The following is a 72,089-nucleotide window of genomic DNA, read 5'->3' on the forward strand; positions in this document are numbered from 1 at the left end:
ATTAAATCAATCTCTCAATCAATAATCTTTCATTACAAATAGTGTGAGCCTTGGGAAGTTTTGAGGCCATGAGAGTAGGGAGCGAATCACACCATTAAAGTAACGGTTGAGGGACGCTGCTATCTAGTGTTGAAAGAGAAGATGCAGCAAGAATCTGCCATGTACAAAGGCAGAGTAGCCTTCACGATGCATGGAATCCTCTAGATCATCACTTCCTGAACTCAAGAAACCATGGACAGTGAAGTTATGGTGTTACAAATGACACAGACTAAAGTATTGTTTGAAGCATCATGAATAGGTTCAAACAATTGGTCTTAGGGCTTTGTTAGGAGAAAAAGACAATATACACAACAGTATGTAATATAAAATAGGGGGAAGAAGTAATAGCAGCCTGTCTCACATGAGGAAGATGGGCAAAATTAATTGCAAGTAATTTCTGTATCATCTCTTCAAAAAGAGAAAAGGATAAGTTGCCTAATCAACTCTGTCAGTTATTCTAGAAGGTCCTTGTGAATCAGAAATAACTGAACGTGGGATGATGTTAGTGTAGGTCCTTCACCCGATATGGACAAGTTAGTGAAGTGTCCAAATCACCAGTATGCCAACACAGAGTGAGACCAGTGCTTCCACAAAAAAGTGACCTTTCTGTCATTTTAAGATCCCCTGGGGATGACCCTCGTCTGCACAGCTCTGTGCTTCTCTGCTCTCACCACTGCGGTTCTTGGGGTCTTTGTGAAGCACCGAGACACTCCCATAGTCAAGGCCAACAATCATTGTCTCACCTACATCCTGCTCATTGCTCTCATCTTCTGCTTACTCTGTTTGCTGTTCACTGGTTGTCCCAACACAACCACCAGTGTCCTCCAGCAGACCACGTTAGGATTGGTGTTCACCATGGCTGTTTCCACTGTCCTGGCCAAAATTATCACTGTGCTTCTGGCCTTCAAGGTCACTGCCCCAGGGAGAAGGATGAGACACTGGCTGATATCAGGGGTACCTAACTCCATTATTCCCATCTGCTTCCTGATCCAACTGGCTCTCTGTGCCATCTGGCTTGGGACTTCTCCTCCCTTTATCAACACAGATGCTCACTCTGAGCATGGCCACATCATCCTGGTTTGCAAGAAGGGCTCAGTCACTGCCTTCTATTGTGTCCTGGGTTTCCTGTTCTCCTTAGCCCTGGCCAGCTTCACTGTGGCTTTCCTAGCCAGGAATCTGCCTGACCAGTTCAATGAAGCCAAGTTCCTGACGTTCAGCATGCTGGTGTTCTGCAGTGTCTTGGTGACCTTCCTGCCTTTCTACCAGAGCACCAAGGGGAAGGTAATGGTGGCTGTGGAGGTCTTCTCCATCTTGGCCTCCAGTGCGGGGCTCCTGGGCTGCATCTTTGTCCCCAAGTGCTACATTATTCTCTTTAGACCTGAGAAGAATGCTTTGAAAGTATTAAGAGATAGAATAGTGTCCAAGGAAACATATTTTCTCAGGAGTAGCTCTTAAGACTCTCTCAGTTTTCAATGGTTAGAAACCAAAATTTATAAAAACGATTTTGCATTCTGATGTTAGAAGATAACTTGCAGAATGTAGCCTCCTTATGAACAATTTATACTTCACTCAATGCATTTTTGTTCTGAAGCACTGATTCACAGAATCAGTGTTAGAGTGGGGGAAACTTTCTATCTGGTGATAGACTCTGATGATATCTGCAGTGGCCCAGTGCTGGTTCATACCAAAGGAAAGAGATTAATTCAGCTGTCCTTGTGAGACTCAGGGACTTAGGCCATCTTCCACTGCATTTTCTGGATCATTAACCATGAACTGGATTGTAAGTGGAAGAACAAGGATATGAACTGGCACCCACATGGGATGGTAGGGTTACAGGTGGTGATTATATCTACTACACCCCCACACTGGCCCCAATCCTCCTCTCTTCTTAAAAATAATACTGTGTAAAAATCTTAGTCTGGGTTTTATGTTCACACACAAAAACCCATCTCAGATAGAGGCCCTCCTTTAAAGTTTCATTTATGTATTTTCATTTTTAACTGTTCAACATTGTAATATTCATATTTGAATAAAATAAGTTTATTCCAAGGTATTTGATTATTTTTGTGGCTATTGTGAATGGGATTGATCTTAGCAGTTCTTTCTCAGCTGTGGCATTGCCTCTGTATACAAAGGCTGTTGGTTTTTGTGCACTGATTTTATATCTTGCTACTTTGCCAAACTCTTCAATGAGTTCCAATTCTCTTAGTAGAGTTCTTCTCAAGTTTTTTCCCTTTAATTTCTTTGTCTTGCCTAATGGCTCTGGCTAAAACTTCCAGTAGTATGTTGAATAGCATTGGTGAGAGTGGATATCTCTGTCTGGTACCAGATCTCAGTGGAAATGCTTCTAACATTTCCCTATTCAATAGGATGCTGGCCTTGGGTTTTTCATAAATCGCTTTGATTATATTGAGGAATGTTCCTTCTATACCCAGTTTACTTAGAGTTCTCATCATGAAAGGGTATTGTATTTTATTGAATGATTTCTCTGCATCTATTGAGATAATCATATGGTTTTTCTTCTGCAGCCTGTTAATGTGGTGAATCACATTGATTGATTTGTGAACCCTGAACCATCCCTGCCTACCAGGGTTAAATCCCACTTGGTCTGGGCAGATGATTTTTCTGATGTGTTGTTGTATTCTATTGGCCAGAATTTTATTGAGGATTTTTGCATCTATGTTCATCAGAGATATTGGTCTGTAATTTTCTTTCAATGCTGCATCTTTTTTCTGAGTTAGGGATTAAGGTGATGCTGGCTTCATAGAAAGAATTTTGGAGCATTCCCTCTTTTTAGATTGTTCTGAATAGTTTGAGAAGAATTGGAGTTAGTTCTTCTTTAAATGTTTGGTAAAAAAAAATAAGTTATACATCCATTTGCTGTTTTTATTCATTCATTAGAGTCTAAATTCAGCTTTATAACATAGAGTATTTTCAGTGCAACCATTAGACATGTTACATCATTTTAGTGTGTATAATGCATTGTCCAGAAACTGATTAACTGTGTATCATTTCACATAGTTTTGAATTGATGTAATAATTATACACCAAGTTTTCACTATATGTAGGTAGAAGGATTCTGCAAACTTATTTTCCATCTTTTCATTTCTGTTTTTTTTATTGACTTTGGCTTTATATTTGCCTTCACCAATATCAGGTAAAAAAAAGTAATTTTTACATCTTGACCTGAAAATAATTCAGCAGAAAGTGACAATTTTAAAGTGAACTAATGACATTTAGACCTTTCACACTCTTTTGCAACCATCATCTATGTCATATTTTAAAGCATTTTCATCACTACAAATCAAGCTCCTTATCCATTAATGGTCACTCTCCATTCCTTCTCTTGCCAGTCTCACAACCACCAATCTGTTTCTGTTTCCATGGATTAAATGGTCCTAAGTGTTTTGTATAATTTAAATATTGGACTCTGTGGATTTAGATGACCTTTACTTTTACATGCTGTTTTCAAGGAGCATCCACATTATGCAGGAATCTACATTTTTCATGACAAACTGATAATTCATTGTATTAATCCCATTAGTTTTGTGTCTCTAGTTAACCATTTACTGACTTGTGTGTTGTTTTCAACTTTGGTTATTTGCAGAAAAACACTGATGTACAAGAGATGTTTGCATATTTTCTAATTTTTAGTGTACCCTAGATGTGGAATGTTTTGTTCCTAGAGGAATTTTATATTCAATTTGTTAAGGAGGTGACATACCATTGGTGTTGGAACTTTTCCACTATCGTGATTTTGAAGGTTCCAAATTCCCCATGGCATCTCCATCACATGAACAATTTTGAAATTTATTGTAGCCCTGGAGTGGATGTGATGTGGAGTCTCCTTCTGGTGTGGAATGGTTTCTCCATATTTATTGCTGGTTAGTATCCTTTGTAATGCCCTCTGGTCATATATTTATCTGTGCAGAAATGTCCATCATATCCTATTCCCATTGTTCATGGATTACTTATATTTTGTTCTTACTTCTGCTTTTTTAAAAATATATTTTGTTGTGTGTAAGTTACTCAATGTGTTTATATTTCAAATTTTAGTTGAGGTATACAAGTCTCATGAACTTCATATATATATGAACTTCATATATATCTCTGTGAGGAACACAGAGATACTTCTCACCTAACCCTCCCTCCTGTCCAGAATCTCATGGTTTTCTTTTTCTCTCTCTTATTCCTACTCTGATTTTTGCAAAGAACTATTTTCTAGTTTACTTTATTCTCATGAGATTTACCCTACTGTGTGTGGAGTGTTCTACAAATGGTATGAAGAAAACAACACAATTTCTCCAAAAAATAGACAAAGACTATAAATAAACACGGAATCTCAAATTGTTAATTTCACTCAAATACATTACATTTTAAGTACTTGTTATAACAGAGAAGAGAACACACATAGTACATATCTTTTTTGATACCGGCTTATTTCTCTTAGTATCATGATTTCCAGTTGCATCAATGTTGCAAAATCAAGATTTGTTTGCTGCTGATTAATATTCCTGGAGTATATATATCATGGTTTATTTATCCAGTCATCAGTTGATGGATATCTGGGTTGATTCTATATCTTAGCTATTTTAAATCAAGTTGCAATGAACATGGGAGTACAGATGACCATTTTGCATGATGATTTCATTTTATTTGGGTAAATTCCTAAGAGTCAGTTGGCTGGGTCATGTATCAGATCTGTTTTCAGTCTTGGAGATTTCCTTTCTGTCTTCCACAAAGACTGCAACAGTTCATATTCCCACCAACTGTGGATTAGTGTAGTTTTTCTCCCAAATCCTCTCCCACATAGGTTGGTTGTTGATTTTTCTATGAGAGCCATTCTGATGCTCCCATCAGGTGAAACATGACTGTGGTTTTGATTTCATTTCCCTGATGGCTAGTGGTCCTGAGCATGTTTTCAAGTACCTTTCGCCATTTCAGTTTCTTTCTTTCTTTTTTTTTTTAAATATGCATCGAAGCCATTTCCAATTACTTACTATATGTTTAGTTTGTTTATTTTGAGTTCCCTTGAGTCTTACAGGGAACTGGATCAGATGTGGAGCAACCAGGACTCGAGCTGTTAATATAAGGGATGCCAGTACTGCAGGTGGAAACTTAACATACTACACCACAGCCCAGCTCCAGTTTTCATTATTCTTAAAGAGAAATGAAGAAGCACCAGATTCTCCACTGATTTGTATCACATTTTGAAAGCCTTTTCCCCAATTGAGGCATTTAAATTGCAAATGTCCCCTGCTTGAGTCTAGCTCCAGCAAGTCCAAGGGTTCCTGAAGGGGTGGGAGGTGTCAGTGTAGGAATAAATGAGAGACACACTCACAGCAAGGCTGATGGCATGGCCCTGGCTCTCGAGCACTAGACTGTATTTTTATATCATAAGTCACATAGTGATTCTTTCTTCTTACAATAACAAGTCTGTTTTCCACTTTCTTAGAACCATTGACCTTGTATTTTATGTTGCCTCTAGATTCTTTGTCTACTTCTAGTTACAATTTTTAAATATATACCCTCTTTTGCAGTTCTTACTGTAGCTATTCAATTTCTTTATTGTACCTATCTAAAGTTTCACTTAGGTCTATTCCACAGTTTTGGCATCCTAACCATTATTGTATTTGTAGCACATATTGAATTAAAACTTTAATAACATTTATCTTTATTCAGAGGAATGTGTATACCTGGGAGCCTGTAGCATTTTAATTATTTTCCACAAACAGCTCAACTTTGCATAAAGCATTAACACCTTCTCCTACACTAACATTCTGCTTGATGAAAATTCTGCAAAGTAAAGTCATTTTGGGGATTATGAGTCTAAGCATTCTTCTCTAAAAATAGGAATATTGCAATGATTAGTGGTACCACTAGGAAGCTCCAGCTCTCTTATGCAGAGTGTAGTTCTCAACAAACCTAAAACCACCAAGAGGACCACAGCTGTCATTCCCAGCCTTGCTGACATAGTACTTCTGCTGTGACCTTGTCAGCCAGCTGAAGTTGCTGTGGCTTCACCAGTCCCCATCGACTCCAACACAGTAGTCAGTTCCTCATAGAATTACTTCTTTCTCCCCAAAACCTCCAACAGTGTCTTCAGCTCCTATAGCCTGAGAAGTACTTGGGTGGGAAATGTCATAGCTTTATGGGGTTGTCTCCGAACATAGGAACACTTGCTGAGTCACACTCATTTGTGTATGAGTAGCCATTAGCAGGTGCATCTTCTAATATCAGATCGGTTGATATCTAAAAGTGCTTGTATTTTAAAACTGTGTGCATATGTGTGTGTATGTTTATATTGTTATTTTGATTATGTTTAGGAAATACAGAAGATCATTTCCTCCATGTGTTCAGTAGATGATGATCAAATCACATGTGTCTATGTTCTTAAGTTATTTTACAGTTTTGATTAACACTTAATAGTATTGTGATATTTTAGTCTATGTATGTAACATGTTAGAGTACCTCAAAAAATTTCACGGAAAATGGAAGGATCTTAGACAATTGAACTGTATTAATTCAGGTGCTTAATAAAGGCAAGGTACTGGGGGTGCCTGGATGAAAAATCTGTTTGTCATAACACTATTAGGCTTTCTGTTTTACCACAGTTGGAATTTATAAAATATCTGAGCAGAACACTAGAATTGGCTTATATGTTTCCAACCCCTTTAGCTATCCTCCATGTACAACATCTTGTGAAAGTCCATAGTAGGGTATATATGACAATTGCTGAGCCACTGTTGATGCATCCCTTTGCCTAAAGTTTGCAGTTTACCTGGGGTTTGCTTTTTTGTTGCACAATGCACAGGTTTTGAAGTGGAATAATGATATGTATTCTCCATGACTGTATCCTACAGAGTATTGCTGGAACCACTTGCAATCCAGAGATGTAGATATTTGTAGGGTGTGAACCTGCCCTTAGTGATTGTAGGTGTGGGAATAGAGATAATTTCCAGCTGATTTCTCTGCTTTAGGGTGAAAAAAAGAGACTTTCTTACTTAAGTCCCATGTTCTCATAAGGACATAAATGAGAAGTACCTATGGCTGTATGTGTAAATCTTTGTGGAATTAGTGTGGATGTTAGAACATTGGGGAAAGGTGTCACACATGGATATATGGCCGCCAAGATACATTGAAGTTGATGTACTGTTTAGGAGTGTCTGAATTGAGAGTGATGAGTGGTGCCACAGTACTTGGGCAAACCTGTACTTGTGGGTGTCTGTGTGCACAGGATTACTATGAAATCTGTGCAAAACAAGGAGATGTTCTGTGGCTGCCCTGTATGCAAGATGTCTGTCTGACACTACCCCTTCTTCTTTTGTCCTTCGGGGAGTCTGATGCTGGAATGCTCCTGGCTACCTCCTGACTGAGACTGGCTCTTCTAAATTCTCACCTGACAAGTCCCATTGCACCCTATGATGCTGTCTATTTGCATTATCCAAAGGGGCAAGATCTGTGTATCAAATCTAACAGCAGTTCCTCTCTGAGAGCTTGCTAACCATAGAATTTTATGACATCAAAGCACCTGGGGGTGTAAAGGATCAGCCAAAAATATGTTTTCCATTTTGTATTTTTCACATGGATATGAGGCCTCAACTGCTGAGCCCCATGGAATAAAGGGTTCCCGACTATAGGGAAGGGGAGGAGGCTTGGCAGAGAGGTGTCAGATGGAAGAGCATGAGAATGGTTTTTCCATTCTAGTAGAAACACACACAGATGTGCACACACACACACACAGAGAAACTCAATATGTGTGTGGACTCTTGAGGAGCACACAGACAAAAAAGACCGAGAGACTTTTGAGGTCAAATTAGGAGTCTTTATTAGCCAGCTAGTGACTGCCCTTTCACAGAGTAAGTCTGGAGAAGAATGCCCCGAGTTGTAGTTGGTGGGGGGGGGGTATAAGACAGAAACTACATTTCTTGGCCTTGACCACTATCAAGCAGGCAAGCAAGCAGAAATGCAGAAGCAAGAAATGTGCTAGTTACAGCCAGGAACAGACTGATATCTATAACTTGTTTCTCACAAAGGAATAGTCCCTGCTCTGAAGCAACCAAGGAAGTTAACCTAGAACCCCTCAGGCAGGCTATATCCTGTGGGAAAACCTTAAACTTAAAACCAGCCTGTCACAAGGACCTGCCTGACTCTGAAGGTTCCACCACAATTGAGTTCTAGGGTTTTGCACAGATTTCTGAAATGCTTCCTTTGATTTTTCACATTCCCCTGCTGTAGGTTCCCTTCCTTGTGTGTTGGCTGGACAATAGTTTGTGCTTTTTTGACATGCAAAACAGTCTTCATAAGGATGGAGAAATGGTGGTTGCTGCTCCCCCCCCCATTTATAGATACATCACTACAGAAGTGTCAATAATCCCATATTCATATACCAAGGGTAATGGCCTTTGCTTTATTCATATTTCCTTAGTTGTCCTGTTAGTTACTTCCTGATGATTTTGCAAATGTTTAGATAAATGACGCCTGTGTCCCTGGACTGTCCATGACTTACCCCTCATAGTAATTGATGATAAATTATTTGTGGCTCATGATGACATTTGTTTTTGGCCTATTTCTGAATTGTGGGATGAGAGACTGTGTCTCCTCATAGAAGAAAATAGAAGGTATTTGCTCCTCTTCTTGTCCTCCATTCTCCAGTTTATCAGGTCAAAAATCCATCATGGCTCAGCAAAGCTGTGTCTCCCAACCCATGCACTGAAATACACATCCTTATGGTTACTTGAGCTCTTCTACATGTGCTGATCAACTTTTCTGCTAGGCACTATATTTGGGGGTCTGTAAGAATGCATTTTTTCAAAAAATCCCTATGGAAATTAAAATATAGGCCATGAAAGAAAATGTTTCACTCCATAAGATTAACATTTTTGTGTTTAGACTGCTAACTAAATACGAAGGTATTTCAAAAGTAAGGCTATTCTGCCTCTTCGTCTCTTGTATTTTCCCTCCATAGTAAAATATGATAAATATCTTTCTTCCATGTAACTACCTTTATGATTAGTTCAGGCCTAAAGATCTCTTTTTGGTCTAGCATAATTTTATTCTCAAACCAATTTTTGAAAGTCCCTGACTTTCTAACTGGATTCTCTTTAATAATCCAGTTAGTAGGAATACAGTACATAGATCTTTGATAGAAGATAGATATTAGGGCATCGATCTTCACATTATGATGAAAGCCAATGGATTCTGAGAATCCATTATCATGGACCATATAATTGGTGCAAACAAGCAATACATGTATTTTGGGAATATGTCCACAGAACCCTCCAGAACTATGATGATGGATACCAGCCAGTTATAACAATATTATTCCCTTCACATTGATGATCTTAATGGGTGGCCTGAGTTGGTATCTGCAAATAGTGTCTCATTGATATTTTGATTTATTAGTAATTATTGAGTCGCATTATTCATTATGTGAAGAATCTATTCTATTCTGACTTGCCATGTTTCCTTTTTCTGTTTTAAAGTAAGACTGTTTATATTTTAAGTAGATACATATAGGCATTTATTTTTTATGTGGAAGCATCATTTACCCCTTTATTATACAAGATTTAGACATGGGAAATTAAATCCAAAATTAGATATAAAGGAAAATAGATAAACCCTGCACAATCATATTCCTCAGAGGCAATAATTATAAAATGTGATTTCAGAGTATGCTGTACACAAATATGCTTTTCTTGGGTCTTCTGGGGTCCGATGGAATCCCTTACATTTAAACCAGAAAAATATTGGTGCTGCAGAACCACATTCACGTTGTCTTTGCAGTGTAACAATGGTGGGTGTTAGGGAGTCTTTTCTTGCTCTTCTGCACAGGTCTTGGTTCATTCAAGGGATCAGGGCTACCCTACAACACTAAGAGTGCATCCAAGGATGATGATGGCTTTAAATTTTTTTATAAATATTTATTTATTTATTTGAAAATCAGAGTTATGCAGAGAGAAGAGAAACAGAGACAGAGAGAGAGGTCTTCCATCCATTGGTTCACTCCCAAATTTGCTGCAATGGCTGGAGTTGCACCAGTCCAAAGCCAGGAACTTCTTCTGGGTATCCCAAATTGGTGTGGGGGTTAAAGAACTTGGGCCATCTTTCGCTGCTTCACAGGCCATAGCAGAGAGATGGATAGGAAGTGGAGCAGACAGGCCTTGAACAGGTGCCCTTATGGAATGCCAGCACGTCAGACCAGGGCGTTAACCTGCTGTGCCACAGTGCTGGCCCCAATGCATTTGAATTTTTCCATAGAACTTTGCTAAATACCACCTAGGGAGAACCTTGGGGCTCTTCATTAATGTTTTATTAGATTATATTTATTTATATATTTGAGAGACAAAGAGAGAGACACACAGAGAAAGAGAGAGAGAGAGAGAGAGAGAATTTTGCATCCATTGATTCACTTCATAAATGGCCAATAAGACTAGAGCTGGGCTGATCCAAAGCCAGGAGCCAGGAGCCAGGAGCTTCTTTTGTGTCTCCCACTTGAGTATAGGGACCCAAGCACTTGGCCACTCTGCACTGCTTTCCCTGGTTATATAGCAGGGAGCTATATAAGAAGAGGAGCAGCTGCACATGAATCAGCACTCATGTAGGATGCTGGCACCTCAGGTAAAGGCTTACCCTAGTGCACCACAGTGCAGCCTCCAGGGATCTTTATGGTACAGCTCTGGGATTGCTACCTTCTCAGCATCTCTGGGTGTTTGCAGAGGGCCTTCATGTGTACTGCAACTAGCCCCTAGATTGAGGCTTGAGCCAAGTCAAGAGCTGGTGTGCCACAGTCTCAAGTGAGGATTCTCAGGCAACAGCAGAGGCAGGAGCTTCATCCTGCACAGGAGCCCTCAGTGGTTTCAAGTGCCCTTGACCTTGCCTCTTCCAGTCCAGAGTGAGGGATGCTTGTTACATGGGGCTTTCTGATGTAGCAGCATAGCCCCTGACCCTTGGGAGAGAGCTGCTTTCTTCTCCCCACCTCCTCTCAACTCCTCACAGCTCTGCCACCCAGGGACAGCCCCAGAGAGAGCCCCTAGGCCTATGGAAAGCTGTGGAAACATCCCTGATGAATCCTCATGGGAATTCTATGGGCCAGTGATAGTGTGGCTTCATGGTTTGGCCAGATCCAATTTCCTTATAAAGTAAATTCATATTTCTTAACTTTTCACAACTAAGTTGAGAAAGTTCCACTTATGTGTACTTGATGTTAGAGAATTTGTAATTGTACAAGTATCCTAAATTCAGAATAGCAAGTCCTGTTCATTTACTCCCCAATGTTAGATGAGAAGCTTAACTCACTTTTCCCTCTGTCTTTATTCTGCCTGTCCAGTTTATATGATTATAATCTGATCATTTTAATCTTGCTGGCACTAAATTTTCATTTGCAGCCTATGGTGGTTTGTATTTTGCATTTTGTGAGTGGCACATAAACAAAATATTTACACAATGACTGTACTCTGTTTTTACACTGATAGTCTTAATATAGTCTTTCATAATAAAGTCTTTCATAGTCTCATATTTTGTTACACAGTGCTTTCAGATCTTACCTGGCATCAGAATTAGCCAGGCAGGTGTATTGAAACAGTAGGAGTGCTTGTTGATAGATGCTTTGCCTTCACCTTCAGTAGTGTTTGTGGAGGTCAGAGGATGAGCACCAGCACCTGGCAGTGATATGATATGGCAGTGGTGGGTATGGGTTCCCTGGGGAATCATGAGGAGGGAGAGTCCTCCTGGCTTCTTCCCCACCATTTTGGTGAAACCTAGTAATCATGAAATGTAAAATAATTTTAATGTACATTGTCTCTCTTGGGCTGGAAATTTACATCTTACTTGAACAGTATATTGTAGATTTTTTTATTTTGGAATAGAAATATGACCTCACTGAGTCTCCAGCATGTGATGAGGAAGTTAATGTGTTTGCTCTCCTTGTTCTGACAATCCAGTTGGTCTAATATGATGTGATCTTCCTAATCCCAATAATTTGAGACTTTGAGTTTCCCTTTTAGGTAGTTTGTATGCTATACTTTTTGAAGGACTCATGAAGAGAAATTATTGAGACAATGCCTGAAGTCTTTGTGTATGTTAATATCCTGGGTTTTTCCTAAATTTGAATGTCTTCAAATAAATCTTGCCTCAGAATCATGTTGAGAACTTACTGTAACAGGGAGATTACTGGGATGTACTCTGATGTCTTACCTGGTAGATCTGGGGATGGCCAGTGGTGTTCAGCTCAACACAGGGTAAATAGGAGCTTCTGCCCAATTCTGCTTCCCTGTGTTTTTGGATTTCCCTTCTTCATCTAATACAAATGCAAGTTCATTGATTTGAAATTCCCTTCTGTTCTCAAAGAAAGCATGAGAATTACTGCCAGAAAACACCAAGGACTTTCAAATAGTATAATTTAGATTACTTTGCTGAATTAGCTTGAGGAGAAAATCCCAGGAACAAAGGAAGTGGATTGAAAACAGTTGAATATTTTTGCATGTCCCCATCAAACTGGAGCATATTAATGTAGGAATCCCAGATAAACTAGGAGTCAAGGATAAGAACATGAAATCACTCAGCATGAGATCATCCCATGACCAGGTGAAATTGACATATATAATCTATCTGGGTGTTAAATTTCTTGAAATTTTTGCATAATTGTTTCATTACACACATTTCCCATGAACTTTCTGAAGATGTCTCATTGTGTGATGTTCATCCTCTCCATTCCCAACCTTTGTTCAGTGAACTGTGTGCATTCAGATTGACACTTCTTTTAGTTTCCACACATTAGAGAGAATAGAAGATACTTGCTCTCTGACTTAGATTTACTTTTCTTGTGTAACTGAATATACACCAAGTTTCTTCATTGTATTTGTAATGAATCTAGCTCATCAAGGCATTCTATTTTCATTGTACGCAAGTTACTGAACTTTGATTGTATTTTGTGCCTATTCTGCATCTCACTTTGCATGTGCCACTATTCAAAATCTCCCTAATGGCATCAGAGCAGTGGTAGGCAATGGAAAAATTGTTTTGCTTAAAATATTAGGCACCGCATTTAAAGCAATTTGAGTTTAGGAAACTTTAGAATGAGTTCTCTTAATTGCCCTCTCATCTCCCTCCTTATTAGATTTACTCCATTAGCAGTATCTCACACTGATATGCAAGCACAAATGATTAGTCAGTGCTGCTCATCATCATTCCCTACATGACATGGTATTCATTGTGTTTACTTTCATGTTGTTCATTCTGTGGGTTTGGCAAAGGTTTAACAGTACGTAGCTTCCCTGATGGTGTCCTACATAATAGTCCTGAAAGTCACTTGAATTCAAGAAGTACAGGTGTCTGCAGACATCATCCTGTCCTTAGTGTTTGTGGAGGTGAGAATAAATACATAACTTCTGGCTGGTATTGTCTGCTTTTTAGTAAAAAGTGAGACGTACTCAAATATTCCCTAGTTCTCATGAGAGCATCGACCAGGGTTGTAGGTGCCTAAACAGTCATCATATGATTATCATGGTTGACAGCAATGTGGAAAGCTTTCCTTTTTTACAAATGAATATGTGGTGATCTGACATACAGAATGGGAACTTCCAAATTCAGGGTGATTACTGGTTCCACAGTGATTGAAAACCACATGTCCTAGTGGGTATCTCTGTAAACAGGATTAGTTTGGGGTCTCTGTGGCATCAAGGCAATGTGTGCTACCCAGGACACTGTTTGTGGGAAGCTGCCCCTTTGCTCTCTGGGTCTCTGGAATGTGTGATCCTGGCGTGTTCTTGTTTGAAACCTGAATGAGTTGGGCCATCTCAGAAACTTGCCTAATGCCTCCCTTTGAGGCCCCTGATGCAATCAAAGTATATAATTGCAAAAAGTTCATGGAGAGGTTTTTTTGACAAAGCCCTTGCAACAAATTTTACTAACAGGAGTTTCTCCCTGGAGTCTTTGTATCCATGGACAAGGAGAAAATCCTGGCACCTGGGGTGGAGAAGATCATCCACAAACATGTTTTGCTTTTTGTGTTATTCATCAGAACAGAAAACCTCAGCTGCAGAGCCTCAGGGCAGATAACTTTCAGGTTCCCCCATGGATTGCTGGACAGCAGGTGGAAAGAAGTCAAACGGAGCAGTAATAAAATGGCTTGAATCAGGCAAATATATAATAATAATTGTATTTTAATAGTGAATTACACTTGTGAACTTTAATGCTTCTAATCTTCAAAATGTAGGATGTGTCCCGGAGTCTATCTTTTTCTGAACAAAAGTACAGACATCCCAGAAGGGGGATCATTCTGCTTCTGCCCCTCTTTAGTATATTTTCTTTTAGAGATAAGTGTAAATGTTACACATATAAATATATAATAATTTCATGCTACAGAATATTGTAACTTGTAGGACAGAATAATTGTTTCCTTCACACCTGTTTATGAAGGTGCTAACTTTCTGGTTTCTACTGTAATGCTACAAGAAGTAGGATTTCATTGCATAGATCTTCAATAGAAGTAGATATTATGTCATAGATCATTGCATTATCATTAAAGCCAAATGATTTGAAAAGTATAGTTTGTGCCACCAAGGTGATGCTACTGATTATGTATTTTAGGCATTTGTCCAAAGATCTCTCCAAGAAATAATCTAATGGATACTAGCTTGGTATTGTAATATTATTCTCTTCACATATAATGTGTCCTAATTTGATATGTGCACATGACATCCCATTTATGAAATATTTACTTATTACTAGTAGTACAATTCCCCATGGTTATGCATGCAGCACATCATTTAAGTGTACCCTGAAATGATGGAGACCAGGAGATAGCAAATTTGCAGTTTCAAGAGTAGATTCTATGAATAGTACCCAGGTTCCCCCATGATGAATGCCATGCAAACTGGAGATCATAATCAAATATCAGCAAATCCAGGAGAAAATACCTATGTTGATGACACTTGGAAAAATAATTCATATTGAACTAAAAATAGATTTAGACACTATATCCTCCAATGTTATGCTGACCAAATCTAGAATATATAATAATTGCTGAAAAATTGTTCTTAGCAATAAGGAACACAGCATAAAACAGATCAAAAGGGCAACTCTCAGAATTGCCTAGAGTGACAATTAGCTTTCTAGATCTTTTGATTCCAGTGGGGGAGCAGGAGGAAGAAATTAGAAGAGAAATAGATGGAGGTGTAGAAGAATGAGGAGAAGAACAGCAACATATGTAGTAGAAAACTGAGTATTATTTGATACTTTTCACAAGGATTTTCAAATTTCCTCATTCTACAAAGCATGAATGAGGAATTTGGATAACAAATATTAATACAAGCTATATATTTATATATAAAAACAGTATAGAGAGGTAGAACAACTGTATATATGGTATAGAACACTTATATATAAATATAGAAAGAGGCAATATTTATATCATATACACACATACATATTATACAATAACAAGAATGAAGAAATGAAAAACTGTCACTTCCTCTGGAGCACACAGTGACCATTAACAAGCAGTGAACATGACATGGTATACTCATCAATACTCAACACCCAGTGCATCTAATATAAATACAAAGGGCTCCTCATTTTCATTCTTTGTGAAATGTCAGATCCCAGAAAATAGAAATCCATTGTGTTCTTTGCATGGAAGGCTATTTATGCTGAATTCTGTAACAAAAATTGAATGAATAAGGCCTGTTTGGAGTAAATACTGATACCAATGCTGATGATTTACTTTAACATATGCTTAGTTTTCCAAATAAAGGATTATCTGTCTTAATTTTAGGCACCGAGGATCTCATAGCCCAGTGTTTCAAGTCCACCCTGTGAGTGTTTCAGGCTTCTCTAAAGTGTTCTTCCCTTTTCACTGTTCTCCTTCTTTTGAGTTCTGAATCTGATTTCATTTTCCTGGTTTGTGATGGTGGTTGATGGGCAAATTTTATGGGGAAGAGGTTTTTCTGGATGAAGTCCAGACTTCCATCTACCATTCTCAATAGTCTAACATCTTCTCTCTTTCTGATCACATAGCCTTCAGTTGAGTTACTCTCTCTTCCCATTACAAACTGCACCCTTAGAAGTATATGATTACTGTTTCAAGAAGCATTTGATGATGTAATAATGTAAAGAATCATTGTGGTTTGTAAATATAAGAAACATCTATAGAGGCAGTGATAAAGAGATGTGCCATTCCTTTGTTCTTGTGTTCATTAACAAGTTGAATCCATTTCCTATATTTGCAAGAAATGTAGAGAGGGCATTCCAGAGCATATTGTAATATTTACTTTAGATATCAAATATCATAACTTAGAAGATGTTGCCAGAAATGAATTAAATTGATGAGGTAGGCATACAAAAAGATCATGTTCTTTGGCTGCATGGACAGCCATGTGATAACATGCCCAAGACTTTATGATGTAATAGCAGAGCATATTTTCAGGATCATTTAGACTAGAAGACCAGGATTAAGGTAGTAGCAGCTTTGATTCTTGTGAGGGTGTGTCCTGCAGCAAATATGACAGTCTTCACACTCTATCCTCAGGAGGTGTAAAAAGAATGATTGGAACTCAGGAATTTTGGCCAGAACAGTGCAATTGTAACAGTTATGGGAGTAGAATTGATGATAATCTGGATTGGAGGCTTTTCATTTTAAGATCCATGTGCCTTTCCTGCAGGTTTCAGTCCAAAAACTACCAGTATGTTCTGGCCTTGGTTTTTGCTATTGAGGGAATCAAGAACTCCCACCTTTTACCCAAAGTGACCTTGGGATTTGATCTCTATAATGTCATGCACAGTGGTGTGATGGTGATGGATAATCCCTTCATCTGGCTTGTGGGCCAGAAAGGAGCATTCCTAATTACATGTGTAGGAAACAGCAAGTCTGTAGCAGTAATTTCAGGAATGAATATTGGTGTCCAAATAGTGGCACTGCTGGAACACTAAAAATTTCACAGATGAGTGTGTATGGGAAATAGAGGGAAAAAGCACATTACCTTAAGTACCTTCCTCAGTGCCCAAAACTGAAATGACTGACACCTTAAGCTTTAGTCATAGTGTGTAATCTAAAGAGCAGGCATGCAGAGATTTGGAGGAGTCACCACATTTGCTCTGATGCTGAGGTATCACAGGTGAAGTGAAAATGGAAACATTTTCCTCAACCTCTGAGCTAAACTCATGGTTGAGGAAGTTCTTATGTAGTGGGAGGTGATAAAAATGAAATATTCAATTTTCTGTGACACTTTCACCATTTGCTTAATTCCCTTCAGGAATAATACTGTACACTATGGCAATAACCGTACACAGATTTCTTGCATTTTCCCTTAGCTGACTCTTGGGTCTTTTAAACCTCTTCTGAGTGACAGTGGTCAGTTTCCATCCCTCTATCAGATTGCCCCCATGGGATGCCAGTTATTGCCCACATGGGATGCCAGCACTGGCCCCAGTATCTTTTACTTGGGGAGTTTAGGCCATTTGCATTCAAGGTTACTATTGATAAGTTAGGACTTGCCTCTTCACTGGAAACACTCCTGTTGTAAACATTCCTGTTGTTTGCCTTAGATTTCCTTTGTAGTTTTATTGGGGGATTTTCTGCCTTCATATTCCTGCATAATGATGGCTATCTTTCTGTGTTTCTGTGTATCCCATCCATAAGCATTTTTGTAAGGCTCGGCGAGTGGTGACAAATTCTTTCAATTTCTCTTGTTGTGGAAGGTCTTTATTTCACCTTCCTTCATAAATTAGAGGTTTGCACAGTACAGTATTCAGGGTTGACAGTTTTGTTTTAAGATATGGACTATGTCTCACCATTCTCTCTGAGCCTGTATTGTTTCTGATGAGAAATCAGCTGTGAATGTAACTGGATATCCCCTGAAAGTAATCTGATGTTTCTCTCTTGAAGGATTTAGAATTTTTTTAATGTTTTACATTGAAAATTTGACTACAGTGTGTTGTGGTGAATATCTTTTCTGGTCATGTCTATAAGGAGTTCTATGTTCCTAGTGTACATGAATGTCCCTTTCTCCTAATTGGGGAAAGTTTCTGTAATTATTTCAGTGAATCAACTTTCTAATCCATTTTCTCTTTGCATACCTTCAGGAATCTCTAAGACCCAACATGGGGTCATTTGATAGTATCCCATACATCTCCAACACTTTTTTTTTTATTTTAAAGCTTTTATTCAATGGATGCAATTTTCATAGGTACAACTTTAAGATTATAGTGGTTCCTCTCCCATACCCACTCTCCCTTTCCAACTCCCATCCTACCTCCTACTCCCTCTCCCATCCCATTCCTTAAGATTCATTTTTAATAAGAGCAAGACTATACTAAGGAAGGATTTCAACAATTTGCACACATACACACACACAGTGTAAAAGTACTGTTTGAAAACAACAATTTTGCAGTTCATTCTTACAGTACAACTCATTGAGGACAGAGGTCCTACATGGGGAATAAGTACACAGTGACTCTTGTTGTTGATTTAACAATTGACACTCTTATTTATGATATCAGTGATCACCCAAGGCTCTTGTCGTGAGCTGCCAAGGCTATGGAAGACTTTTGTGACCACAAACTCTGTCAGTAATTAGACAAGGCCATAATCAAAGTGGAAGTTCTCTGGTTACAGTGTGTGTGTACAAAGAAAGTTGAAGGGTTTCTGCATAGATGTAAGAAATACTAATAGCAGAATATAATCACTAAATGGTGCTACATTGAAGAATACAGAAGGCTGGCGCTGTGGCTCAATAGGCTAATCCTCCACCTAGTTGCACCGGCACACCGGGTTTTAGTCTCAGTCGGGGCACTGGATTCTTTCCAGGTTGCCCCTCTTCCAGGCCAGCTCTCTGCTGTGGCCCGGGAAGGCAGTGGAGGATGGCCCAAGTGCTTGGGCCCTGCACCCCATGGGAGACCAGGAGAAGCACCTGTCTCCTGCCTTCAGATCAGAGCAGTGCGCTGGCCGCAGCGCGCCAGCCATGGTGGCCATTGGAGGGTGAACCAATGGCAAAAGGAAGACCTTTCTTTCTGTCTCTCTCTCTCACTATCCACTCTGCCTGTCCAAAAAAAAATAATACAAAAGAAATTCAAAGATTTAGAGGGAAATATTATGAAGCATATTAAGAAATATATTAAAAATCCAAATATACTCATGGTTATTAAAATAATTCCCAACAGTTTTATTGTGCTAAACAATTTTCAGATTTGCATATTATCCAAAAATAAGGACATTGAACTTATTGGAAATGAAGATATAAAAGTGGAATTGTTTAAAATGATAATGGGATTGTGTAATTAAGTCAGTGTATCAGTAATTGATTAAGTAGTGCTTGAATACAAGATTAAACACAGAGAAAAGTTATTTTCACTTCACAGTTCTGGAAAATGAAGCTTTCCTTTAGAACGACTTAATCCACATCCTACCATAGAGAGTTATGCTTCACAGAGATAGCTGGATGCTTTCTCTGCACCTAAAATTCGCAAACTTCCAATCCACGATATTAAGAGTGGCATAGCAGGTTAAGCCTCTGCCTGATGCAGGCATCCCAAATGGTACCAGTTTCAGTCCCAGCTGCTTTACTTCAAGTCCTGTTATCTGCAGATGCTTGGGGTTTTGGTCTGACACCCACTTGGGAAATCAAGAAGAAACTCCTGGTTACTGGTTTCAGATCAGCCCAGCTCCAGCCATTGCAGTCTTTTGGAGTATGAACCACCAGGTGAAAGATTTTCTGTCCCTTTCTCTCTCTTCCTCTCTCTCTTTTTCCTTTCCTCTCCTCCTCCCCCTGTCACTCTCCCTCTTCTTTCCTCCTTCTACTTCTCCTATATCTGTAACTCTGCCTTTCAAGTAATTGAAAATAAATAAGCCAGCGCCACAGCTCACTAGGCTAACCCTCTGCCTTGTGGTGCTGGCACACCGGGTTCTAGTCCCGGTTGGGGTGCTGGATTCTGTCCCGGTTGCCCCTTTTCCAGGCCAGCTCTCTGCTGTGGCCAGGGAGTGCAGTGGAGGATGGCCCAGGTGCTTGGGCCCTGCACCCCATGGGAGACCAGGAGAAGCACCTGTCTCCTGCCTTCAGATCAGAGCAGTGCACTGGCTGCAGTGCACCAGCTGTGGTGGCCATTGGAGGGTGAACCAATGGCAAAGGAAGACTTTTCTATCTGTCTCTCTCACTGTCCACTCTGCCTGTCAAAAAATTTAAAATAAATAAATAAATAAACTTTCATTAAAAACCAACACAAGGAACCTTGACCTGTTGAATAGGTCATGATATTATTGAGTGAATAGCACTCTTAAAACAAGGGCTGCTGCTTGCTCTTGTTCAAAGTGAGGACACAGCAAGTATGTGTCATGTATAAGGGCAGAGTAGTCCTCACCACACATGGAATCCTCTGGTACCTTGACCATCACTTCCCAATCCTAAGAAATCTTGAAGAATGAGTTTGTGGTGTTAAAATGACACAGGTTAAGATATACTTTTAAAGCAACATGAAGAGGTTCAGAGAGTAGGTCTTAGGGCTCTGTTATTAGAAAAAGAGAATGTACCCATCAGTATGTAAGGTACTTAGGGAGAGTAAGTAATAATTGACTAATATGAGGTAGATGGACATGAATTTTTTATTTATTTTTTATTTTTATTTTTAATGAATTTAAGTTATTTGAGAACAGAGTAACAGACAGTAGAGGGGAGACAGATAGAAAGGTTTCCCTCTGTTTGTTTACTCCCCAAATGGCCGCAATTACCAGAGCAGTGCTTATTCAAAGCCAGAGGCTAGGCATTTCTTCCCATCTCCACAGGGGTTCAGGGGCTTAAGGACTGGGGCCATACTCTCCTGCTTTCCCAGGCCATAGCAGAGAGCCAGATTGGAAGAGCCGTCAGGGCTAGAATTGGCACCCACAAGGGATTAAAATACTGAGCCACTAGCCTGCCCCTGAAAAGCATAAATAATGCCTAAAAAATTCATAGATGTCATTTTTATATGTTGTCATCAACAACAAATAATGAGTATTTGTCTAAACTAGCTCAGTTGGGTATTTTAGAAGGTCCTTGTAAAGCAGAAATAACTGAATGGGGGATGATGTTACTGTAAGTTTCTCACCAGATATGGATCAGTGTGTGAAGTGTCTGGATCATCAGTATGCCAGTGCAGAGCACGACCGCTGCCTGCACAAAACTGTGGCCTTCTTGGCTTATGAAGACCCATTAGGAATCACCCTGGTCTGCACAGCTCTGTGTTTTTCTGTCCTCACCACTGGGGTTCTTGGTGTCTTTGTGAAGCACGGAGACACTCCCATAGTCAAGGCAAACAATCGTTGTCTCAGCTACATCCTGCTCATTGCCCTCATCTTCTGCTTCCTCTGTTCCTTACTCTTCATTGGTCATCCCAATACAGACACCTGTGTCCTCCAGCAAACCACATTTGGAGTGGTGTTCACCATGGCTGTTTCCACTGTCCTGGCCAAAACTACCACTGTGGTTCTGGCCTTCAAGGTCACTTCCCCAGGAGAAGGATGAGACAGTGGCTGCTATCAGGGTTACCTAACTCCATTATTCCCATCTGCTCCCTGATCCAACTGGCTCTGTGCCATCTGGCTTGGAACTTCTCCTCCCTTTATTGACACAGGTGCACACTCAGAGCATGGCCACATCATCCTGATGTGTAACAAGGGCTCAGTCACTGCCTTCTACTGTGTCCTGGGCTACCTGGGCTCCTTGGCCATGGCCAGCTTCACTGTGGCTTTCCTAGCCAGGAATCTGCCTGACACCTTCAATGAAGCCAAGTTCCTGACATTCAGCATGCTGGTGTTCTGCAGTGTCTGGGTGACCTTCCTGCCTGTCTACCACAGCACCAAGGGGAAGGTCATGGTGGCTGTGGAGGTCTTCTCCATCTTGGCTTCTGGTGCAGGGCTCCTGGGCTGCATCTTTGTCCCCAAGTGCTACATTATTCTCCTAAGACCTGAGAAGAATGCTTTGAAAGGATTAATGGGTAGGATAATTTCCAAGGAAATGGATCTTCTGAAGAGTAGCTCTTAAGGCTCTCGCAGTTTTCCATGGTTAGAAACTAAAATTCAAAAAACTGGTTTTGCATTCTGATGTTATAAAATAACTTGCAGAATGTAACTGACTTATGAACAATTTATACTTCTCTTAAAATGTTTTTGTTCTGAAGCACCAATTCACAGAAAAGAAAGGGAGAGTGGGACAAACCTTCCATCTGCTGATAGATGCTGAAGATGTCTAAGTGGCCCAGCGTTGGTTCTGAAGAGAAGCCTTTGAGGCTCTCTCAGTTTCAAGGATTTGAAACTAGTATTTACAAAACTGATTTTGCATTCTGATGCTATAAAATAACTTGAACATTTTAATCACCTTATGAACGTCTTACATTTCTCTTAGAAACTTTTTAATTCTCATACACTGAATAACAAAACAGAGCTATAGTGGGAAAAACCATCTGGTGATATACTCTGAAGATATCCACAGTGGTACAGTGCTGGTTCAGGCCAAAGAAAGGAGCTCAGTTAGGTTTCCATGTGGGTGTCAGGGACTGCAAGAGGCCATCTTCCACTGCTTTTTCTGAATCATCAGCAGGGAGCTGGATTGCAAGTGGACAACCGGGACATGGCCTGGCACCCACATAGGATGTTGGGGTTACAGGTGAAGGTTATATCCACTACACCCCAACACAGGCCGCAATCATCCTCTCTTCTTTAAAATAATACTGTGTACAAATTTCTTAGCCTGGGTTTTAAGTTCACAAATAAAACCCATCTCAGATAAAGGCTCTCCTTGAATCTTTTCATTTCTGCATTTTCATTGTCAACTAGTGAATGCCGTAACATACTTATTTTAATAAAATGAGTTACATGTTTATTTGCTGTTTTCGTTCATTCAGGGTCTGTATTAACTTCAGATTTGTAATATACTTGGAATATTTTCATGTAATCATTGGACATGTTAAATCATTTTAATATGTATATGCATTATCCAGGAAATTCTTAATTATGATATCATTTCATATAGATTTGAAATGATGTGATAATCACACACCAAGTTTTCACTATATGTAGAACTGATTCTGCAAACTTCTTTTCCATCTGCTCATTTCTGCTTATTGTCAATTTGACTTTAGATTTACTTTTGCCAATACCAGACATAAGAAAGTGATTTTTATATCTTCTTCAGCAGAAAATAATTAAACAAAAAGTAACAATTTTAAAGTGAAGTAATGGCATTTGGACCATTCACTCTCTTGTGCAACTGTTATCTCTGTCATATTTTAAAAATATTTTCTTTGCTACAAATCAGGTTCCTTATCCATTAATGGTCACTTTCAGTTCCTTCTCTTGTAAGTCACACAACCACCAGTCTGTTTCTCTTTCCATGGATTTAATGTCCTGAGTGTTTAGTATAAATTAAATATTAGACTCTGTGGATTTAGGTGGCCTTTGATTTTGCATGGTGTTTTCAAGGAGCATTCACATCATTGCGGGTATGTACATTTTTCATGACAAACTGATAATTCCTTGTAGTAATTCATTGAGTTTTGTGTGTCCAGTTAACCATACACTGACTTGTGTGTTATTTTTCACTTTGGCTGTTTGGAGACACACACTGATGTACAAGAGATTTTTGCCTATTTTCTAATTTTGGAGTGTACCATTAGGTGTGGGATGTTTTGGTCATCAATGAATTTTATGTTGAATTTGCTAAGGAGGTGACAACTGTCTTCCATACCATATGTGTTGTAACTTTCTAGCATGGTTTCAAGATGCCAAATTCCCTATGGCATCTCTGACACCTGAAAACTTTGAAAGTTTTTATAGCCAGTTAGTGTTTGTGAAGTAGAGGCTCCTTCTGGTGTGGAACGGCTTGTCCATACTTAGTACTGATTAGCATCATTTGTAATGTCCTTTGGTCATTTATTTATCTGTGCAGAAATATCCATCATATTATATTCCCATTGTTCATGAATTATATTTTGTTGTTACTTCTGCTTTCTAAAAATATATTTTTTGTTTGTAAGTTACTCAATTTGTTTATATTTCAAATTTTACTTGATGTATACAAGTTTCATGAATATCATATATACAGTTTTAGATCACAGAGATACTTCCCACCTATTCATTCGTCCTGTCCACAAAAAATCTGAAGCTTCTTTTTTAAAAAAGATTTATTTATTTTATTTGAAAGAGTTAAACAGAGAGAGGAGAGGCAGAGAGAGAGAGAGGTCTTCCATCTGATGATTCACTCCCAAATTGGCCGCAATGGCCAGAGCTGTGCCGATCCAAAGCCAGGAGCTCCTTCCAGGTCTCCCATGATTTGGGCCATCCTCCACTGCCTTCCCAGGCCACACAGAGAGCCAGACAGGAATTGGAACAAACGAGTCTCAAACTGGTGCCCATATAGGATGCTGGCACTTCAGACCAGGGTGTTATCCCACTGCTCCACAGCGCCAGCCCCAATCTTATTCTTCTTCCTCCTCCCTCTCCTATCGCCACTCTTAATTTTTGCAAAGAACTGTTTTCTGGTTTACTTTATACTCAAGAGATTAACCTTACCATATGTAATGTGTTCTACAAATGGTATGAAGAAACCAACACTATTCCTCAAAATAAAGACAAAGGCTATAAAAAAAAACATGGAATCTCAAATTGTCAATTTTACTCCAACATTACATTTAGGCACTTATTATGATGGATAAGAGAATACATATGGTTTATGTCTGTTGTTGATACTGGCTGATTTCTCTTAAGTATCATGGTTTTCAGCTGCATCAATTTTGTTGTGATAGACAGGATTTCTTTTCTTTTTTTTTCCTGCTGATTAATATTCTTAGAGTATATATACCATGGTTTCTTTATCCAGTCAGCTATTGATGGATATCTGGGTTGATTCCATTTCTTAGCTATTTTGAATTGAGCTGCAATGAATGGGGGTATAGATGACCCTTTTTCGTGCTGATTTCATTTTGTTTGAGTAGATTCCTAGGAATCAGTTGGATGGGTCATATGGCAGATCTATTTTCAGCTCTCATAGGTTTCTATACTGTGTTTCACAATGACCGAATCAGTTTACATTCCCACAACCTGTGGATGAGGGTACATTTTCCTTCAAATCCTCTCCAGCACAGGTTGTTTGTTGATTTCTGTAGGAGAGACATTTGGACAGGTGAGGTGAAATCAACCTAAATGCCCATCAATGGAAGAATGGATAAAGAAACTATGGATATGAACTCTATAGAATACTACAAAGTGGTAAAAGCAAAAAATGAAATCTGGTTATTTGCAACAAAATGGAGGAATCTGGAAAACATCATGCTGAGTGAAATAAGCCAGTCCCAAAGGTACAAATATCCTATGTTCTCCCTGATCTGTGACAACTAACTGAGCACCTAAAAGGAAACCTGTAGAAGTGAAACTGACACTAGGAGAAGCAATGACTTGATTAGTGCTTTGAGCAACAGTTTACTATTTTATTCTTTTTAGTATTTTCTTTTTCTACTTAATACCATTGGTTGAACTCTTGAATGAACATTGAATTATCCTTAGGTGTTTAAAGTTAACTGAAAATTGATCCCTGTTAAAATAAGAGTGGGAGGAGCCAAACCTGTGGTGCAGCAGGTTAATGCCATGGCCTGAAGTGTCAGTATCCCACATGGGTGCCGGTTCAAGTCCCAGCTGCTCTTCTTTGGATCCATCTCTATTCTATGGCCTGGGATAGCAGTAGAAGATGGCCCAAGTTGTTGGGCCCCTGCACCCAAGCGGGAGACCTGGAAGAAGCTCCTGTCTCTTGGCTTCCAATTGGTGCAGCCCCGGCTGTTGCGGCCATCTGGGAAGTGATCCAGTGGGTGGAAAAGCTTTCTATCTGTCTCTACCTCTCTCTGTAACTCTGTCTTTCAAATAAATAAAATAAGCCTTTCAAAAAGAATAAGAGTGAGAATAAGAGATGGAGGAGATATACAGTTTGGCACATCCTCCCTCGGACTTATCCCTAAGGGTAAAGCTAAAAATGTGTCATGGGACTCAAAATCACATTAAGTTGGCAGATATAAACACTGTCTTACTAGTTAAAGTGATCAGTTTAAGTTCATAATTGATCATAAATATAGGATTAAGTGTCAAAGGATCACATAAATAAGACCAGTGTCTGCTAATAATAATTGATAGAATTAAAAAGGAGAGAACAATCCAACATAGGATGCTGGATACACAGGAGAATCATAGAATTATCAATGCCCTAAACAGCACTTTGGCCTCAGAATCAGCCCTTAAGGCATTTGGATTTGGCTGTAAAGCCTATGAGAGGCATGGAGGCATGGAAAGCCAAGACACTGTAGCCAAAAAAAAAAAAAAAAAAAAAAAAAAAAAAAAAAAAAAAAGCCTACAGGAAAGATCTCTGTCAGTGAGATCCCAGTGTAAATAATGGGCCATCAAAGAGGGAAGTACCTTTTTCTGAAGGGAGGAGGGATCTTCCCCTTTAATTATGGCCTTGTCTAAATAAGGTTGGAGTTTGTGAACTGAAGAGGCTTCCAGGGGCTGGTGCCATGGCTCACTTAGTTAATCCTGCGCTGTGGCACTGACATCAAATATGGGCACCAGGTTCTAGTCCCAGTTGCTCCTCTTCCAGTTGAGCTCTCTGCTCTGGCCCCGGAAGGCAGTGGAGGATGGCCAAAAGTGCTTGAGTTTTTGCACCCACATGGGAGACCAGGAAGAAGCAGCTGGCTCCTGGCTTCAGATCGGCATAGTTCCGGCCACAGCAGCCATTTGTGGGGTGAACAAACAGAAGGAAGACATTTCTCTCTGCCTCTCTCTCTCTCACTGTCTAACTCTATTCATAAAAAAAAAAAAAAATAGGCTCCAAAGCCTTGGCAGCTCATGACGAAAGCCTCAGGTGATTACTGACATCATAAACAAGAGTGTCAATTGTTAAATCAATAACAGGAATTACTGTACACTTGCTCCTATATAGGACCTCTGTGTTGTACTATGAGAATTAACGGTAAAACTAATCTTCAAACAGGACTTTATACTTTGTGTGTCTGTGTGGGTGCAAACTGTTGTAATTTTACTTAGTATAGAGTTGATCTTCTGTATATAAAGATAATAAAATGAATCTGAGTGAAGAATGGGATGGGAGAGGGATAAAGAAATGGATGGTATGCCGGTGGGAGGGTTGTTACGGGAGGAAGAACCACTGTAATCCAAAAGCAGTACTTTTGAAATTTACATTTGTTAAATAAAAGTTTTCTATAAAAAAAGAATGTAGAAGATATGTGATCAATATGAAAGAAATAGTTAAACAAAAAAATGATGAATAGATCTGGGTGCCAAATTTTTTGAAATTCATGCATAATGTTTCATAACACACATTTTCAATACATTTTCAAAGCCTTCTCATTGCATGGAATTCATCCTTTCCAGTCCCAACCTTTGTTCAGTGAATCTTGTGCATTCAGATTGACTCTACTTTAGTTTCTACACATTAGAGAGAATGGGAGATGTTTGCTCTCTGATTTAGATTTACTTTTCTTGTTTAACTGAATAGACAATAAGTTTTGTCATTGTACTGGTAATAAATCTAACTCATTAAGACATTATATTTTCAATTTTATGCAAGTCAGCAAATTCTGTGTGTTTTGTGCCTATACTTCATCTCAATTTGCATGAGCCCGTATTCAAAATCTCACTAATGGCATCAGAGCAGTGACTAGGCAATGGAGAATGTGTTTTGCTTAAAATATTAGGGAACTAATTGATAGCAGTTTGAGTTTAGGAAACTTCTGAGTGGAATAACAGAGTTCTCTTCCATGCTCTCTTGTTTCCCTCCTCATTAGATTTACTCCATTAGTGATACCTCACACTGATATGCAAGCACAAATGATTAGTCAGTGTTGATCATCTTTATTGCTTACAAGACATGCTATCCATTTTGTTCAGTTGTGTTGTGCAGTCTCTTGGTTTTGCAAAGTGTTAAAGGTATGTAGCTGCCATGATGGTGTCCTACATGAGTCCTTAAAGTCGCTTACATTCAAGAAGTACAAGTATCTGTATGCATCATCCTGCCCTTGGTGTTTGTCGTGGTGGGAATAAAGTGATGACTTCCAGCTAGTATTGTCTGCCTTATAGTAAAAAGTGAGAAGTCCTCAAATAGTCCCTAGTGCTCATGAGAGTATTAACCAAGGTTTTAGTGTGAAAACAGATTACCATGAGATTACCATGGTTAACAGCAATGTGGAAGGGTTTCATATTTTACAACTGAAGATGTGATGATTTGACATATAGAATGAAACTCCTGAATTCAGGGTGATTACTGGTTCCACAGTGCTTGAGAATCAGAAGGCCTATTGGGTATCTTTGTAAACAGGATCTGCTTTGGGTCTGTGTGGCATCAAGGCAATGTGTGGCTCCCCAGAACATGGGGTCTGGAGGCTTCCCTATTATTCTTTGGGTCTTTGAAGTGTGTTACACTGGATTTTTCTGGTCTGAAAACTTTCTGAGAAACTCACCTGATGCCTCTCTTCATGCGCTCTGATGCAATCCAAGTACATAATTGCCAAAGTTCATGGAGAGGTTTATTGACAAAGCTCATGGACCAAATGTAACTAATAGAATTTATGCCCTTGAGTCTTTGTACCCATGGACTTGGAGGAAATACTTGCACCTGGGGTGAAGAGGATGATTCACAAACATGTTTTCCTTCTTGTGTTTTTCATCAGGACAGAAGCCCTGAGCTGCACAGCCTCAGGGTAGTAAGGGTTCCAGATTCCCACATGGACGAATGGACAGATGGTAGAAAGAAATCAGATTGAGCAGTATTAAAATGGCTTGATTTGAGGAATCACACACACACACACACACACACACATGCTATTTGTATGCACATGCATGACCCTTCAAGTTCCACTATGGTTGTGTCCTAGGGTTTTCACAGACTTTGAAGATGTTCCCTTTGAATTTTCTGTTGCTCTTTTTGCAATTGTGTCTCCTTGTGACTTGTCATGATGATCAGAACTGCTTTTTCCAGATGGAACGGAGTTATTACAAGGATGGAGATATTGAGATCACTGCTTTTTTCCCCATTTACATATACCTTGTGGACAGAATGATTAATATTTTCAAAAACCATGTCACATTCAAAGGGTAAGTTCTCTTTGCCATAATCATTTTCCTTGATTTACATAATAGATGCTTGCTATTGGGTCTGCAGATGCATAGACACATGCGCTGTGTGTCCCTGCCCTTTCCATTTCTGTCCCACCTAAAAAGTTCTGATAATTAACTTGGGGCATGTGGAAGACATTTCTTTCTGCCTGGCACATTGAATTGTTCAGGGAAATGTTATCTCATCATAGGAGAAAGGAGAGTCTGGTTGGGATCTTCTTGTCCTTCGCTGTCCACGTTCATCAGCTCAGGGGCCTATTGTGCCTCAGTAGCAGGTTCTTACAGAACCCATGCACTGAAATGAACAACCCTGAGTTACATGAGCTCTTCCACATGTGCTCACAAACTTTTCTGCTACATATTAGATTTGGGGCCATGAGCTCACTTCATTTCTTCTACAGTCAAAAAGAAGAAAAGATATTCAAGAAAGTAAGATTTTACTAGGTAAAAGTAACCTCAGGCCACAAGTATAATAATAATTGTATGTTAATGATGAATATACCCATGAGAATTGTAATGGTTGGAATCTACACATTCAGGATGCACCCCTGATTCTTTTTCTGGAAAAATACATTTCAGAAGAGGGATTATTCTGCTTCTGCACATCTTTAAGATACAGTCTACCTGTAGCTAAATATAAATGTTTCATATATATTTATATAGGAATATTTCATGCCTCCAGAATATAGTATCTTGTAGGTCAGTGAAATTGTTTTCCTCACATCTGTTTATTTTGGTGCTAATTTCTAATTGGTTTCTACTGTAAGCTATAAAAGTAGGTTGATGATACATAGATCTTTGATAGAAGGTAGATATTAGGACATATATCATTGCAGTATCATTAAAGCCAATGGAATTTAGAACTATAGTTGGTGCCACAAAGGTGAGACAATTGATCAAGTATTTTAGGCATTTGTCCTAAGTTCTATCCAGAAAAAATCTAATGAATACCAGCTTGGTATAATGATATTATTCACTTCACATTATTTTTATGAATTTGCCTATTTTGATAGTGCACATGACATCCCAATTATGAAATATTTATTTATTATTAGTAGTGGTATTTCCAATGGTTATGCATGCAGTACATCATTTACGTGTACCCTAAATGATGGAGACCAGAAGAGTGTAAATTTCCCATAGTAGGAATAGAGTTTATGAATAGAGCCCAGGTTCCTCCAAGATGTACACCTTGCCAACTGGAGATCATAACCAAATCTTAGCAAACCCAGAAGAAAATGCCTGTGTTAATGATACATGGGAATACAATATAAGATTCAACAACTTTAGAATACCCAATAATTATTTATAAACTGTTCTTAGAGATAAGAAACACAACATAAAACAGATTGAAAAGGCAACTCTCAAAAATGCCCAGTGTGTCCAAAAACCTTTTAGAGCTTTTATACCAATGGCAGTGGGAATAAGAAATGAGAGGTTAAGGAATTGATGGAAATATAAAGAATGAGGAGGGGAACAGAGAAATATGAACTACAAAATGGAATATTATTTGATACTCTTAGCAAGGATTTTTAAAGTTCTTCATTATATACAAAGTATGAGTGAAATATTTGGATAACAAATATTTATAGAAATGAGATTTATACAAAACAATAGATATTGAGCAACTCTTTACATGGTAATGGATATCTATATATAAATATATAGGCAGAATATGTATATAATATGCATGCATGCATACATATTATGTTGCAACATGAACCAAGAAAAGAAAAACTGTCACTTCCTCTGGAGCACACAGTGACCCTTAATATCAGTGTACATGACCTAGTCTATTCATAATGACTCAACACACAGTAAATCTGAAATAAATACAAGGGGCTCCTCATTTACATACTTTGTGAAATGTCAGAACCTGGAAAGTAGAAATGCTTCATGTTCTTTGCATGGAAGGATATTTATGTTTGGTTCTGTAGGGAAACTTGGGTGAATAAGGCCAGTTTGGAGTATATACTTATACCACTGATAATGATTTACTTTAATATATACCTAGTGTTCAAAATAAATGCATGACTGTCTTCATTGTAAAGCATTACAAATCCAACTGGGGAGTGTTTCAGGCTTTTATCAAGTGTCCCTCCCTTTTCACTGATTTCCTTCTTTCAAGCTCTGAATCTGATTTCATTTTCCTGGCTTGTGATGGTGGTTGATGGGTGAGTTTGTTGGGGAAGAGATTTTTCAGGATATATCCAGACTTACATCTGCCATTCTCGGTGCTTTGACGTCATCCTTCTATGTGATCACATAGCCTTCAGTTGAGTTACTCTCTTTTCCCATTACAACCTGCAGCCTTATGATCATAGGACTCCTATTTCAAGAAGCATATAATGATGTGATAAGATGAAGCATCATTGTAGTTTCTGAATATAGGAGTATCTGTAGAGGCAGTGCTAAAGATGCACCTTTACTTGTCAAGTTTTCTTTGAAACTTGAATGTTCTTTCTAGGTGTGCATAAACATTCGAAAGGGCATTCCAGAGCATATTATAGTATTTAGATATCAAATATAAAAACTTAGAAGACGTAGTTGTTGCCAGAGATGATTTAAATTGATAGGTTTATATTAAAAAATAAGATCATTTTCTTTGGCTGCATGGACAGCCATGTGATAACATGCCCAAGACATTGTAATGTAAAAGCAGATCTTATTTTCAGAATCATTTAGGCTGGGAGACAGATCAAGGGAGTAGCAGCTATGGTTCTGGTGAGGACATGTGTCCTGCAAATGCAACACTCTTAACACGCTGTCCTCAGCAAATGTGCAGATAATCATTAGAACATATGAATCTTTGGCCAAGACCAATCCATCTGTTACAGTTATTACAGTAGAATTGATGATAATCTGGATTTGAGGCTTCTCCCTTAAAGATCCTTGTGCATTTCATGCAGATTTCAGTCCAAAAACTACCAGTATGCTCTGGCCTTGGTTTTTGCTATTGAGGAGATCAACAAGAACCCCCAGCTTTTACCCAACGTGACCTTGGGATTTGATCTCTACAATGTCATGCACAGTGACATGATGGTGATGCAGAATCCCTTCATCTGGCTTGCAGGACTGAAAGAGGATGTTCCCAATTACACGTGTAGGAAACAGAGCAAGTCTCTAGCTGTAATATCAGGAACAAGCATTGCTGTCCAAGTAGGGACACTGCTGGAACTCTACAAAATTCCACAGGTGAGTGTGTAAGTGAAAGAGAGGGATAAAAGCACATCACCTGAGGTGCCTGACTTAGACCCAAAAATTTAAGTGACAGAACCAAATACACTTGCCACAGCGTGTGATCAAAAGAGAAGGTGTATAGAGATTTGGTGGATTAGCCACATATTATCAGCATGAGAGGTGTTGGTGAGTGAAAAGGAGAAATGTTTTCCTTAATCTGTGAATGTAATATCTCAGGAACTAGGATGTTTTCATGCAAGGCGGATGAGAAAAATGAAATATTCTAAAATCTTACGATGTTTCCATCATCTGCTTAATTTCTTCAGGAATAAGATAGTACACTATGGCAATATACTTACACATATTTCTTGCATTTTCCCTTAGCTGACACTTGGGTCTTTTGAACCACTTCTGAGTGATAGTGGTCAGTTTCCTTCCCTCTATCAGATGGCCCCCAAAGACACTTCTCTGGCCCGTGGCATAGTCTCCTTGATGCTTCATTTCAGCTGGACCTGGGTGGGTTTGGCCATCTCAGACCTCCCAAAAGGTATTCAGTTTATGTCCAATTTGAAAGTAGAGCTGCAGAAGAATGGCATCTGTGTGGACTTTGTGGAATTGATTCCAGTTACTGAGGAGTCTCGTATTTCACTCCAGAATAGGTTTCATATCCAGATCCTAAAATCATCAGCAAATGTGGTGATTCTTTTCTGTGACACTGATTCACTCATAGGCATCAGCTTTCCAACATGGCAACGTGTAATGACATGGAAAGTCTGGGTCACCACCTCACAATGGGATTTTGCCAGCGATGAGCATCATATCCTGCTGCACTCATTCCATGGGACTCTCATTTTTTCACACCACCATAGTGAGATCTCTGGTTTCAAAAACTTTCTTCGGACAGCTAACCCTTCCAAATACCCAGAAGACATTTACCTCTTAAGATTCTGGTCATTGGTTTTTGATTGCTCAGTTACTGGGGCATCCTGCAAAACCTTGAAAAACTGTCCACTGAATACCTCCTTGGAATTGTTGCCTCTTCATCATTTTGATATGAGCATGAGTGATGGGAGTTACAACATATATAATGCTGTGTATGCTGTGGCCCACAGCGTACATGAGATGCTTCTACCATTGTTAGAAATGCAACCAGGAAACAAGGGGGAAAAGGTGGCATTTTCTCCCTGGCAGGTAATTTGGTTTCCATTGCATGACATGTACTCCTGAAGTGATCCCTTTAACAGCTTCTGCCGGTGTTCAAACCAAGTAGCTTGGGATCCTTTCTCCAATCACAAGATATATATGAGCCTCTGCTTGTAATTTGTCATAAGACACAGGGTTCCATTGACAAGTGGGAAGGTAACTTGGATAAGCTTCAGTGCTGTGTCTTAAAAAGTACTCTCCCATCCTGTCAATTTAATTATGACTTGTGAATACCTAGACTGTGTCATTCCATTTTCAGTCTCAATGGTAAAAAAAAAAAAATATTGCTTTTTAGTGTCAAATGTTGTTGAGTATGTTCAGCCACAATGTACATAAGACATCTCATTAAATTGCATATTTTTTATCCTGGTAACTGTACTACAGATGGTTTTCCTAGGTACACTGAGAAAATAAGTGAGTGTTAGTAGCATGGACTCCACAGTTGGAAATGATCAGAATCTCACAGTTAAATCTTTTTGATTGCCCTAGTTTTTAGATGAAAATGAGTGAAATCATACTTACTTTGATGTAGTTCTCATCATGTTTTTAGTTTTAATTCATTGGGTGGCTATAAAATGTTCCCTTTGTTTATTTGTGATTATAGAGAAAAGGCTTTCTTTAAACTGGGTTTGATGTGTTATTGCTTGGGCAGTCTTCATGTGAATATAATGTATGTTTTCAGTTGCACCCGTTTCTCAAGAACCTCCAATTTACCAATCCTGTGGGTGACCTAGTGAATTTGAATCACTTGAGGAATTTGGAAGCTGAATATGACATTCTCAACTTTTGGAATTTTCCTTATGGTGTTGGACGTAAGGTTAAAGTAGGACAGTTTTCCCCTTATGCCTCACAGAGCCAGAAGTTGTCTCTCTCTGAGAATTTGATAGAATGGGCCACAGGAATTACAGAGGTAAGTTGCACCTGATCATAAGGTTCACAATGCACATTGTTACCCACAATTCATATGGGGATTTGTGCCACTTGGCTTATTAAAAACACACTTAGAGACATTAAACTACACCCCTTCCAATCTAAATATTTTCTTATGTTTTTAGTGTCTGAGGTTGGACAGTACACGCACTTGTTCCACCACATGTTTTGAATCTATTTATTTAGAAAATAAACTTGCATGTCATCATTGTGTCAGAAATAGGTGTTTACAGTTTAAGTGAACAGGTTGTGCAGGACTTGAAAACACTCTACATGGAACATAAGCAATAGTACCAACTCTGACCACACTCATCTGATTTTTCTCAGACTCCACACTCAGTATGCAGTGAGAGTTGTAGCCCTGGATTCAGGAAAACCCCTCTGGAGGGAAAGCCTACCTGTTGTTTTGATTGCACACCTTGTCCTGAGAATGAGATTTCCAATCAGACAGGTAAGTCAGTGCCAGCCTCATGGAGAAGTTAACACCTGTTTCTTAAAATAGTCCTCTTCTCCATGGAAAGAAAAGGATGTGGAGTATGACTGCTGAGAAGATTCTTTTCGCCTTCTGGTAGAAGTTAAACCTTATATTCAGTAATAACCCTTAAAATGATAAATGTTTGCACACGATACTTTACTGCATGTAGTATTTGCAAAATCATTTAGGTAAATTCACGTCTGTGTTCCTTGTACATGAATAGATAAAATGCTTTCACCTAATTCAAGTATAGCATGCTTGGAGTGAGAAAGCACAACTCTCATCAAACTGTGTGTAATTTGAAAAACTGTATTAGAAATTATACAGTATATCATGCTGAGGATAATACTCATCAGATATCATAAACGAGCTAACCTTAGCCTTTGAGCAAAATCATTGCATATCAAAATATAAATCTTCAGGAACATTCCTATGCTTACACTCATACGCACTCATGAGTAAAATTTATTTTGAAAGAATACAGGCTGACTTCCATGGTAAAAAGTATGCATATCAAGGTAGGTCAATGACAGCAAATTCAACACAAGCCCTTGAAGATAGGATGTGGACATTATAAGGAAACTGAAGTAAATAAAAATTGGAAGAGCTTACAGTTGGTGATCATAAAACAAGTAAAATTTATGAACCTCAACCAGTTGGAACAGTACTAAAAACAAGATTACAATGTCTGTGTGTGTTACACAAAGAGAGCTGAAGAGATCTCTGCACAGATGTAAAAGATACTAATACTAGAATATGTGAATCACTTAATGGTGATAGATTGAAGATTATAGAAGAAATTCAGAAATTTCCAGATAGAAACATTATAAAAACTTTGAGAAATATTTGAAAAATCCAAGTATCCTCATAGTTATTAAAATAATTCCCAATACTTTTATTGTGATAAACACCTTTATCAAACGTTCACATAGGAAAGGAACTCTTTTTTCAACTCCTGTACAGAATAGGAAAAATTCTGTTTCTTCTACAGGAACATCTTAACTTCTTTGATCAAATACTGCCAGATATTTCAGCAAAATGAAATTGTAAGACACTGTTGTTGAAATAAATTCACACATAGAAATTTTAAACAATGTAAACCCAACAGTATTTTTAAATAGGTTACATCATGCCCAATGTCTTGCATAAAGTGTAATTCAGTTTATAATCCTTGAAAAATAGTAATAAGAATTAGCATTTCTGAAGAAAAACATTTAATAAATTTAAGTGATCTAAGAATTATAAAAAAGAACAAAAAAACACAAAATGCCAAAAAGAAGGATCAGTTTTCAATCCTAAAGAGTATTTTAGAATGCTAAAAAACATGGAAGTTATGGCTGAAGATTGGATACAAAGTTGAATAAAGAATGCAACATCTGCAGGAAATTACCCATTGGTCTGTTTGTGCATATAATAAAAATGAAAGCCATGCAACTTATTATAGAGGAAGATTTAAAATGGCGTCATTTTCAACTGATATTGGGATGATGTAATACAATCAAAAATCAGTAATTGAGTTAAGTAGTGCTGGAATACTAGATTAAATACAAAAAGAGATATTTTTGCTTATCAATTCTGGAAAACAAAGCTCTGAAAGATGAGCACATGTAGTGTCTCAAAAGTATTAACTATCCAAAAATAGGACCTCCTAAACTTTGGAAGACATCTGCAAGTTGTGACAACTGACATGATGGAGAAATGTATGGAAAAAGAAGCGGATACTGGCAGAGATGGAGATAAAATTCATGTTCAAGAATAAAAAGGCAGCAAAGTGGAAATATGCCAGTAGTGTTCAAGGTGATCTACAGACAGACTTTGATTACAGGCAGCATCACAGTGTGTTCCTTGATGGAAATCTGCCCAAGGGTGGCATCTTATCCAGAAGGTATCAAGTGTACAACTCTTCTGTGTTTCTCTAGAGCTTGATCATCTGTTTTCTAATGGTGATCTCTCAATCAGTGCTTGCCCATAGAATGACTATCCAGATCCTACCTTAGAGAGATGTGGTTTAGTGAGATCGTTGTGTGCTTTCTGTGCACCCAAAATTCACAAAGTCAATCTCCCAGTGCATGACACTAAGAGTGGGAACCTGGGGCCAGTGCTGCATCATAGTAGTTGAAGCCTCTGACTGGGATGCCAGCATCCCAGTTGGGCAGCGGTTCCAGTCTCAGCTGCTTCACTTCCAATGCAGCTCTCTGCTGATGCTTAGGAAAGCAATAGAAGACATCCCAAGTTTCTGAGTCCACACCATGTAGGAGACCCAGAAGAAGCTCCCATTTATTGCCTTAAGACAGCCTAGTTCCATTTATTGCCATCATTTGGGGTGTGAATCACTGGTGGAAGATGTCTTTCTTTCTCTTTTTCACTCTTTTCCTTTCTCCCTATCCTTTTCTCCCTGCCCTCCTGTCCTTCTCTCTCTCCCTCTCCCTCTCTCTCCCTCATACTTCTCTGCCTCCTTCTCAAACTCTGCATTTCCATTAAATTATAAATAAATAAAAACACTCATTAGAAATAAAGACTGGGGCCCTTTGGTCATTGATTAGGCAATGAGAGTACAGAGGGAATAACACCAATAAAACAAGGGCTCACTGCAGACATGGAAAGCCAAGACTCTGGCCAAAAAATAGCCTACATGGAGGATCTCCTTGAGACCCCAGTGGAAAGAAATGATCGTCAAAGAAGGATATACTCTTCTCAGAAGGGAGGAGAGAACATCCACTTTGCTTATGGCAGTGTCCAAATGCTGATGGAGTCTATGGTTACAAGGGACTTCCATAGCCTTGGCAGCCCATGGCAAGAGCCTTGGGTGATCACTGATATCAAACATATGAGTGTTAATTGTTAAAGGAACAATGAAGTCACTGTGCATTTATTCCCCATTTAGGAACTCCATCCATAATGAGTTGAACTGTGAGAATCGACTGCAATTTTTTCTCAAACTGTACTCTATATGTAGTGTGTCTGTGTGGATGCAAACTATTGAAATCTATATGTTATATGGAGTTGGTCGTCTATATATAAAATCAAATAAAAATGTAACATAATGAAGAAGGAGATGGGAGAGGGTGAGGGAGGTGGGATGAGAGTTGGGATGGGAGGGTGGGTTTAGGGGAAAGAAACACAATATTTCTAAAGTTCTATCTATGAAAAATGCATTTGTTAAATAAAAACTTTAAAATAAAAAATTATGAAAAAATTCAATCACTACATAAAAACTTAAGAAAACAAGGACTGCTGCTTGCTCTTGTTGAAAGTGAGGATGCATCAAGCATGTGCCATATATAAAGGTCAGAGTAGTCTTTATAATACATGGAAACCTCTGGAATCTTGATCACCATTTCCAAGTGTGGAAAAACCATGAAGAATGAATTTGTGGTGTTAAAATGATACAGGCAAAAAAGGTAGGACTTAAAGCACCAGGAGTAGTTTCAGAGTAGCCTGTAGGGCTTTATTAGGATAAAAAGAACATGTACTCATCAGTATGTAAGGTAGTTAGAGAGATGAAGTAATAACTTTGGCTAACATGAGGAAGATGGGCATGAATAATGGCCAATAATTTCCTAGATGTTATTTTATATGCTATTTCAACATCAAATTAGGGCTATTTGCCTAAACTAGCTATGTCCGTTATTCCAGAAGGTCCTTGTGAATCAGAAATACCTGAACTCAGGATGATGTTCTTGTACGTTTCTTGCCAGATATGGACCAGTGTAGGAAGTGTCTGGATCATCAGTATGCCAACACAGAGCGAAACCAGTGCTTCTCCAAAAAACTGACCTTTCTGTCTTTTGAAGAGCCCCTGGGGATGACCTTGGTCTGCACAGCTCTGTGCTTCTCTGTCCTCACTGCTGTGGTTCTTGGGGTCTTTGTGAAGCACCGAGACACTCCCCTAGTCAAGGCCAATAATCGTTGTCTCAGCTACATCCTGCTCATCGCCCTCATCTTCTGCTTCCTCTGCTCCTTATTGTTTATTGGTCGTCCCAACACAACCACCTGTGTCCTCCAGCAGACCACATTTGGAGTGGTGTTCACCATGGCTGTTTCCACTGTCCTGGCCAAAACTATCACTGTGGTTCTGGCCTTCAAGGTCACTGCCCCAGGGAGAAGGATGAGACACTGGCTGATATCAGGGGTACCTAACTCCATTATTCCCATCTGCTCCCTGATCCAACTGGCTCTCTGTGCCATCTGGCTTGGGACTTCTCCTCCCTTTATTGACACAGATGCACACTCAGAGCATGGCCACATCATCCTGATGTGTAACAAGGGCTCAGTCACTGCCTTCTACTGTGTCCTGGGCTACCTGGGCTCCTTGGCCATGGCAAGCTTCACTGTGGCTTTCCTAGCCAGGAATCTGCCTGACACCTTCAATGAAGCCAAGTTCCTGACATTCAGCATGCTGGTGTTCTGCAGTGTGTGGGTGACCTTCCTGCCTGTCTACCACAGCACCAAGGGGAAGGTCATGGTGGCTGTGGAGGTCTTCTCCATCTTGGCCTCTGGTGCAGGGCTCCTGGGCTGCATCTTTGTCCCCAAGTGCTACATTATTCTCCTAAGACCTGAGAAGAATGCTTTGAAAGGATTAAGTGATAGAAGAATTTCTAAGGAAACAGATGTTCTCAGGTGTAGCTCTTAGGCTCTCTCAGTTTTTATTGGATAGAATCTAAAATTATAAAACTGATTTTGCATTCTGATGTTAAAAATATCTTGCAGAATGTAGCCTCCTTATGAACAATTTATACTTATCTTAATATGTTTTTGTTCTGAAGTACCAATTTACAGAAAATGAAGATAGAGAGTGGGAGAAACCTTCCATCTGGTAATGGAATCTGAAGATATCTGTAGTGGCCCAGTGCTAGTTCATGACATAGCAAGGAGATTAATTCAGATTTTCATGTGCGTGTCAAGGACAGAAAGGCTTAGGCCATCTTCCAAAGCATTTTCTAGATCTTAACAAAAAGCTTGATTGCAAGTGGAGTGGATAAGACATGAACTGGCACCAACATGGGATGTCGGGGTTATAGGTGCTACCTATAGCCACTATACCCCCATGCTGGACCTATTCCTTCTCTCTTCAAAATAATACTATGAACTAATTTATTAGTCTGGGTTTTATGTTCATAAGCACAAAACCAATCTCAGATAAAGCTCCCCTTGAAACTTTTCATTTCTTTTCAATCCTGTATTTTCAATGCCAACTCATTGACATTGTCATATTCATATTTTAATAAAATGAGTTACATGTTTCTTTGCTGTTTTTATTAATTCATTAGAGTCTACATTAAAATAAGCTTATTAATATAGTTGGAATATTGCAGCGCAATCTTTAGACATGATAAATCATTATAATGTGTAATTCATTGTCAAGAAAATGCTGAATTATATATCATTTCATATGAATTTAAAATGATGTAAAACTAAATAAATAAAATGATGTGATAATCACACACCAAGTTTTCATTATACATAGAAGTGATTCTGTAAACTTCTTTTCCATCTCTTCATTTCTATTTATTATCGATCTGGCTTTGATTTACTTTTGCTAATACCAGACGTAAGAAAGTGATTTTTGATGTAATCGAATTGTGAATATTCTCTTTGACTTCCTGTACCTCTGGGGTCTATTCCAAGAAATCTTTACCTGTGCCTATATCTTGCAGGGTTTCTTTGATGTCCTCTAATAATTTGAAAGTGTCGGGTCATAGTGAGTGGATTTTTGTGTAAGACATAAGGTAGGGGTCTTGCTTCATGCTTCTGCATGGGTAATCCATTTTTCCAGCACTATTTGTTGAATGGACTGTCCTTTCTTCAGGAATTTGTTTTAGCTCCTTGATCAAATATAAGTTGGCTGTAGATGTTTGGATTGATTTCTGGTGTTTTCATTCTGTTCCATTGTTCTACCCATCCATTGTGATACCAGGCTGTTTTGATTATAGATCCACTGCAGTAAGTCTTGAAATCTGGTATTGTGGTGCCTCTGGCTTTGTTTTTGTTGTACAAGATTGCTTTAGCTATTTGAGGTCTCCTGTGCTTCCATATGAATTTCAGCATCATTTTTTTCAAGATCTGAGAATTTCTTTGGCATTTTGATTGGTATCACACTGAATCTATAAATTGCTTTTGGGAGAATGGATGTTTTGATGATATTGATTCTTCCAATCCATGTACATGGAAGAATTTTCCACTTTTTGGTATCCTCTTCTATTTCTTTCTTTAAGATTTTATAATTCTCTGGCCAGTGCCATGGCTCAATAGGCTAATCTTCCACCGGCGGTGCCAGCACACCAAGTTCTAGTCCCAGTCGTAGCGCCGGATTCTGTCCCAGTTGCCCCTCTTCCAGGGCAGCTCTCTGTTATGGCCCAAGAGTGCAGTGGAGGATTACCCAAGTGTTTTGGCCCTGCACCCACATGGGAGACCAGGAGAAGCACCTGGCTCCTGGCTTCGGAACAACGCAATGCACCAACTGCAGCGCGCCAGCTGCAACGGCCATTGGAGGGTGAACCAACCGCAAAAAGGAAGACCTTTCTCTCTGTCTCTCTCTCTCACTATCCACTCTGCCTTTTCAAAAAAAAAAAAAAGATTTTATAATTCTCATTGTAGAGATCTTTGATGTCCTTTGTTAAGTTTATTCCAAGGTACTTGATTTTTTTTTGTAGCTCTTGTGAATGGGATTGATCATATAATTTATTTCTCAGCCATGGCATTGCCTGTGTATACAAAGGCTGTTGCTTTTTGTGCATTGACTTTATATCCTGCTACTTTGCCAAACTCTTCTATGAGCTCCAATAGTCTCTTAACAGAGTTCTTTGGATCCCCTAAATAAAGAGTCATATCATCTGCAAAGAGGGATAATTGTACTTCTTCCTTTGCAATTTGTATCCCTTTAATTTCCTTTTCTTGCCTAATAGCTCTGGCAAGAACTTCCAGAACTATATTGAATAGCAGTGGTGAGAGTGGGCATCCCTGTCTGGTACCAGATCTCAGTGGAAATGCTTCCAACTTTTCCCCATTCAATAAGGTTCTGGCCATGGGTTTTTCATAAATTGCTTTGATTGTGTTGAGGAATGTTTGTTCCACACCCAATTTGCTTAGAGTTTTCATCATGAAAACTTTAGGTGAGTTTTCAGCATGAAATGGTGTTGTATTTTATCAAATGCTTTCTCTACATCTATTGAGATAATCATATGTTTTTTCTCTGCAGTTTGTTAATGTGGTGTATCACATTGATTGATTTGCGAAAGTTGAACCATCCCATTTTTATATCATAAGTCAAATAATGATTCTTTCTTTTTACAATAACGAGTCTGTTGTCCATTTTCTTAGAACCATTGACCTTGTATTTTAAGTTGCTTCTAGATTCTGTCTAGACACACATGGCATATGTCTTTTCTCATACTGGCTCATTTCTTTAACTATCATGGATGCCAGTTGCATCAATGTTGTTGCAAAAGAGAGGATTCTTTTTTTTTCTACTACTGATAAACATTCTTAGAGTATACATGCCAGGATTTCTTTATCCAGTCATCAGTTGATGGATATCTGGGTTGATTCCATATCTTAGCTATTTTGAATTGAGCTGCAATGAACTTGGGGGTACAGATGACCCCTTTTCATGCTGATTTCATTTAGTTTGGGTAACTTTCTAGGAGTCAGTTGGCTTGGTCTCATGGCAGATCTATTTTCTTTCTCAGAAATTTCCATACTGTATTCCACAATGACTGCATCAGTTTACATTTTCACCAATTGTGGATTAGGCTACCTTTTTTTCCTGAGTCCTCTCCAGAATAGGTTGTTAATTGATTTCTGTATGAGAGCCATTATCATGGGTAAGGTGAAACCTGATGGTGGTTTTGATTTCATTTCCCTGATGGCTAGTAGTCCTGAGAATTTTTTAAGTGACTTTGGCCTTTTCAGTTTCTTCTTTTTGAAAAATGCATGATGAAGATGTTTCCCATTACTTAACTGGATGTTTAGTTTTTTTGTTGTTGAATTCCTTTCACTCTTACAGGGTTCTTGCTATAGAACAGGCGGGACTTGAGCCTACAAAATGTGGGCTGCTAGCACTTAAGGTGGAAACTTAACATACTACACCACAGCCCAGCTCCAGTTTCCATTATTCTTTTTTTATTTCTTTTTTTTTTAATTTTTATTTAATGAATATACGTTTCCAAAGTACGAATAATGGATTACTATGGCTTCCCCCCCATACCGTCCCTCCCACCCACAACCCTCCCCTTTCCCACTCCCTCTCCCCTTCCATTCACATCAAGATTCATTTTCGATTATCTTAATATATAGAAGATCAGCTTAGTATACATTAAGTAAGGATTTCAACAGTTTGCTCCCACACAGAAACATAAAGTGAAAAATAATAGATGATTTTTTTTAATGATGATGAAATCAGATCAGACCTATTGTCATGTTTAATCCCAGTGAGAGTCAAGTTGGGAGTTGATAGTTTCTTTTCTTTTCTTTTTTTCTTTTTTTTTTTTTAACAGAGCATCAGTTTAGTATGCATTAAGCAAAGATTTCAACAGTTTGCACCCCCATAGAAACACAAAGTGAAATATATTATTTGAGTACTCGTTATAGCATTAAATCTCAATGCACAGCACATTAAGGACAGAGATCCTACATGAGGAGTAAGTGCACAGTGACTCCTGTTGTTGACTTTACCAATTGACACTCCTGTCTATGGCATCAGTAATCTCCCTATGCTCCAGTCATGAGTTTCCAAGGCTATGGAGGCCCCTTGAGTTCTCCGACTCTTATCTTGTTTAGACAAGGTCATAGTGAAAGTGGAGGTTCTCTCCTCCCTTCAGAGAAAGGTACCTCCTTCTTTGAAGACCTGTTCTTTCCACTGAGATCTCACTCACAGAGATCTTTTGCCAGAGTGTCTTGGCTTTCCATGCCTGAAATACTCTCATGGGCTTTTCAGCCAGATCTGAATGCCTTTCGGGCTGATTCTGAGGCCAGAGTGCTATTTAGGGCATCTGCCATTCTATGAGTCTGCTGAGTATCTCACTTCCCATGTTGGATCACTCTCCCCTTTATTTATTCTATCGGTTAGTGTTAGCAGGTACTAGACTTGCTTATGTGCTCCCTTTGACTCTTAGTCCTTTCATTATGATCAATTGCGAACTGAAATTGATCACTTGGACTAGTGAGATGGCATTGGTACATGCCACCTTGATGGGATTAAATTGGAGTCCCCTGGTATGTTTCTAACTCTACCATTTGGGGCAAGTCAGCTTGAGCATGTCCCAAATTATATATCTCTTCCCTCTCTTATTCCTACTCTTATGTTTAACAGGGATCACATTTCAGTTAAATTTCACCACTTAAGAATAACTGTGTATTAATTACAGAATTAAATCAGTCATATTAAGTAGAACAGACAAAAAAACTACTAAGAGGGATAATGTATTAAGTTGTTCATTAACAGTCAGGGCTATGCTGATCAAGTCACCGTTTCCCATAGTGTCCCTTTCACTTCAACAAGTTTCCTTTTTGGTGTTAAGTCAGTTGTCACCGATCAGGGAGAACATATGGTATTTGTCCCTTTGGGACTGGCTTATTTCACTCAGCATGATGTGTTCCAGATTCCTCCATTTTGTTGCAAATGACTGGATTTCCTTGTTTCTTACTGCAGTATAGTATTCTAAAGAGTACATATCCCATAATTTCTTTATCCAGTCTACCGTTGATGGGCATTTAGGTTGGTTCCAGGTCTTAGCTATTGTGAATTGTGCTGCAATAAACATTAGGCTGCAGACCGCTTTTTTGTTTGCCAATTTAAATTCCTTTGGGTAAATTCCAAGGAGTGGGATGGCTGGGTCGAATGGTAGGGTTATCTTCAGGTTTCTGAGGAATCTCCAGACTGATTTCCATAGTGGCTTGACCAGTTTGCATTCCCACCAACAGTGGGTTAGTGTCCCTTTTTCCCCACATCCTCGCCAGCATCTGTTGTTGGTAGATTTCTGAATGTGAGCCATTCTAACCGGGGTGAGGTGGAACCTCATTGTGGTTTTGATTTGCATTTCTCTGATTGCTAATGACCTTGAACATTTTTTCATGTGCCTGTTGGCCATTTGGATTTCCTCTTTTGAAAAATGTCTATTGAGGTCCTTGGCCCATCTCTTAATTGGGTTGTTGGTTTTGTTTTTGTGGAGTTTCTTGATCTCTTTGTAGATTCTGGTTATTAACCCTTTATTTGTTGCATAGTTTGCAAATATTTTTTCCCATTCTGACGGTTGTCTCTTCACTCTCCTGACTGTTTCTTTTGCAGTACAGAAACTTCTCAATTTGATGCAATCCCAATAGTTAATTTTGGCTTTGACTGCCTGTGCCTCCCGGGTCTTTTCCAGAAACTCTTTGCCTGTGCCAATATCTTGAAGGGTTTCTCCAATGTTCTCTAGTAACTTGATGGTGTCAGGTCGTAGATTTAGGTCTTTAATCCATGTTGAGTGGATTTTTGTGTAAGGTGTAAGGTAGGGGTCTTGCTTCATGATTCTGCACATGGAAATCCAATTTTCCCAGCACCATTTATTGAATAGACTGTCCTTGCTCAAGGAATTAGTTTTAGAACCTTGATCAGATATAAGTTGGCTGTAGATGTTTGGGTTGATTTCTGGTATTTCAATTCTGTTCCATTGGTCTATCCTTCTGTTTCTGTACCAGTACCATGCTGTTTTGATTACAACTGCCCTGTAGTATGTCCTGAAATCTGGTATTGTGATGCCTCCGGCTTTGTTTTTGTTGTACAAGATTGCTTTAGCTATTCAAGGTCTCTTGTGCCTCCATATAAATTTCAGCACCAATTTTTCCAGATCTGAGAAGAAGGTCTTCGGTATCTTGATTGGTATTGCATTGAATCTATAAATTGCTTTTGGGAGAATGGACATTTTGATGATATTGATTCTTCCAATCCATGAGCATGGAAGATTTTTCCATTTCTTGGTATCCTCTTCTATTTCTTTCTTTAAGGTTTTGTAATTTTCATCGTAGAGATCTTTAACGTCCTTGGTTAAGTTTATTCCAAGGTATTTGATTGTTTTTGTAGCTATTGTGAATGGGATTGATCTTAGAATTTCTTCCTCAGCCATGGCATTGTCTGTGTATACAAAGGCTGTTGATTTTTGTGCATTGATTTTATACCCTGCTACTTTGCCAAACTCTTCTATGAGTTCCAATAGTCTCTTGGTAGAGTTCTTTGGGTCCCCTAAATAAAGAATCATGTCATCTGCAAAGAGGGATAGTTTGAGTTCTTCCTTCCCAATTTGTATCCCTTTAATTTCTTTTTCTTGCCTAATAGCTCTGGCTAGAACCTCCAGAACTATATTGAATAGCAGTGGTGAGAGTGGACATCCCTGTCTGGTCCCAGATCTCAGTGGAAATGCTTCCAACTTTTCCCCATTCAATAGGATGTTGGCTGTGGGTTTTTCATAGATTGCTTTGATTGTATTGAGGAATGTTCCTTCCAAACCCAGTTTGCTTAGAGTTTTCATCATGAACGGGTGTTGTATTTTATCAAATGCTTTCTCGGCATCTATTGAGAGAATCATATGGTTTTTCTTCTGCAGTCTGTTAATGTGGTGTATCACATTGATTGTCTTGCGCACATTAAACCATCCCTGCATACCAGGGATAAATCCCACTTGGTCTGGGTGGATGATCTTTCTGATGTGTTGTTGCATTCTATTGGCGAGAATTTTATTGAGGATTTTTGCATCTATGTTCATCAGGGATATTGGTCTGTAATTCTCTTTCAGTGCTGCATCTTTTCCCGGCTTAGGAATTAAGGTGATGCTGGCTTCATAGAAAGAATTTGGGAGGATTCCCTCTTCTTCAATTGTTCTGAATAGTTTGAGAAGAATTGGAGTTAGTTCTTCTTTAAATGTCTGGTAGAATTCAGCAGTGAATCCATCTGGTCCTGGGCTTTTCTTTGTTGGGAGGGCCTTTATTACTGTTTCAATTTCTGTCTCAGTTATGGGTCTGTTTAGGTTTTCGATGTCTTCCTGGTTCAATTTAGGTAGGTTGCATGTGTCCAGGAATCTATCCATTTCTGATAGGTTTCCCTGTTTGCTGGCATACAAGTCCTTGTAGTAATTTCTGATGATTCTTTTTATTTCTGTGGTGTCTGTTGTTACATTTCCTTTTTCATCTCTGATTTTATTGATTTGGGTCTTTTCTCTTCTTTTTTTAGTTAGTTGGGCCAATGGGGTGTCAATTTTTTTTATTTTTTCAAAAAACCAGCTCCTCGTTTGGCTGATTTTTTGTAATGTTTTTTTGGATTCAATCCTGTTGATTTCTTCTCTGATTTTCATTATTTCTCTTCTCCTACTAGATTTGGGTCTGGTTTGCTGTAGGTTTTCTAGATCCTTGAGGTGAATAGAAAGCTCATCTATTTGGTGCCTTTCCAATTTCTTGATGTAGGCACCTATTGATATAAACTTTCCTCTTAACACTGCTTTTGCTGCGTCCCATAAGTTTTGGTATGTTGTGCTGTTATCCTCATTTACTTCCAGAAAGTTTTTGATTTCTCTTTTGATTTCTTCTATGACCCATTGTTCATTCAGGAGCATGTTGTTCAATCTCCATGTGTTTGCGTATGCTCTAGGGATTCCTGAGTTGTTCATTTCCAACTTCATTCCTTTATGGTCTGAGAAGCTACATGGTATGATTCTAATTCTTTTGAATTTGCTGAGACTTGCTTTATGGCCTAGTATGTGGTCAGTCCTAGAGAAGGTTCCATGTACTGCTGAGAAGAATGTATAATCTTTAGCTGTAGGATTGAAAGTTCTGTATATATCTGTTAGATCCATTTGGCTATAGTGTCGTTTAAATCTACTGTATCCTTGTTGATCTTCTGTCCTATTGATCTGTCTATTTCTGAGAGTGGAGTATTGAAGTCCCCCAGTACTATTGTATTGGGGTCTAAGTCTCCCTTTAAGTCCGTTAACAAATCTTTTAGATAAACCGGTGCCCTGTAGTTAGGTGCATATACATTGATAATTGTTATATCTTCCTGTTGAATTGATCCCTTAATCATTATGTAGTGTCCCTCTTTGTCTCTCTTAATGGTTTTTGTGGTAAAGTTTATGGTGTCTGATATTAAGATGGCTACGCCTGCTCTTTTTTCATTTCTGTTGGCATGGTATATCTTTTTCCAGCCTTTCACTTTCAGTCTGTATGGATCTTTGTTGGAAAGATGTGTTTCTTGTAAGCAGCAAATAGATGGGTTTTGTTTTTTAACCCAATCAGCCAAACGGTGTCTTTTAACTGGACAGTTCAGGCCATTCACGTTCAATGTGACTAATGATAAGTGGTAACTTTGCCCTGCCATTTGCCAAAGATAAGTTCTAATATATGCTTTGAATTCCCTGTGATCTTTTGCTGTGAGCTTTCCTTCCTTGGTTTCCTTCCTTTACCTTCTTTCATATTGATGACCGTGTTTCTTTGTTTCTGTGTGTAACACATCTTTAAGCATCTTTTGCAGGGCTGGACGAGTGGCAACAAATTCTTTCAATTTCTGTTTGCAATGAAAAGTCTTTATTTCACCTTCATTCACAAATGATAGCTTTGCAGGATATAATATTCTGGGCTGGCAGTTGTTCTCTCTTAGTACCTGGGCTATATCTTGCCATTCCCTCCTAGCTTGTAGAGTTTCTGATGAGAAGTCAGCTGTGAGTCTGATTGGAGATCCTCTGAGAGTAATCTGACGTTTCTCTCTTGCACATTTTAGGATCTTTTCTTTATGTTTCACTGTGGAGAGTTTAATTACAACGTGCCGTGGTGAGGGTCTCTTTTGGTCGTGTTTATTAGGGGTTCTGTGAGCTTCCTGTACTAGGATTTCTCTGTCCTTCTCCAAACCTGGGAAATTTTCTGCTAATATCTCACTAAAAAGGCCTTCTAATCCTTTCTCCCTCTCCATGCCTTCAGGAACTCCTAGAACCCGAATGTTGGGTTTTTTAATAGTATCCTGAAGATTCCTGACAATATGTTTTAGATTCCTAATTTCCTCTTCTTTTCTTTGGTCTGACTGTATCCTTTCCTGTTCTCTGTCTTCTAAGTCCGATATTCTCTCTTCTGCTTCTCCCATTCTGTTTGTAAGGCTCTCTATTGTGTTTTTCATTTGATCTATTGAATTCTTCACTTCAGTCACTATCCCAGTTTCCTGTTGTACTAGTTGTTTCGTTTCATTTTGATTCCTCCTTAATATTTCATTTTCACGAGAGAGATTTTCTATCTTGTCCATTAAGGATTTCTGTAGTTCAAGAATTTGTTTTTGAGAACTTCTTAATGTTCTCATCAATTTTTTGAGATCTGCTTCTTGCATTTCTTCTATGTCATCATCCTCATAATCTTGAATTGGGGTGTCTTTTTCATTTGAGGGCTTCATGGTGACTTCCTTGTTTTTATTACCTTGGTTTTTGCATTTGTTATTTGTCATATTGGAGATATTTGGTTTCTTCACTGTGGTGCTTTTTCTTGTTATACTATGACTCTAGATTAAGTGGACTATCTGTTTTTGATGGAGCCTTAGGGCTTGAGATGGGTGTGGCCTGAGAGCTCTGTTTGGTGTGCCAAAGGTGACACTCCCAGGTTAGGCGTGGTAAACCTCTCTCTCTCTCTCTCTCTCTCTCTCTCTCTCTCTCTTTTTGATTCAACAGGGAAGTTATTCTGCACAGCTGAACAAAGTTGGAGGTAGTTAGCAGGCAAATGATATACCCACAGGAGCCAGAGATCAGAAGCTCTTTCCCAAGGACCACACAGGGAATCTGTTCTGCCCTTAGAGTGGGCTCAAATTCTCCTTCAGTCTCCCACTGGGTTGCCAAAGTTACGGAATTGTAGCGTCTCTGGAGAGTGCTCACGTGAATTCCGTGAGTTCTCTCCCCCACCGTCTCTTTTTTCACAGTCTCAGTTCAGTAGCACCATAAATTTACTAAGTCCTAATCTCCTGTTAATTCGCCCCACCCAGAGTCAGGTTTTACTGCTAGGCTCAGGGCCGGTGCAGAACTGAGGTCGCTCTGCTTATGACGTATGTCCAAGATGGCGCCTGCTCTTTGTCTTGCTCGCCCTTGAGAGGTGAGCGGAGAGAGAGAAACCCGTGTCCATAGGAGTCACCTTTTTTTCTTTCCCTCTCTCTCTCTTCCAGTTAGCTTGGTGAAGTCCCCCCCGCCCCGGGGGTCGTTCCCTCTAGTCTCCTCTCTCCGCTTGCCTGCCGGTGTCTCGGGTTATTGAGGTTCGGCTCACCGCGCGTTCCAGCGCTGGTGTGTTGAGTCTGCCGCTGATGTCCCGAACTGTGGGCTCCCACGCTCTCCACGCAGGTCTGCTCCCCTTCCAGCGCCGATGTGTGGACTCGGAGCCCTGGACTTCCCAAGTCTCCCCGCTGTTGCTCTCCCCTTCGAGCACTTGCGCACAGACCCTGCAGCTTGGGCAGCTCAGTCCCGCGGCTCAGCTTCCGCGGCTCAGTCCCGCGGCTCGGTCCTGCGGTTCAGCTTTCGCGCGCGGTGGGCGACCTTGTTCTCCCAGTAGGTCCTCCGATTCACGCCCACTGGATCCAGAAGAGTTTTGTCTGCAATATTTTCCTGGTTCTTTTTTCTGAGGCTACCGTAACTCCCCTTTTATTAAACTAAATTTTCCCGGTCTATCGGTGCGCGCCCTCACTATTCCGCCATCTTCTCATCTCATCTTTTTCTATTTCTTTTATTTATTTATTTTTTTGACAGGCAGAGTGGACAGTGAGAGAGACAGAGAGAAAGGTCTTCCTTTTGCCATTGGTTCACCCTCCAATGGCCGCTGTGGCCGGCGTGCTGTGGCCGGCTCACCGCACTGATCCAAAGCCAGGAGCCAGGTGCTTGTCCTGGTCTCCCATGGGGTGCAGAGCCCAAGCACTTGGGCCATCCTCCACTGCACTCCCGGGCCATAGCAGAGAGCTGGCCTGGAAGAGGGGCAACCGCGAGAGAATCTGATGCACCAACTGGGACTAGAACCCAGTGTGCCGGTGCTGCAAGGCGGAGCATTAGCCTATTGAACCACAGCGCTGGCCTGCATTATTCTTAAAGATAAGTGGAAAAGCACCAGATCACGCAGATTCTAATCATCTTTTGATAGCCTTTACCCCAATAGAGGTTTCTTAAATTAAATGTCCCCATCCTCTCTAGTACAGTCATCAGTTTTTCATAGAATTACTTCTTTCTCCCCAAAACCTCCATCAGTGTCTTCAGCAGCTATAGTCTGAGAAACACTTTAGTAGGAGTTATCATAACTTTATGTGGCTGTCTCAACATAGCAACACTTCCTGAGTCATACTCAATTGTGTATGAATAGCCATTAGCATGTGTGTCTTCTAATATCCAAGTCAATTGGTCTCTGAGTCTTTGCATTTTATAATTGTGTGTGTATGTATGTGTGTGTAAAGGCAAGATCACTGGAATTGAAATTCTATATTTTTGCGTGTAAAAACTAATTCCCAAGTTAATGTGCCAATGATATCTGATTATAATTCTATCATCCATAGCTAGATCATATGTTTATGTATTTTCTGAGTAGCATATTCCATGCTGACTTACCTTTCATGAGTTGTCTGTTGTATGATAGGCTTGTTTATTTCATTAAAATGAAACACGCTGACATTTAGCTTTAAATTCAATGTGAAATTGGCCTGTTTTTAGTTACTGTTCCATAGTATCCTTAAGGCTAATAAATCTAAGCACTTATAAAGGAGAAAGGAAAACCAACTGCAATCCCATTGCTCAGAGGCCGCTCCTATCTAAATAGTCTTTCAGACTTCCTGTACACACACATGTTTATTTCTGCAGGGCCATCTGGTGTTCCCATGGAGATCGCTTCCATTACATGGATGTTTCAGTTCACCCAGTCTTGACTTGGAGCTGTCTACTGCTATTATGCCCAGGTCTCCCTTCCTTTCAGTCAGGTCAATACCGACCACAACACTAGAGGGAGCCTGAGGCCGAAGATGGATTTGAACATTCCTGCAAGAATGCAGTGATGCAACTGAGGTGATTTGTGGTGGGTATAGGGCTCTTTCTTGTAGAAACTCTCAAGTCAGCTCCTCCAGAGTAACACCTGAAATTCGCAGAGAGCCACACATCAGCCATAATGAATACCCCCACATCGATCTGCAGCCAAAGTCAGGAGGCTCAGCACTGTGAGCACAAGTTTCTCATGAGAGGACAGAGGCAGGAACCATGTCCTGTACAGGAATATGGGTCATGTGTCACAAGGAATGAGAAAAGGCCCCAACCCACCTTGCTCTTTTGGTGCAGAATATGAGGTTTTGGGTCTTTATGTGTGCGACCCCCGAGGGCCAAGCTGCAGAGGAGCAAAGTGTGTTCCTGCCACTGCCCCCTGTTGGCTCCTCACTGCTCTGCAGCTCAACAGGCCTTTCCAGGCTCTGTGCCAGGTTGTGAGACCTGGAGAGGAGCTGGGTTGGTGACTCTGGGGGTTCTCCTGGGGAATTGTGAGGAGGGAGAGTCCTTCTGGTTTCTTCCCCACTGTTTTGGTGAAACCTAGTAATCCTGTAATGTAAAATAATTCTAATGCACCTTGTATCCCTTGGGCCAGGAATTTATATCTTACTTGAACAGTATATTATGGAATTTTTAAATTCTGGAATAGGAAGTCTTACCTCACTGAGATGACAACTTTTTAAGAGGAGGGTAATTTTGTTTGTTTCCTTGTTTCTGCAACCCTCAGAATCACCTTGAACACTTACTGAAACAGGGAGACTGCTGGGATGCACTCTGTGATGCCTTATCTGGTAGACCTGGGGGTGGCTGTGGCATTCAGCTCCACATGTGGTGACTAGGAGCCTCTCCCAATTCTGCTTCCTTGTGTTTTGGATTTCCCTTATTCCTCATTAAATAAAAATGCAAGTTTATTGATCTGAAATTCCCTTCTCTTTCTTCTCAAATAAAGCATGAGAGTTTCTACAACAAAACATCAAGGTCTTTCAAACAATATCATTCTGATTAGTTTGCTGAATTTGCTTGAGAAGAAAATCCCAGAAAGAAAGGAAGTGGATTGTTAACACTTGTCCATTTTTGCATGAGCAAGCAACAGACAAAGGCCAAGAGCCATCCAAATAGGAAAAGATTTGTGTGTAGGTCACCATCAAGCTGGGGCGAATTAATGTGGAATCCCAGATAAACACTGAGTCTGAAGAGGAACATGAAATCATTCAACATGGGATCATCCCATGATCAGGAGAAACCAACATGGTTCTTAAGTGGAGGAGAAGACCGTGATAAGAACACAGGTACTTCACAGGTGAAAAATCATTCAATAAGGACCTTATAAAGCAGCCTTATTAGACACATGGAAGAAAAATAGGCCATTGTTGATGACAGCAGAATAAAACAACATTGAATTTAAAATAACTGCTTTAGACTCTAAACTCCCAACTGTTAGATTTCCCAGCATCAGAATATCTCTTACTACTGATTACCTGTTCAAAGAGATAAAGGATGGAATTACGTAATGTATCCACATGCAAACTGTCAGCAAAAGCCTGTTTGGAAGAGATCATGTATAGCTTTATAAAGAAGAGGAGATGGAGGATGAGGATGAGGAGATGAAGAGGGCAGAGGGATTAGAGAAACACTAGAAAATGACAAAGGAGAAGAGGAAGAATAGAGACATGAGAAAATATTTTTTTCTTTTTTAAAATATTAATATATTTATTTATGAAAGAGTTTCACAGAGAGAGGAGAGGCAGAGAGAGAGAGAGAGACAGAGAGAGAGAGAGTTCTTCCATCCAATGGTTCACTCCCCAGTTGGCTGTAATGGCCGGACCTGCACCATTCTGAAGCCAGGATCCAAGAACTTAGGGAGATTACTGATGCCATAGACAGGAGTGTCAATTGGTAAAGTCAACAACAGGAGTCACTGTGCACTTACTCCTCATGTAGGATCTCTGTCCTTAATGTGCTGTGCATTGAGATTTAATGCTATAACGAGTACTCAAACAATATACTTCACTTTGTGTTTCTATGGGGGTGCAAATTGTTGAAATCTTTACTTAATGCATACTAAACTGATCTTCTGTATATTAAGATAATCGAAAATGAATCTTGATATGAATGGAAGGGGAGAGGGAGTGGGAAAGGGGAGGGTTGTGGGTGGGAGGGACGGTATGGGGGGGGAAGCCATTGTAATCCATAAGCCGTACTTTGGAAATTTATATTCATTAAATAAAAGTTAAAAAAAAAAGAAAATGAATCTTGATGTGAATGGGATGGGAGTGGGAGCAGGAGATGGGAGGGAAGTTGCGGGGGGGAGCCACTGTGATCCAAAAGTTATACTTTGAAATTTATATCTATTAAATAAGTTAAAAAAAAAAAAAAAGAAAAATAGATCGCAGCCATTAAACTTCACTAGGTGGCATGCTTTTGATCTATAGTACTTGACATTCCCCCAATAAATGATTCCGACATCTTCTAAATGTTCTACATTTTCATGATTCTCCTTCCTTTAAGCTTTAAACTTGAGTTAGTTTCCTGATTTGGGATGGAAGCTGATGCTCAGGTTTGATAAGGAGGAAGCTTGAGTTATAAATGCCAAGTCTTGCACTCCACCATTCTCCACACTTAGATATCCTGCCTCTGCTGGCCCCTTAGCCTTCAGGTGAGGTAATCAATCCCATGACCTTGTGCAGAGTCATGTTCATGTTGATGCTGTTTTGGGAATCATTTAATGGTGTGCCAATATAAATAACCATTTTTGGTCATGAGTAGAACATGTGCAAAAACCAAGACTGATTTCTATTTCATTAATTTTGCTTTCCCTTGAAAATCAGTTTCTTTTCCTCATGGTTCATGGGATTTAGACAAAATATTCCAGAGCCTTTCTGCCATTTGCTAAAAATACAAAATGCAAGGACTTGGGAGAGCCAGCTGTTGACACAAATGAAATTAACCTGCATTCTTCCCCATTTCATTGTTGTGTTAGTCACCTAGAGTTTCCACATAACAACATACCATGACTTTGTGACTTAACAACAGGAATTTATTTTTTAGAATTGCTGAGGCTGGGAAGACCAGGATCAAGATACATGAGGTTGGCGTCTGTGAAAGACACATTTCCTGCCTCAAGGAGAGACGTTTTTCCTTTCCTATTCTCACTATCTTCACCAGTTAGAGAGATGTAGCAATCTCACTGCACAATCTCATATTGAAAATTTCTAAGAAAGTAGTTAGGTAAGTCATAAAAAATTGTACTTACCTCCCAGAAACCACATCAAATATGATCGTACTAAAGAGCAGTATCTCAGCCTATGCATATTAGCAGAGATCATTCATTCTATAGAGGTTATCACATTGGAGTTGATAATAATCATGGTTGGAGACATTTCCCTAAGGATCCCTATGCCCTTCTTGCATGTTTTAATCCTAGATAGAATAGTGCTCTTGGTGCCCTTCTCTTTAGCATCTGTCCATAATGTATTCTCTCTCTCCCTCGGCAGACTGTGTTTCCACCGTTAAAAGGAGGTGGCAGAATACTTTGTTTTTCCCCATTTGTAGGGCTTGGGTCTGAGTGAGCAATCACTCTACATCTTACCCTGTCATCTAGACCCTCCACCACTGCCAGAGGTCAAACCAAGCTCCTTAGGATGACAATGCAGTCTATTTGCATGAGTTCATTTCTAAGAGGAACAGAGAAGTGTTCTTTCCACAGCATCTTGAGACTGTTTCCATCAAGTGTACAATTCCTAATGTCCCTATAGAAACTGTTATGTACACCTCATGTACTGTACAATAAATTAAAAATGTTATCACAAAAATTAAAAAGGACAAGCATCAGGGATGGAGAGGAAGCGAGGGAGGGAGGGAGGAAGTGAGAAGTATCATATTAGAATTTTATCGATAAACTATATTAAATCTGTTCTCTTTATATTAATAAAAATAAGTAGTAAAATGAAAACAATTCAGGGGAGGCTGAGTCAAATTTGATGAAATGAATCTTGGCCAGGGCAGAAGGCAGGGTTTCCTAGGGTGCTGGAGAGGGCGCTTGTCTCTCATCATAGCCACAGTGAACCTCCTGCTCTTCTTGTCCTCTGATTTTCTCTGTCCCCAGCTCAGGGGCCCGAGGTGCCTGGGCCAGTGTTTCTCTCCAGACCCATGTGCTGGATGCCCTATCCATGCCGGAAGTGCATATATTTGAAGCTACACAAGGTCCTCCTGTTCACACCAAGTTATCTAATAGCTAGAAGCCTTTATGGGCCCATGAGAATGCGTTACCTTATAATTCAGTTAGGGAAACAGAAGGATTTTTTGACAGGGAGGATGTTTCCATGTGCAGAATTAATATATTTGTCTTTTTAGTTCAATACTTTTGTGAAATGAAATTTTCAATTTGTCTTTATTGGAGAAAGAGGCCTACCTAAGTGTAAATGCCTCAGTTCCACAAAATCATCACATCACCCTGATCTTATGCTTTCTATTTCTTCATGTAAATATGAAGACATGACAAGTGGGATCACATAATTATATCTTATACCTATTATTATTTTACTTTGTAAGGTTAGCATAATTTTAGTTTCTCACCAATTTTTGGGTGTTTCTAAGTTTTCTAATTGCATTCCTAGTTTGTGGTACTGCAAATAGCAGTACTATAATTAGGTATTTTATATGAGAAGCAGAGAGACAGAGAAGGAAATCATCCATCTGCTGGTTCACTCCCCAAATTGCCAACACAGTGAGATCTGGGCCAGGCCAAATGAAGGAACCAGAAATTCCATCCAGGTCTCCCATGGGCATGGGTGGCAGGGAACCAAATGTTTGAGCCAACACCTACTGCCTCCCAGCGTGTGCCTTGGAAGGAAACTAGATACTGAAGTAGAGCAAACTGGAACCAAGGCACTCCAATTTGGGATGTGGGTATCTCAATATTGTCCTAATTACTTTGATAAACACCTGCTCCAATAGAAAGATCTTTGATAGAAGATCGATTATAACAAAGAGATCTACAGTATATTTTGAAAACTAATGAATTTCTAAGATGGAAACTAGCTCAGTACATTGCTATTTATATTTAGTTTTACTTTATTATACATGGATAAATTAGAATTTTATATTTTTAGAGAGTAAAATTGACCACACTGTGGAGAACAATTAAGTCAAGTTAATTAATCTGCAACAATTTTCACTGGTTGCAGTCAGAGTTATCTATATTGTAAAGCACTTAGAGGAATATAGTCTAAGAACCCCCTAGCCCTGGCCCTGGCCCTGACCCAGGGAAATATCCTGTTTCAAAAAGTATACAGAAGAGAATTACCACTTCATGTTTACTTTTTTAAAAGATTTTATTTATCGGAAAGGCAGAGTTACAGAGAGGCAGATGCAGAGAGAGAAAGAGATCTTCCATCTGCTGCCTCACTCCCAAAATGGCTACAATGGTCAAAGCTGGTCTGATCTGAAGCCAAGATCCTGGAGCTTCCTCCAGGTCTCCCACATGTGTGCAGGGGCTGAAGGACTTGGGCCATCCTCCACTGTTATCCCATGCCATAGCAGAAAGCCAGATCAGAAGTGGACCCGCCGGGACTTGAACTGGCACCATATGTGACGCTGGCACTACAGATGGCTGCTTTACCTGTTATGTCATAGTTTCAGTCCCTCATGTTTACTTTTTTTTTTTTTTTTTGACAAACAGAGTGGACAGTGAGAGAGGGAGACAGAGAGAAATGTGTTCCTTTTCCGTTGGTTCAACCCCCAATGGTCACTGCGGTTGGTGTACTGCGACTGGCGTAATGCACTGATCCGAAGCCAGGAGCCAGGTGCTTTTCCTGGTCTCCCACGCGGGTGCAGTGCCCAAGGACTTGGGCCATCCTCCACTGCCTTCCCAGGCCACAGCAGAGAGATGGACTGGAAGAGGAGCAACCCGGACAGAATCCAGCACCCCAACCGGGACTAGAACCTGGTGTGCTAGCGCCGCAGTTGGAGGATTAGCCTATTGAGCTGTGGCGCCGGCACTCATGTTTACTTTTAAAAGAGGGATTTATTCCTCGTTGTCCATGTACAAATTGTTTCTCATTGTTTATATTAGTATTTTTTATGGATAGATAGGTATAGATAGGTTGATCATATGTATACCTCATGTCTTCATATATTATTTGATTTCTTGTTCTTTTTATCTTAATTTTAACTTGTTATTTCCCTTTTAAAGAACTTTGTGCAATGTTATTATAAAGTTTCTGCTTATCTTAAATATTGTTGAGTGTGGGATCTTTACAGTAGAAACAAACACGAACTTTAAAGAAGAGTAAAATGTAAAAATCTTGTGTCCTCTACTTTCTCCCTTTTTTTTTTAATTTTCAGGTAGTTTATTTAATGAATATAATTTTCCAAAGTACAGCTTATGGATTACAATGGCTCCCCCGCATTACGTTCCTCCCACCCGCAACCCTCCCCTTTCCCACTCCCTCTCCCCTTCCATTCACATCAAGATTCATTTTCTATTCTCTTTATATACAGAAGAGCACTTTAGCATACATTAAGTAAAGATTTCAACAGTTTGCTCCCACACAGAAACATAAAGTGAAAAATACTGTTTGAGTACTAGTTATAGCATTAAATCTCAATGTACAGCACACTAAGGACAGAGATCCTACATGAGGAGTAAGTGCACAGTGACTCCTGTTGTTGACTTAACAAATTGACACTCTTGTTTATGGCATCAGTAATCACCCTAGGCTCTTGTCATGAGCTGCCAAGGCTAGGGAAGCCCTCTGAGTTCTCCGACTATGATCATATTTAGACAAGACCATGGTCAAAGTGGAAGTTCTCTCCTCCCTTCAGAGAAAGGCACCTCCTTCTTTGAAGACCCGTTCTTTCCACTGGGATCTCACTCGCAGAGATCTATCATTTAGTTGTTTTTTTTTTTTTTCCCAGAGTGTTTTGGGTTTCCATGCCTGAAATACTCTCATGGGCTTTTCAGCCAGATCTGCATGCCTTAAGGGCTGATTCTGAGGCCAGAGTGCTGTTTAGGACATCTGCCATTCTATGGGTCTGCTGTGTATCTCACTTCCAATGTTGGATACTTCTCTCCCTTTTTTATTCTATCACCTAGTATTTGCAGACACTAGTCTTGTTTATGTGATCCCTTTGGTTCTTAGTCCTATCATTATGATCAATTGTGAACAGAAATTGATCACTGGGACTAGTGAGATGGCATTGGTACATGCCACCTCGATGGGATTGAATTAGAATCCCCTGGTATGTTTCTAACTCTACTGTTTGAGGTAAGTCAGCTTGAGCATGTCCCAAATTTCACATCCCTTCCCTCTCTTATTCCCACTCTTATATTTAACAGCGATCACTTTTCAGTTAAGTTTCAGCACTTAAGAAGACTTGTGCATTGATTACAGTATTCAACCGAAGTATTAAGTCGAACAAACAAAAAAAAATTAAAAGGGATAACATATCAAGTTGTTCATCAACAGGGCTATGCTGATCAAGTCACCATTTCTCATACTGTTCATTTCACTTTAACAGGTTTCCTTTTTGGTGCTCAGTTAGTTGTCACCTATCAAGGAGAACAAGTGGTATTTGTCCTTTTGGGATTGGCTTATTTCACTCAGCATAATGTTTTCCAAATTCCTAACAGGGATCACTTTTCAGTTAAAATTTAAACTCCTAAGAATAATTGTGTGTTAATTACAGAGTTCAACCAATGGTACTAGAACAAAAAAGTACTAAAATGGATAAAGTATTACATTGTACATCAACCATCAGGACAAGAGCTGATCAAGTCACTGTTTCTCATAGTGTCCATTTCACTTCAACAAGTTTCCCCTTTGGTGCTCAGTTAGTTGTCGCTGATCAGGGAGAACATATGATATTTGTCCCCTTGGGACTGCCTTAATTCACTCAGCATAATGTTTTCCAGATTCCTTCATCTTGTTGCAAATGACTGGGTTTCCTTGTTTTTGACTGCTGTATAGTATTCTATAGAGTACATGTCCCATAATTTCTTTATCCAGTCTACTGTTGATGGGCATTTGGGTTGGTTCCAGGTCTTAGCTATTGTGAATTGAGCTGCAATAAACATTGAGGTGCAGGCAGCTTTGTTGTTAGCCGATTTAATTTCCTTTGGGTAAATTCCAAGGAGTGGGATGGCTGGGTTGTATGGTAGGGTTATCTTCAGGTTTCTGAGAAATCTCCAGACTGACTTCCATAGTGGCTTGACCAGTTTGCATTCCCACCAACAGTGGGTTAGTGTCCCTTTTTCCCCACATCCTCACCAACATCTGTTTTGGTAGATTTCTGATTGTGAGCCATTCTAACTGGGGTGAGGTGAAACCTCATTGTGGTTTTGATTTGCATTTCCCTGATTGCTAGTGATCTTGAACATTTTTTCATGTGCCTGTTGGCCATTTGGATTTCCTCTTTTGAAAAATGTCTATTGAGGTCCTTGGCCCATATCTTAAGCGGGTTGTTTGTTTTGATGTTGTGGAGTTTCTTGATTTCTTTGTAGATTCTGGTTATCAACCCTTTATCTGTTGCATAGTTTGCAAATATTTTTTTTTCCATTTTCTTGGGTGCCTCTTCACTATCCTGACTGTTTCATTTGCAGTACAGAAACTTCTCAATTTGATGCAATCCCAAATGTTAATTTTGGCTTTGACTGCCTGTGCTTCTGGGGTGTTTTCCAAGAAGTCATTGCCGGTACCTATATCTTGCAGGGTTTTCTGGAACCATTGCCAATCTGTTTAAAATGTTGCACATAAGAAGTCATTGCTGTTGTTTTCTTCCCCTTGGAAAGTTGTATTCTCCCCTTATGATTATTCTGAATAAAATTTACTAATTTTCTGAGCTCTTTAAAATTTGAATGTCAGTAAAGTAACTGGTATTAAAGTAAAAAGAAATGGAATTATACCCCTAAACCTGCAGGCATTTAATGTACTCATCTCAGAATATAAAGAAATATAGAAATAGACAGACCACATAAAAGCAAAGATGCAGTTAAAGGCAAACACCAAACTGAAAACTTCATAAATGATGTATTTGGAAAGAATCTTACAAACTTTCAGGCCACAGCAGTCATTGAATTGGATTTGAGGCCATTCATGTTTGGAACCTTTTCCCTAAGGACTCCTGTGCCCTGTATGCAGGTTGGAGTCTAAGACCTATCAGCATGTTCTGGTTTTGGTTTTCACCACTGAAGTGATCAACAGGAGCCCATATCTTCTACCCAACGTTTCTGGGATATGATATCTTCAGTGTCCTACACAGTAATCGAAGGATGTTACAGACTCCCTTCCTTTGGTTCTCAGGGATGGTTGAGAGCATCCCGAATTACACTTATCGAAGAGAGAGCAGTTCTGCAGCAGTACTGAAAGGGACAATGTGGGCAACTTCTGCCCAAATTGGGACACTGCTGGGACTCTACAAGTTTCCACAGGTGAGCGGGGTGTCATGAGGAGAGAGAGCTGTTTTTGGCTGATGCCAATCTCTGGTGCTTTGAAGGGTGAGAGGAGGAGACTGGATTTAAGCATCTGTTAAAGTACATAATCTCAAAGGGCAAATACTCAGGAAACTGGTGGAAAAGCCATATTTTCTTTTTGAAATACAGGAAGAGAGAGAGAGAGAGAGAGAGAGAGAGAGAGAGAGAGAGAAGACAGAGTTTTTTCCTGGAACTATTATATTGTTAATTTTTCCCTAGAATATTCTAAAGCAGTGAGGATGACTAGAAAAAGAAAAGATTAGTTAAATGAAAGTTGAAAAAATAAATCTATCAATGCAATCTGAAAAAAAGAAAGTATTTGTGAACATAACGGTTAATCTTTAAATTAAAAAAAATCATACAATATAACCAGTTATTGCCAATGAAAGAATTCTATTGCATTTTGATCATGTAACTTTAGTTCAGCTATAAATGTTAATAAAAACCAATATGTCTCCCCCAAAAAAAGAAAAATAAAAATAAATGATTGATTGTTTTTTTCCTATGACCAGTTTTTTTTTCTTACTTTTATTTAACAATAGGACACATACCATTCTATGAGTCTGCTGTGTATTCTGCTTCAAGTGTTGCATTGTTCTCTCCTTTTTAATTCTATCAGTTAGTATTAGCAGACACTAGTCCTGTTTATGTGATCCCTTTGACTCTTAATCCTATCATTATGATGAATTGTGAACTGAAATTGATCACTTGCACTAGTGAGATGGCATTGGTACATGCCACCTTGATGGGATTGCATTGGAATCCCCTGGCACATTTCTAACTCTACCATTTGGGGCAAGTCTGATTGAGCATGCCCCAAATTGTACATCTCCTCCCTCTCTTATTCCCACACTTCTATTTAACAGGGATCACGTTTCAGTTAAATTTAAACACCTAAGAATAATTGTTAATTAAAGAGTTATGACCAGCTTTTTAAAGAGACTTATTTATTTATTTGCAAGTCAGAGTTAAACAGAGAGGGGAGAGACAGGGAATGAGAGAGAGAGAGGGAGAGAGAGAAATTCTTTAATCCAATGCTTCACTCCCCAATTGGTTGCAATGGCTAGAGCTGCACTGATCTGAAGCTAGGAGCCAGGAGCTTCTTCTGATCTCCCATGTGAGTGCAGGGGCCCAAGGACTTAGGCCATCTTCTGCTGCTTTCCTGGGCCATAGCAGAAAGCTGGATTGGAAGTGGAGCAGCCAAGTCTTGAACCAGCACCCATATGTGTTGGCACTTCAGGCCAGTGCATTAACCTGCTGCACCACAGCTCCAGCCCCCTCTGACCATCTTTTGATTAATGCCTGTCAGAACTGAGATTATGATTTTTGGAAAGCCTGTTCCTCATGTTGCTTCATATTTTATTTTCCCTTTAGCTAACTTTCGGCCCTTTTGATCCTATTCTGAGTGACAATGGCAATTTTCCTCCCTTCTATCAGATGGCTCCCAAGGAAATGACTCTGGTGCATGGCATGGTGTCTCTGATGCTTCATTTCGGTTGGACATGGGTGGGGCTGGCCATCTCAGACGATGAGAAAGGTATGCAATTTCTCTCAGAATTGAGAGCCGAGATGGACAGGAATGGAGTTTGTGTAGCCTTTTTGAAAATTATCCCTATTTCTGTGTTGATGTATTACTCAAGAACCTCATTGTATCACTGGCAGATCATGAAATCATCAGCAAATGTTGTTATTATTTTTGGTGACAATGAATCTTTTTTAGGCCTGACCTTTGGAAAGAGGGAACATATAATGATGTGGAAAGTGTTGGTCACAACTTCATAATGGGATATCACCACTGGGAGGAGACATTGCCTACTTGACTCATTCCATGGGGCACTCATTTTCTCACATCACCATGGTGAAATTTCTGGTTTCATAGATTTTATCCGAATAGCCAATCCATCCAGATACCCAGAGGACCCTTTCCTTGCTGACCTGTGGTTGCCATATTTTAATTGCTCGATTTCTAAACTTGACTGTAAAGCTTTGGAGAACTGTCCACCCAGTGCATCCTTGGAATGGTTGCCTTGGCACCATTTTGACATGACCATGACAGAAGAGAGTTACAATAATACAATGCTGTGTATGCTGTGGCTCATGCCATACATGAGATGATTCTTCAACGAGTAGAAATGTCACCAGGAGGAAATGGAAAAGGACTGGTGTTTTCTCCTTGGCAGGTAATGGCTCTGCCATTGGATGGTACATACTGTCACTTGTTGCCAAGATGTTTTAAGCAAACCAGGTCATTTATAATCCTTCTCCAAAAGCATTGGGGAATATGACTGTATGTATTGCCCAGGACATAAATGTACACTTGGTATAAGTGATTGTCAAGAGCATGGAGCCAAGTGGGCAAGCAGAAAGGCATTGTGAATTTGACTGATGCTTTGTTTTATATAAGGCCTCAACAGCCTGCCCTTCTACTGCTTTCTATAGAAGAAATCTAGAGGTTTCCTGTGAAGTTCTTTTAAAAATTTTTCAGAGAACGGAGTTCAGATATTTCATAGAGTCCTGAAAAGATAACCATACTTTCCTCGCAACAGGAAGAGGATTAGTTCTTTAAGTTGATAAAAGATGTTGAGCCTTATCATATAATGTAACTAAGCAGAAACCAGTCACTGATAACCTCGCTTTGCAGATTGATGTCCTGGATACTTCAGTAGGAAAAGGGTGTGGGTTTGACTCAACAGCTGAGATTTGTCTGAGCAGTCAGCCTCCTTACTGTGTAGGTGTGCATGTTTGGGAGTTTTCTGTTGATTCTTACTGATATTTTAGAAACATTATGATTAGTTTTCTGGGGCCTTTCATTTCTGTTACTCCCTTGTGTGCCTGTAATACGTTGACATCTTCAGCAAGGCATTTCAAATGATAAGAGACTTTCAGTAATTTAGGCTTTGTGTCTGAACCCTGGGATGCCCTTTAGCATCTGATGATGCATCTCTTTTAGCTGCACCCTTTTCTGAAGAACCTCCAGTTTAACAATCCTACTGGTGACACAGTGAATTTCAATCAGGGACACAAATTGAATGGAGAGTATGACATAAACTATTGGAATTTCCCAGATGGTGTTATAATTAAGGTGAAAGTAGGGAAGTTTTCTCCATATGCTCCACATGGTCAACACCTGTCTTTATATGAAAATTTGATAGACTGGGCACAAAAATTGAACAGTTGTATTGGAACTAATAATAATTCTTTGCACTACTCATAAATAGCCAATCTTTAAAAAAAAAAAGATTTACTGGGGCCAGTGTTGTGGCATAGTGGGTAAAGCTGCCATCTGTAGTGCCAAGCATCCCATATGGGTGCTGGTTCGAGTCCCAGCTGCTCCACTTCCGACCCAGATCTCTGTTATGGCCTGGGGAAGCAATAGAAGATGTCCCAAGTCCTTGGACCCCTGCACCCATGTGGGAGACTGGGAAGAAGCTCCTGGCTCCTGGCTTTGGATCAGCCTAGCTCCAGCCCTTGCACCATCTGGGGAGTTAACCAGTGGATGGAAGACCTGTCTCTGCCTCTGCCTCTCTCTAACTCTGCCTTTCAAATAAATAAATAAGATTAGTAAATAAATTAATAGGATATTTTTAAAATATCTTTTAAAAAGATTTATTTATTTGAGAAGCAGAGTTAGAGACAGAAAGAGGGAGAGACAGAGGGAGGTCTTCCATCCAGTGGTTCACTCCCCAATTGGCCACAATGGCCAGAGCTGGGTCTACTTGAAGGCAGGAACCAGGAGCTTCTTCCATGTTTCCCACATAGGTGCAGGGGCCCAAGGACTTGGGCCAACATCCAATGCTTCCCCAGGCCATTTTCAGGGAGCTTGATTGGAAGAGGAGCAGCAGGGATGTGAACTGGCACCCATATTGGATGCCGATGCTGCAGGCAGAGGCTTAACCTACTATGCTACATCGCTAGCCCCAAATGATTAATCTTGTTGTGGAGGTTTCTGTTTACTCATAGCACAGTAAATGGCTATTTATGCCATTTAACAATACACCTTCCCAACTAAGAGATTTTTCTTACTGTATTTCTGCTGGATATGAAGGGAATACAGCTGTTCAATAATATTTCTCAATTCTCATACATTTCACAGCATACAATAAACATGGCATTCAGTCCATAAAATTGGATGTAGATGTATGTGCAAGTTAAGTTTATTTTGATTTCAGTATTGTAAAACACCCTAGTTGGTAGAAGAATGGGTGGTACTCTCAGTAGTGACCAACACATATCTGATTGTCCTCAGCCTCTCCAGTCCATATGCAGTGCAAGTTGTAGCCCTGGATTCAGGAAGACCCCTTGAGAGGGAATGGCTGCCTGTTGTTTTGATTGTACTCCATGCCAAGAGAATGAGATTTCCAATCAGACAGGTAAGTGTACCTATTTGGAGAAATTCCTCATTTCTATTTCAATCTCCCCCATCCATCCACAGAAGTGGAAAGGGCCCAGAGGAGAACTGCAGAGACAAGGATCTCCACTTGTAAGTTAATAAGGAAATTATTATTATAAATATTTACCCTATTATGTTACTTTGCATCTGCCTTGAACAAGACAGGCAGATATAAACAAATCTCCTATCTTCTGGTCCAGTTCCAAAATGTCTGCAGTGGCCAGGGCTGGACCATTCCTGGAATCAGGAGCTGAGAACTGAGTCCAGAGCTCTCATGTGTGTGTTAGGAACCCTGCCACTTCAGTCTTCACCCCTGCCTTCCAGGGTCCTCAATGACAGGAAACTGGAACAGGAGCCATATCTGGGAATCAAACCGGTTACTTAAATGTGGGACATGTGTGCCTTCACCAATAGTCTAAACATTCACTCAGTGACATATGTGTTTTCAGGCATTATTTTACACGTACAGCAGGCATTACTGTCTTTATAAAACTCCTCTTGACCACCGCTCAGTCTCCTAAGTTCCATCTTCATCATGGAGTGAACACAGGTATTATATGTATCTACTTTTCATTTAGTGTGAAACTACATTTAGATCACATTGAAGACATAAATACTACAAGTCCTTATTTTCCCAGGACCTGGCACTGTTTTTCAGTGGAGCAGGTGCTTATAAAGGTTGTGTTTGATTTACTGGTATGTATTACTGATGTGTAAAACATGTTTATGATATACCATATTCTGAGTGAGGAGACTGTATTTCATACTCTTCTCTAGTTCACAGGTAAGAAAAAAAAAAATAGAGGGAGTTGGCAAGATGGCGGAATAGGAAGGGAGCACACTGATAGTCCGGGGAGAGACAGTTTAATAAAAGTGGAGATACTGCAGATTCAAGGAAGAGTAGGGGAAGAAACAGCAGAAGAAACTCTTCCAGAACAAGTGATTCACAGTGGACCTGCGTGGAGAGTGTGGGAGCCCACAGTTCGGGACACCAGCGGCAGACTCAACACACCAGCGCTGGAACGCGCGGTGAGCAGAACCTCAATAGCCCGAGACACCAGCAGGCAAGCGGAAAGAGGAGACTAGAGGGAACGACCCCAGGGGGAAAAGTTCACCAGGCTAACTAGAAGAGAGAGAGAGAAAAAAACAGTGACTCATATGGACACGGGTTTCTCTCTCTCCGCTCACCTCTCAAAGGCGAGCAAGACAAAGAGCAGGCGCCATCTTGGACATACGTCATAAGTAGAGCGACCTCAGGTCTGCACCGGCCCTGAGTCTAGCAGAAAAACCCGACTCTGGGTGGGGTGAATTAACAGGAGATTAGGACCTAGTGAATTTGTGGTGCTACTGAACTGAGACTGTGAAAAAAGAGACGGTAGGGGAGAGAAATCACAGAATTCATGTGAGTACTCTCCAGAGATGCTACAATTCGGTAACTTTGGCAACCCAGTGGGAGACTGAAGGACAATTTGAGCCCACTCTGAGGGCACAACAGATTCCCTGTGTGGTCCTTCTGAAAGAACTTCCCATCTCTGGCTCCTGTGGGTATATCATTTGCCTGCTAACTACCTCCAACTTCGTTCAGCTGTGTGGAATTACTTCCCTTTTGAATCAAAAAGAAAGAGAGAGAGGGAGAAAGATTTACCATGCCTAATCTGGGAGTGTCACCTTTGGCACACCAAACAGAGCTCTCAGGCCACACCCATCTCAAGCCTCTAAGGCTCCATCAAAAACAGACAGTCCACTTAATCTAGAGTCATAGTATAACAAGAAAAAGCACCACAGTGAAGAAACAAAATATCTCCAATATGCCAAATAACAAACGCAAAAACCGAGGTATTAAAAACAAGGAAGTCACTCTGACGCCCCTAAATGAAAAAAACACCCCAATTCAAGATTATGAAGATGATGAGATAGAAGAAATGCAAGAAGCAGATCTCAAAAAATTGATAAGAACATTAAGAAGTTCTCAAAAACAAATTCTTGAACTACAGAAATCCTTAATGGACAAGATAGAAAATCTCTCTTGTGAAAATGAAATATTAAGGAGGAATCAAAATGAAATGAAACAACTAGTAGAACAGGAAACTGTGATAGTGATGAGAAATCATAATGAAGTGAAGAATTCAATAGATCAAATGACAAACACATTAGAGAACCTTACAAAGAGAATGGGTGAAGCAGAAGAGAGAATATCGGACTTAGAAGATAGAGAACAGGAAAGGATACAGTCAGACCAAAGAGAAGAAGAGGAAATTAGAAATCTAAAGCATATTGTCGGGAATCTTCAGGATACTATTAAAAAACCCAACATTCGGGTTCTAGGAGTTCCTGAAGGCATGGAGAGGGAGAAAGGATTAGAAGGCCTTTTTAGTGAGATATTAGCAGAAAATTTCCCAGGTTTGGAGAAGGACAGAAATCCTAGTACAGGAAGCCCACAGAACCCATAATAAACACGACCAAAAGAGATCCCCACCACAAAACGTTGTAATTCAACTCACCACAGTGAAACATAAAGAAAAGATCGTAAAATGTGCAAGAAAGAAACGTCAGATTACTCTCAGAGGATCTCCAATCAGACACACAACTGACTTCTCATCAGAAACCCTACAGGCTAAGAGGGAATGGCGAGATATAGCCCAGGTAATAAGAGAGAACAACTGCCAGCCCAGAATATCATATCCTGCAAAGCTCTCATTTGTGAATGAAGGTGAAATAAAGACCTTTCACAGCAAACAGAAATTGAAAAACTTTGTCGCCATTCGTCCAGCCCTGCAAAAGATGCTTAAAGATGTGTTGCACACAGAAACACAGAAACACGGTCATCAATATGAAAGAAGGTAAAGGAAGGAAACCTCACAGCAAAAGATCACAGGGAATTCAAAGCATATATTAGAAAATATCTTTGGCAAATGGCAGGGCAAAGTTACTACTTATCATTAGTCACATTGAACATTAATGGCCTGAACTGTCCAGTTAAAAGACACTGATTGGCTGATTGGGTTAAGGAACAAAACCCGTCTATTTGCTGCTTACAAGAAACACATCTTTCCAACAAAGATCCATACAGACTGAAACTGAAATGCTGGAAAAAGGTATACCATGCCAACAGAAATGAAAAAAACCAGGCATAGCCATCTCAATATCGGACAACATAAACTTTACCACAAAAACTGTTAAGAGAGATAAAGAGGCACACTATATAATGACTAAGGGATCAATTCAACAGGAAGATATAAGGATTATCAATGCATATGCACCTAACTACAGGGCACCGGTTTATCTAAAGGAATTTTTAAGTGACTTAAAGGGAGATTTAGACCCCAATACAATAGTACTGGGTGACTTCAATAGTCCACTCTCAGAAATAGACAGATCAACAGGACAGAAGATCAACAAGGATACAGTAGATTTAAACAACACTATAGCCCAAATGGATCTAACAGATATCTACAGAACTCTCAATCCTACAGCTAAAGATTTTACATTCTTCTCAGCAGTACATGGAACCTTCTCTAGGACTGACCACATACTGGGCCATAAAGCAAGTCTCAGCAAATTCAAAAGAATTAGAATCATACCATGCAGCTTCTCAGACCATAGGGGAATGAAGTTGGAAATTAGCAACTCAGGAATCCCTAGAGCATACGCAAACACATGGAGATTGAACAACATGCTCCTGAATGAACAATGGGTCATTGAAGAAATTAAAAGAGAAATCAAAAATTTTCTGGAAGTAAATGAGGATAACAGCACAACATACCAAAACTTATGGGACGCAGCAAAAGCAGTGTTAAGAGGAAATTTTATATCAATAGGTGCCTACATCAAGAAATTGGAAAGGCACCAAAAAGAGGAGCTTTCAATTCACCTCAATGATCTAGAAAACCTACAGCAAACCAGACCCAAATCTAGTAGGAGAAGAGAAATAATGAAAATCAGAGAAGAAATCAACAGGATTGAATCCAAAAAAACATTACAAAAAATCAGCCAAACGAGGAGCTGGTTTTTTGAAAAAATAAAAAAAATTGACACCCCATTGGCCCAACTAACTAAAAAAAGAAGAGAAAAGACCCAAATCAATAAAATCAGAGATGGAAAAGGAAACATATCCACAAACACCACAGAAATGAAAAGAATCATCAGAAATTACTACAAGGACTTGTATGCAGGTAAACAGGGAAACCTATCAGAAATGGATAGATTCCTGGACACATGCAACCTACCTAAATTTAACCAGGAAAATATAGAAGACCTAAACAGACCCATAACTGAGACAGAAATTGAAACAGTAATAAAGGCCCTTCCAACAAAGAAAAGCCCAGGACCAGATGGATTCACTGCTGAATTCTACAAGACATTTAAAGAAGAACTAACTCCAATTCTTCTCAAACTATTCAGAGCAATCGAAAAAGAGGGAGTCCTCCCAGATTCTTTCTATGAAGGCAGCATCACCTTAATTCCTAAGCCGGAAAATGATGCGGCATTGAAAGAGAATTACAGACCAATATCCTTGATGAACATAGATGCAAAAATCCTCAATAAAATTCTCGCCAATAGAATGCAACAACACATCAGAAAAATCATCCACCCAGACCAAGGGGGATTTATCCCTGGTATGCAGGGGTGGTTTAATGTGCACAAGACAATCAATGTGATACACCACATTAACAGACTGCAGAAGAAAAACCATATGATTATCTCAATAGATGCCGAGAAAGCATTTGATAAAATACAACACCCTTTCATGATGAAAACTCTAAGCAAACTGGAAGCATTTCCACTGAGATCTGGTACCTGACAGGGATGCCCACTCGCACCACTGCTATTCAATATAGTTCTGGAAGTTCTAGCCAGAGCTATTAGGCAAGAAAAAGAAATTAAAGGGATACAAATTGGGAAGGAAGAAGTCAAACTATCCCTCTTTGCAGATGATATGATTCTTTATTTAGGAGATCCAAAGAATTCTACTAAGAGTCTATAGGAACTCATAGAATATTTTGGCAATGTAGCATGGTATAAAATCAATGCACAAAAACCAACTGCCTTTGTATACACAAGCAATGCCATGGCTGATGAAGAACTTCTAAGATCAATCCCATTCACAATAGCTACAAAAACAATCCAATACCTTTGAATAAACTTAACCAAGGACGTTAAAGATCTCTACGATGAAAATTACAAAACCTTAAAGAAAGAAATAGAAGAGGATACCAAGAAATGGAAAAATCTTCCATGCTCATGGATTGGAAAAATCAATATCATCAAAATGTCCATTCTCCCAAAAGCAATTTATAGATTCAATGCAATACCAATCAAGATACCGAAGACATTCTTCTCAGATCTAGAAAAATTAATGATACTGAAATTCATATGGAAGCACAGGAGACCTCGAATAGCTAAAGCAATCTTGTACAACCAAAACAAAGCCGGAGGCATCACAATACCAGATTTCAGGACATACTACAGGGCAGTTGCAATCAAAACAGCATGGTACTTGTACAGAAACAGATGGATAGACCAATGGAACATAAATGAAACACCAGAAATCAACCCAAACATCTGCAGCCAACTTATATTTGATCAAGGATCTAAAACCAATTCCTGGAGCAAGGACAGTCCATTCAATAAATCATGCTGGGAAAACTGGATTTCCACATGCAGAAGCATGAAGCAAGACCCCTACCTTACACCTTACACAAAATCCACTCAACATGGGTTAAAGACCTAAATCTAAGACCCAACACCATCAAGTTACTAGAGAACATTGGAGAAACCCTTCAATTATTGGCACAGGCAAAGACTTCCTGGAAAAGACCCTGGAGGTACAGGCAGTCAAAGCCAAAATTTACTCATGGGATTGCATCAAATTGAGAAGTTTCTGTACTGCAAAAGAATCTGTCAGGAGAGTGAAGTGACAACTGAGAGAATGGAAAAAATATTTGCAAACTATGCAACAGATAAAGGGTTGATAACCAGAATCTACAAAGAGATCAAGAAACTACAACATCAAAAAAAAAAAAACACTTAAGAGATGGGCCAAGGACCTCAATAGACATTTTTCAAAAGAGGAAATCCAAATGGCCAACAGGCACATGAAAAAATGTTCAAGATCACTAGCAATCAGGGAAATGCAAATCAAAACCACAATGAGGTTTCACCTCACCCCAATGAGAATGGCTCACATTCAGAAATCTACCAAAACAGATGCTGGTGAGGATGTGGGGAAAAAGGTACTCTAACGCACTGTTGGTGGGAATGCAAACTGGTCA

The 72,089-nt window shown here is 39.5% G+C and overlaps 1 protein-coding gene and 1 pseudogene across 1 annotated transcript; both read left to right on the forward strand.

The window, feature by feature from the left end:
- Positions 1-21,083: 21,083 nt before the first annotated feature.
- LOC149121440 (vomeronasal type-2 receptor 116-like) lies at positions 21,084-22,049 on the forward strand (annotated as a pseudogene).
- Positions 22,050-29,039: 6,990 nt separating this feature from the next.
- On the forward strand, positions 29,040-39,597 carry LOC149121441 (vomeronasal type-2 receptor 116-like). Its single transcript, XM_089316332.1, has 6 exons — positions 29,040-29,155; positions 32,086-32,371; positions 32,741-33,547; positions 34,242-34,469; positions 34,817-34,940; positions 38,663-39,597. Exons 1-6 carry the CDS (start codon positions 29,040-29,042, stop codon positions 39,595-39,597), a joined length of 2,496 nt encoding a protein of 831 aa, XP_089172458.1.
- Positions 39,598-72,089: the final 32,492 nt, after the last annotated feature.

The sequence above is a fragment of the Oryctolagus cuniculus genome, chromosome 16 (genome assembly GCF_051225735.1).
Source record: "Oryctolagus cuniculus isolate XC-2025 breed Fujian yellow rabbit chromosome 16, ASM5122573v1, whole genome shotgun sequence".
NCBI lineage: Eukaryota > Metazoa > Chordata > Mammalia > Lagomorpha > Leporidae > Oryctolagus > Oryctolagus cuniculus.

Coding starts and splice junctions, on each gene's coding strand:
- LOC149121441 (XM_089316332.1), top strand. CDS start 29,040: ATGGAACGGAGTTATTACAAGGATGGAGATATTGAGATCACTGCTTTT. Junction 33,548..34,241: donor TGGCATTTTCTCCCTGGCAG/GTAATTTGGTTT, acceptor GTATGTTTTCAG/TTGCACCCGTTTCTCAAGAA. Junction 34,470..34,816: donor GGGCCACAGGAATTACAGAG/GTAAGTTGCACC, acceptor GATTTTTCTCAG/ACTCCACACTCAGTATGCAG.